The sequence below is a fragment of the Eschrichtius robustus genome, chromosome 5 (assembly GCF_028021215.1).
Source record: "Eschrichtius robustus isolate mEscRob2 chromosome 5, mEscRob2.pri, whole genome shotgun sequence".
NCBI lineage: Eukaryota > Metazoa > Chordata > Mammalia > Artiodactyla > Eschrichtiidae > Eschrichtius > Eschrichtius robustus.
Window position 1 is genome coordinate 142,271,377 of NC_090828.1, and position 69,689 is coordinate 142,341,065.

Here is a 69,689-nt window from a genome sequence, read left to right on the forward strand (position 1 = left end):
GTCCATTGAAGGAAAACAATGGTGGAGACCTCATGGAAACCGAGGCACGCAGAGCTTGCCCGGTGGAAACTTAGGCACTACCCTGAGGCTCAGGGTGGCCTTGCGCTTTCCATGGAAGAAAGAGGTCTGCGGGATTAACTCTGCTCCAGCGTGGCAGGAACCCGCTTTCTCGGGGGAAAGTGCTCGTTTGCTAGGCAAGCGTACCTGCGGAGGCAAGAACCTGGGCCACTTCAAGGTTTGGCAAGCAGCCCCTGAGACACTAGAATCCAAGCTTCCAAAGGGAAAAGGCTGCTTTTGTCGGCAGAGCCACCTACCCTTGTTACCACCCAGCATAAGCACCTGCCGGATGGGAGCTGCGAAGGGAAACAAACGGGACACACTGGGCACCTGAGAAGCTCCCTTCGACTCTTGTAAGCAGCCTGTTTTCTGGGGGAACATACTCGTTTCCTCCCCGGGGCTGCCTGCAGTGAGTAGAAGCTGGGCCTTGCTAGGCTTTCGCAAACAGCTCCGAGGCTACAAGAATCCACATTTCCAAAGGGGAAAAGACTGCTTTTGGAAGCAGGGCCACCTATCCTAGTTCACAGCAAACATGAGTCCCTGCAGTAGTGGAGCTGCCAAGGGAGAGCATGGCGAAACCCTGGCAACTTCGCGAAGTATCTTTCACTGTGCAGGCTTCGAAGTGTGGCAAGATCCTTGAAGGAGGCCTGGCCTGAGCGAGCCTAGTTGGCTCTACCTCTTCCGGGGGCCTAGCAGTGTAAAGGAGGAATTGTGCTCTTTGCTCAGCTTGGACCTCACATCGACGTCCTGCTAAACCAACGAGCCAGTCGGTGTGAGCTCCTGGATGGAAGGCTGAGCAGAGTGTTTTTCTGAGTGCATGTAAAGCCCTTGTCCTCACTGAATCCACGTTCCCCAGCACATGAGACCGGCTCGGACTGTCGTCTTGAGGTGGGGCAAGCTGCGGCAACCTAGGTTTCCAAAGGAAGAGAGAGAGCAGTGTGCCGCCTTGGGCTCTGCATGCAAGAAGTGCTCCAAAGGCCCACAAGGCTGCCTGTTGCTCAGCAGGCAGAGAGGAGATGTGGGGGGGATCCGTGTGGTAGCATGGGAAACGGTGTGGAGGCCAGAGTGCTTGGAGTCCTGAAAGCTATCCTCGCGTTCCATTGAAGCACAACAACGGTGGAGACCTCATGGAAACCGAGGCACGCAGAGCTTGCCCGATGGAAACTTAGGCACTACCATGAGGCTCAGGGTGGCCTTGCGCCTTCCCAGGAGGAAAGAGGTCTGCGGGATTAACTCTCCTCCAGCGTGGCAGGAACCCGGTTTCTCGGGGGAAAATGCTCGTTTCCTACGCAAGCGTACCTGCGGAGGCTAGAACCTGGGCCACTTCAAGGTTTGGCAAGCAGCCCCTGAGACACTAGAATCCAAGCTTCCAAAGGGAAAAGGCTGCTTTTGTCGGCAGAGCCACCTACCCTTGTTAGCACCCAGCATAAGTACCTGCAGGATGGGAGGTGCGAAGGGAAACAAACGGGACACACTGGGCACCTGAGAAGCTCCCTTCGACTCTTGTAAGCAGCCTGTTTTCTGGGGGAACATACTCGTTTCCTCCCCGGGGGTGCCTGCAGTGATTAGAAGCTGGGCCTTCCTAGGCTTTCGCAAACAGCTCCGAGGCTACAAGAATCCACATTTGCAAAGGGGAAAAGACTGCTTTTCGAAGCAGGGCCACCTATCCCAGTTCACAGCAAACATGAGTCCCTGCAGTAGTGGAGGTGCCGAGGAAGAGCATGGAGAAACCATGGCAACTTCGCTAAGTATCTTTTACTATGCAGGCGTCGAAGTGTGGCAAGATCACTGACGGAGGGCTGGCCTGAGTAAGGCCTATTTGGCAAAAACTCTTTCCGAGGCCTAGCAGGGTAAAGGAGGAATTGTGCTCTTTGCTCAGCTTGGACCTCACATCGACGTCCTGCTAAACCAACGAGCCAGTCGGTGTGAGCTCCTGGATGGAAGGCTGAGCACACTGTTTTTCTGAGTGCAGGTAGTGCCCTTCTCCTCACTCTGTCCACGATACCCAGCACATGAAACCGGCTCAGACTAGAGTCTTCGTCAGCTTGGGCAAGCTGCGGCAAACTAGGTTTCCAAAGGAAGTGAGAGCAGTGTGCCGCCTTGAGCTCTGCATGCATGAAGTGTTCCGAAGGACCTACACGGCTGCTTGTTGTTCAGCAGGCAGAGAGGAGATGTGGGGTGGACACGTGTGGTAGCATGGGAAACGGTGCGGAGGCCAGAGTGCTTGGAGTCCTGAAAGCTATCCTCGCGTTCCATTGAAGCACAACAACGGTGGAGACCTCATGGAAACCGAGGCACGCAGAGCTTGCCCGGTGGAAACTTAGGCACTACCCTGAGGCTCAGGGTGGCCTTGCGCTTTCCATGGAAGAAAGAGGTCTGCGGGATTAACTCTCCTCCAGCGTGGCAGGAACCCGCTTTCTCGGGGGAAAGTGCTCGTTTGCTAGGCAAGCGTACCTGCGGAGGCAAGAACCTGGACCACTTCAAGGTTTGGCAAGCAGCCCCTGAGACACTAGAATCCAAGCTTCCAAAGGGAAAAGGCTGCTTTTGTCGGCAGAGCCACCTACCCTTGTTAGCACCCAGCATAAGTACCTGCAGGATGGGAGCTGCGAAGGGAAATAAACGGAACACACTGGGCACCTGAGAAACGCCCCTCGACACTTGCAAGCAGCCTGTTTCTCTGCGGGAACATACTCATTTCCTCAACGGGCGTGCCTGCAGTGAGTAGAAGCTGGGCCTTGCTAGGCTTTCGCAAACAGCTCCGAGGCTACAAGAATCCACATGTCCAAAGGGGAAAAGACTGCTTTTGGAAGCAGGGCCACCTATCCTAGTTCACAGCAAACATGAGTCCTGCAGTAGTGGAGCTGCCAAGGGAGAGCATCGTGTAACCCTGGTAACTTCGCGAAGTATCTTTTACTGTGCAGGCTTCGCAGTGTGGCAAGATCCTTGAAGGAGGCCTGGCCTGAGCGAGCCTAGTTGGCTCTTCCTTTTCCGGGGACCTAGCAGGGTAAAGGAGGAATTGTGCTCTTTGTTCAGCTTGGACTTCACATCGACGTCCTGCTAAACCAACGAGCCAGTCGGTGTGAGCTCTTGGATGGAAGGCTGAGCAGACTGTTTTTCTGAGTGCAGGTAGGGCCCTTCTCCTCACTGTGTCCACGTTACCGAGCACATGAAACCGGCTCAGACTAGAGTCTTCGACAGCTTGGACAAGCTGCGGCAACCTTGGTTTCCAAAGGAAGAGAGAGAGCAGTGTGCCGCCTTGGACTCTGCATGCAAGAAGTGCTCCAAAGGGCCTACAAGGCTGCTTGTTGCTTAGCAGGCAGAGAGGAGACGTGGGGTGATCCGTGTGGTAGCATGGGAAACGGTGCGGAAGCCAGAGTGCTTGGAGTCCCGAAAGCTATCCTCACGGTCCATTGAAGCACAAAAACGGTGGAGATCTCATGGAAACCGAGGCACGCAGAGCTTGCCCGGTGGAAACTTAGGCACTACCCTGAGGCTCAGGGTGGCCTTGCGCTTTCCGGGGAAGAAAGAGGTCTGCGGGATTAACTCTTCTCCAGCGTGGCAGGAACCCGCTTTCTCGGGGGAAAGTGCTCGTTTCCTACGCAAGCGTACCTGCGGAGGCTATAACCTGGGCCACTTCAAGGTTTGGCAAGCAGCCCCTGAGACACTAGAATCCAAGCTTCCAAAGGGAAAAGGCTGCTTTTGTCGGCAGAGCCACCTACCCTTGTTAGCACCCAGCATAAGTACCTGCAGGATGGGAGCTGCGAAGGGAAATAAACGGAACACACTGGGCACCTGAGAAGCGCCCCTCGACACTTGCAAGCAGCCTGTTTCTCTGCGGGAACATACTCATTTAGTCAACGGGCGTGCCTGCAGTGAGTAGAAGCTGGGCCTTGCTAGGCTTTCGCAAACAGCTCCGAGGCTACAAGAATCCACATTTCCAAAGGGGAAAAGACTGCTTTTGGAAGCAGAGCCACCTATCCTAGTTCACAGCAAACATGAGTCCCTGCAGTAGTGGAGCTGCCAAGGGAGAGCATGGCGAAACCCTGGCAACTTCGCGAAGTATCTTTTACTGTGCAGGCTTCGAAGTGTGGCAAGATCCTTGAAGGAGGCCTGGCCTGAGCGAGCCTAGTTGGCTCTACCTCTTCCGTGGGCCTAGCAGTGTAAAGGAGGAATTGTGCTCTTTGCTCAGCTTGGACCTCACATCGACGTCCTGCTAAACCAACGAGCCAGTCGGTGTGAGTTCCTGGATGGAAGGCTGAGCAGAGTGTTTTTCTGAGTGCATGTAAAGCCCTTGTCCTCACTGAATCCACGTTCCGCAGCACATGAGACCGGCTCAGACTGTCGTCGTGAGCTGGGGCAAGCTGCGGCAACATAGGTTTCCAAAGGAAGTGAGAGCAGTGTGCCGCCTTGAGCTCTGCATGCAACAAGTGTTCCGAAATACCTACACGGCTGCTTGTTGTTCAGCAGGAAGAGAGGAGATGTGGGGGGGATCCGTGTGGTAGCATGGGAAACGGGGCGGAGGCCAGAGTGCTTGGAGTCCTGAAAGCTATCCTCGCGTTCCATTGAAGCACAACAACGGTGGAGACCTCATGGAAACCGAGGCACGCAGAGCTTGCCCGGTGGAAACTTAGGCACTACCCTGAGGCTCAGGGTGGCCTTGCGCTTTCCATGGAAGAAAGAGGTCTGCGGGATTAACTCTGCTCCAGCGTGGCAGGAACCCGCTTTCTCGGGGGAAAGTGCTCGTTTGCTAGGCAAGCGTACCTGCGGAGGCAAGAACCTGGGCCACTTCAAGGTTTGGCAAGCAGCCCCTGAGACACTAGAATCCAAGCTTCCAAAGGGAAAAGGCTGCTTTTGTCGGCAGAGCCACCTACCCTTGTTAGCACCCAGCATAAGTACCTGCAGGATGGGAGCTGCGAAGGGAAATAAACGGAACACACTGGGCACCTGAGAAGCGCCCCTCGACACTTGCAAGCAGCCTGTTTCTCTGCGGGAACATACTCATTTAGTCAACGGGCGTGCCTGCACTGAGTAGAAGCTGGGCCTTCCTAGGCTTTCGCAAACAGCTCCGAGGCTACAAGAATCCAGATTTCCAAAGGGGAAAAGACTGCTTTTGGAAGCAGGGCCACCTATCCTAGTTCACAGCAAACATGAGTCCCTGCAGTAGTGGAGCTGCCAAGGGAGAGCATGGCGAAACCCTGGCAACTTCGCGAAGTAGCTTTTACCGTGCAGGCTTCGAAGTGTGGCAAGAAAACTGACGGAGGGCTGGCCTGAGTAAGGCCTATTTGGCAAAACCTCTTTCCGAGGCCTTGCAGGGTAAAGGAGGCATTGTGCTCTTTACTCAGCTTGGACCTCACATCGACGTCCTGCTAAACCAACGAGCCAGTCGGTGTGAGCTCCTGGATGGAAGGCTGAGCACACTGTTTTTCTGAGTGCAGGTAGGGCCCTTCTCCTCTCTGTGTCCACGTTACCCAGCACATGAAACCGGCTCAGACTAGAGTCTTCGTGAGCTTGGGCAAGCTGCGGCACCCTAGGTTTCCAAAGGAAGAGAGAGAGCAGTGTGCCGCCTTGGGCTCTGCATGCAAGAAGTGCTCCAAAGGGCCTACAAGGCTGCTTGTTGCTCAACAGGCAGAGAGGAGACGTGGGGGGGATCCGTGTGGTAGCATGGGAAACGGTGCGGAGGCCAGACTGCTTGGAGTCCTGAAAGCTATCCTCGCGGTCCATTGAAGGAAAACAATGGTGGAGACCTCATGGAAACCGAGGCACGCAGAGCTTGCCCGGTGGAAACTTAGGCACTACCCTGAGGCTCAGGGTGGCCTTGCGCTTTCCATGGAAGAAAGAGGTCTGCGGGATTAACTCTGCTCCAGCGTGGCAGGAACCCGCTTTCTCGGGGGAAAGTGCTCGTTTGCTAGGCAAGCGTACCTGCGGAGGCAAGAACCTGGGCCACTTCAAGGTTTGGCAAGCAGCCCCTGAGACACTAGAATCCAAGCTTCCAAAGGGAAAAGGCTGCTTTTGTCGGCAGAGCCACCTACCCTTGTTACCACCCAGCATAAGCACCTGCCGGATGGGAGCTGCGAAGGGAAACAAACGGGACACACTGGGCACCTGAGAAGCTCCCTTCGACTCTTGTAAGCAGCCTGTTTTCTGGGGGAACATACTCGTTTCCTCCCCGGGGCTGCCTGCAGTGAGTAGAAGCTGGGCCTTGCTAGGCTTTCGCAAACAGCTCCGAGGCTACAAGAATCCACATTTCCAAAGGGGAAAAGACTGCTTTTGGAAGCAGGGCCACCTATCCTAGTTCACAGCAAACATGAGTCCCTGCAGTAGTGGAGCTGCCAAGGGAGAGCATGGCGAAACCCTGGCAACTTCGCGAAGTATCTTTCACTGTGCAGGCTTCGAAGTGTGGCAAGATCCTTGAAGGAGGCCTGGCCTGAGCGAGCCTAGTTGGCTCTACCTCTTCCGGGGGCCTAGCAGTGTAAAGGAGGAATTGTGCTCTTTGCTCAGCTTGGACCTCACATCGACGTCCTGCTAAACCAACGAGCCAGTCGGTGTGAGCTCCTGGATGGAAGGCTGAGCAGAGTGTTTTTCTGAGTGCATGTAAAGCCCTTGTCCTCACTGAATCCACGTTCCCCAGCACATGAGACCGGCTCGGACTGTCGTCTTGAGGTGGGGCAAGCTGCGGCAACCTAGGTTTCCAAAGGAAGAGAGAGAGCAGTGTGCCGCCTTGGGCTCTGCATGCAAGAAGTGCTCCAAAGGCCCACAAGGCTGCCTGTTGCTCAGCAGGCAGAGAGGAGATGTGGGGGGGATCCGTGTGGTAGCATGGGAAACGGTGTGGAGGCCAGAGTGCTTGGAGTCCTGAAAGCTATCCTCGCGTTCCATTGAAGCACAACAACGGTGGAGACCTCATGGAAACCGAGGCACGCAGAGCTTGCCCGATGGAAACTTAGGCACTACCATGAGGCTCAGGGTGGCCTTGCGCCTTCCCAGGAGGAAAGAGGTCTGCGGGATTAACTCTCCTCCAGCGTGGCAGGAACCCGGTTTCTCGGGGGAAAATGCTCGTTTCCTACGCAAGCGTACCTGCGGAGGCTAGAACCTGGGCCACTTCAAGGTTTGGCAAGCAGCCCCTGAGACACTAGAATCCAAGCTTCCAAAGGGAAAAGGCTGCTTTTGTCGGCAGAGCCACCTACCCTTGTTAGCACCCAGCATAAGTACCTGCAGGATGGGAGGTGCGAAGGGAAACAAACGGGACACACTGGGCACCTGAGAAGCTCCCTTCGACTCTTGTAAGCAGCCTGTTTTCTGGGGGAACATACTCGTTTCCTCCCCGGGGGTGCCTGCAGTGATTAGAAGCTGGGCCTTCCTAGGCTTTCGCAAACAGCTCCGAGGCTACAAGAATCCACATTTGCAAAGGGGAAAAGACTGCTTTTCGAAGCAGGGCCACCTATCCCAGTTCACAGCAAACATGAGTCCCTGCAGTAGTGGAGGTGCCGAGGAAGAGCATGGAGAAACCATGGCAACTTCGCTAAGTATCTTTTACTATGCAGGCGTCGAAGTGTGGCAAGATCACTGACGGAGGGCTGGCCTGAGTAAGGCCTATTTGGCAAAAACTCTTTCCGAGGCCTAGCAGGGTAAAGGAGGAATTGTGCTCTTTGCTCAGCTTGGACCTCACATCGACGTCCTGCTAAACCAACGAGCCAGTCGGTGTGAGCTCCTGGATGGAAGGCTGAGCACACTGTTTTTCTGAGTGCAGGTAGTGCCCTTCTCCTCACTCTGTCCACGATACCCAGCACATGAAACCGGCTCAGACTAGAGTCTTCGTCAGCTTGGGCAAGCTGCGGCAAACTAGGTTTCCAAAGGAAGTGAGAGCAGTGTGCCGCCTTGAGCTCTGCATGCATGAAGTGTTCCGAAGGACCTACACGGCTGCTTGTTGCTTAGCAGGCAGAGAGGAGACGTGGGGTGATCCGTGTGGTAGCATGGGAAACGGTGCGGAAGCCAGAGTGCTTGGAGTCCCGAAAGCTATCCTCACGGTCCATTGAAGCACAAAAACGGTGGAGATCTCATGGAAACCGAGGCACGCAGAGCTTGCCCGGTGGAAACTTAGGCACTACCCTGAGGCTCAGGGTGGCCTTGCGCTTTCCGGGGAAGAAAGAGGTCTGCGGGATTAACTCTCCTCCAGCGTGGCAGGAACCCGCTTTCTCGGGGGAAAGTGCTCGTTTCCTACGCAAGCGTACCTGCGGAGGCTATAACCTGGGCCACTTCAAGGTTTGGCAAGCAGCCCCTGAGACACTAGAATCCAAGCTTCCAAAGGGAAAAGGCTGCTTTTGTCGGCAGAGCCACCTACCCTTGTTAGCACCCAGCATAAGTACCTGCAGGATGGGAGCTGCGAAGGGAAATAAACGGAACACACTGGGCACCTGAGAAGCGCCCCTCGACACTTGCAAGCAGCCTGTTTCTCTGCGGGAACATACTCATTTAGTCAACGGGCGTGCCTGCAGTGAGTAGAAGCTGGGCCTTGCTAGGCTTTCGCAAACAGCTCCGAGGCTACAAGAATCCACATTTCCAAAGGGGAAAAGACTGCTTTTGGAAGCAGAGCCACCTATCCTAGTTCACAGCAAACATGAGTCCCTGCAGTAGTGGAGCTGCCAAGGGAGAGCATGGCGAAACCCTGGCAACTTCGCGAAGTATCTTTTACTGTGCAGGCTTCGAAGTGTGGCAAGATCCTTGAAGGAGGCCTGGCCTGAGCGAGCCTAGTTGGCTCTACCTCTTCCGTGGGCCTAGCAGTGTAAAGGAGGAATTGTGCTCTTTGCTCAGCTTGGACCTCACATCGACGTCCTGCTAAACCAACGAGCCAGTCGGTGTGAGTTCCTGGATGGAAGGCTGAGCAGAGTGTTTTTCTGAGTGCATGTAAAGCCCTTGTCCTCACTGAATCCACGTTCCGCAGCACATGAGACCGGCTCAGACTGTCGTCGTGAGCTGGGGCAAGCTGCGGCAACATAGGTTTCCAAAGGAAGTGAGAGCAGTGTGCCGCCTTGAGCTCTGCATGCAACAAGTGTTCCGAAATACCTACACGGCTGCTTGTTGTTCAGCAGGAAGAGAGGAGATGTGGGGGGGATCCGTGTGGTAGCATGGGAAACGGGGCGGAGGCCAGAGTGCTTGGAGTCCTGAAAGCTATCCTCGCGTTCCATTGAAGCACAACAACGGTGGAGACCTCATGGAAACCGAGGCACGCAGAGCTTGCCCGGTGGAAACTTAGGCACTACCCTGAGGCTCAGGGTGGCCTTGCGCTTTCCATGGAAGAAAGAGGTCTGCGGGATTAACTCTGCTCCAGCGTGGCAGGAACCCGCTTTCTCGGGGGAAAGTGCTCGTTTGCTAGGCAAGCGTACCTGCGGAGGCAAGAACCTGGGCCACTTCAAGGTTTGGCAAGCAGCCCCTGAGACACTAGAATCCAAGCTTCCAAAGGGAAAAGGCTGCTTTTGTCGGCAGAGCCACCTACCCTTGTTAGCACCCAGCATAAGTACCTGCAGGATGGGAGCTGCGAAGGGAAATAAACGGAACACACTGGGCACCTGAGAAGCGCCCCTCGACACTTGCAAGCAGCCTGTTTCTCTGCGGGAACATACTCATTTCCTCAACGGGCGTGCCTGCAGTGAGTAGAAGCTGGGCCTTGCTAGGCTTTCGCAAACAGCTCCGAGGCTACAAGAATCCACATTTCCAAAGGGGAAAAGACTGCTTTTGGAAGCAGGGCCACCTTTCCTAGTTCACAGCAAACATGAGTCCCTGCAGTAGTGGAGCTGCCAAGGGAGAGCATCGCGAAACCCTGGCAACTTCGTGTAGTTTCGTTTACTGTGCAGGCTTCGCAGTGTGGCAAGATCCTTGAAGGAGGCCTGGCCTGAGCGAGCCTAGTTGGCTCTTCCTTTTCCGGGGACCTAGCAGGGTAAAGGAGGAATTGTGCTCTTTGTTCAGCTTGGACCTCACATCGACGTCCTGCTAAACCAACGAGCCAGTCGGTGTGAGCTCCTGGATGGAAGGCTGAGCAGAGTGTTTTTCTGAGTGCATGTAAAGCCCTTGTCCTCACTGAATCCACGTTCCCCAGCACATGAGACCGGCTCAGACTGTCGTCGTGAGCTGGGGCAAGCTGCGGCAACCTAGGTTTCCAAAGGAAGTGAGAGCAGTGTGCCGCCTTGAGCTCTGCATGCAAGAAGTGTTCCGAAGGACCTACACGGCTGCTTGTTGTTCAGCAGGCAGAGAGGAGATGTGGGGGGGATCCGTGTGGTAGCATGGGAAACGGTGCGGAGGTCAGAGTGCTTGGAGTCCTGAAAGCTATCCTCGCGTTCCATTGAAGCACAACAACGGTGGAGACCTCATGAAAACCGAGGCACGCAGAGCTTGCCCGGTGGAAACTTAGGCACTACCCAGAGGCTCAGGGTGGCCTTGCGCTTTCCCAGGAGGAACGAGGTCTGCGGGATTAACTCTCCTCCAGCGTGGCAGGAACCCGGTTTCTTGGGGAAACTGCTCGTTTGCCACGCAAGCGTACCTGCGGAGGCTAGAACCTAGGCCACTTCAAGATTTGGCAAGCAGCCCCTGAGACACTAGAATCCAAGCTTCCAAAGGGAAAAGGCTGCTGCTGTCGGCAGAGCCACCTACACTTGTTAGCACCCAGCATAAGCACCTGCAGGATGGGAGCTGCGAAGGGAAACAAACGGGACACACTGGGCACCTGAGAAGCGCCCCTCGACACTTGCAAGCAGCCTGTTTCTCTGGGGGAACATACTCATTTCCTCCCCCGGCGTGCCTGCACTGAGTAGAAGCTGGGCCTTCCTAGGCTTTCGCAAACAGCTCCGAGGCTACAAGAATCCAGATTTCCAAAGGGGAAAAGACTGCTTTTGGAAGCAGGGCCACCTATCCTAGTTCACAGCAAACATGAGTCCCTGCAGTAGTGGAGCTGCCAAGGGAGAGCATGGCGAAACCCTGGCAACTTCGCGAAGTAGCTTCTACCGTGCAGGCTTCGAAGTGTGGCAAGAAAACTGACGGAGGGCTGGCCTGAGTAAGGCCTATTTGGCAAAACCTCTTTCCGAGGCCTTGCAGGGTAAAGGAGGCATTGTGCTCTTTACTCAGCTTGGACCTCACATCGACGTCCTGCTAAACCAACGAGCCAGTCGGTGTGAGCTCCTGGATGGAAGGCTGAGCAGACTGTTTTTCTGAGTGCAGGTAGGGCCCTTCTCCTCTCTGTGTCCACGTTACCCAGCACATGAAACCGGCTCAGACTAGAGTCTTCGTGAGCTTGGGCAAGCTGCGGCACCCTAGGTTTCCAAAGGAAGAGAGAGAGCAGTGTGCCGCCTTGGGCTCTGCATGCAAGAAGTGCTCCAAAGGGCCTACAAGGCTGCTTGTTGCTCAACAGGCAGAGAGGAGACGTGGGGGGGATCCGTGTGGTAGCATGGGAAACGGTGCGGAGGCCAGACTGCTTGGAGTCCTGAAAGCTATCCTCGCGGTCCATTGAAGGAAAACAATGGTGGAGACCTCATGGAAACCGAGGCACGCAGAGCTTGCCCGGTGGAAACTTAGGCACTACCCTGAGGCTCAGGGTGGCCTTGCGCTTTCCATGGAAGAAAGAGGTCTGCGGGATTAACTCTGCTCCAGCGTGGCAGGAACCCGCTTTCTCGGGGGAAAGTGCTCGTTTGCTAGGCAAGCGTACCTGCGGAGGCAAGAACCTGGGCCACTTCAAGGTTTGGCAAGCAGCCCCTGAGACACTAGAATCCAAGCTTCCAAAGGGAAAAGGCTGCTTTTGTCGGCAGAGCCACCTACCCTTGTTACCACCCAGCATAAGCACCTGCCGGATGGGAGCTGCGAAGGGAAACAAACGGGACACACTGGGCACCTGAGAAGCTCCCTTCGACTCTTGTAAGCAGCCTGTTTTCTGGGGGAACATACTCGTTTCCTCCCCGGGGCTGCCTGCAGTGAGTAGAAGCTGGGCCTTGCTAGGCTTTCGCAAACAGCTCCGAGGCTACAAGAATCCACATTTCCAAAGGGGAAAAGACTGCTTTTGGAAGCAGGGCCACCTATCCTAGTTCACAGCAAACATGAGTCCCTGCAGTAGTGGAGCTGCCAAGGGAGAGCATGGCGAAACCCTGGCAACTTCGCGAAGTATCTTTCACTGTGCAGGCTTCGAAGTGTGGCAAGATCCTTGAAGGAGGCCTGGCCTGAGCGAGCCTAGTTGGCTCTACCTCTTCCGGGGGCCTAGCAGTGTAAAGGAGGAATTGTGCTCTTTGCTCAGCTTGGACCTCACATCGACGTCCTGCTAAACCAACGAGCCAGTCGGTGTGAGCTCCTGGATGGAAGGCTGAGCAGAGTGTTTTTCTGAGTGCATGTAAAGCCCTTGTCCTCACTGAATCCACGTTCCCCAGCACATGAGACCGGCTCGGACTGTCGTCTTGAGGTGGGGCAAGCTGCGGCAACCTAGGTTTCCAAAGGAAGAGAGAGAGCAGTGTGCCGCCTTGGGCTCTGCATGCAAGAAGTGCTCCAAAGGCCCACAAGGCTGCCTGTTGCTCAGCAGGCAGAGAGGAGATGTGGGGGGGATCCGTGTGGTAGCATGGGAAACGGTGTGGAGGCCAGAGTGCTTGGAGTCCTGAAAGCTATCCTCGCGTTCCATTGAAGCACAACAACGGTGGAGACCTCATGGAAACCGAGGCACGCAGAGCTTGCCCGATGGAAACTTAGGCACTACCATGAGGCTCAGGGTGGCCTTGCGCCTTCCCAGGAGGAAAGAGGTCTGCGGGATTAACTCTCCTCCAGCGTGGCAGGAACCCGGTTTCTCGGGGGAAAATGCTCGTTTCCTACGCAAGCGTACCTGCGGAGGCTAGAACCTGGGCCACTTCAAGGTTTGGCAAGCAGCCCCTGAGACACTAGAATCCAAGCTTCCAAAGGGAAAAGGCTGCTTTTGTCGGCAGAGCCACCTACCCTTGTTAGCACCCAGCATAAGTACCTGCAGGATGGGAGGTGCGAAGGGAAACAAACGGGACACACTGGGCACCTGAGAAGCTCCCTTCGACTCTTGTAAGCAGCCTGTTTTCTGGGGGAACATACTCGTTTCCTCCCCGGGGGTGCCTGCAGTGATTAGAAGCTGGGCCTTCCTAGGCTTTCGCAAACAGCTCCGAGGCTACAAGAATCCACATTTGCAAAGGGGAAAAGACTGCTTTTCGAAGCAGGGCCACCTATCCCAGTTCACAGCAAACATGAGTCCCTGCAGTAGTGGAGGTGCCGAGGAAGAGCATGGAGAAACCATGGCAACTTCGCTAAGTATCTTTTACTATGCAGGCGTCGAAGTGTGGCAAGATCACTGACGGAGGGCTGGCCTGAGTAAGGCCTATTTGGCAAAAACTCTTTCCGAGGCCTAGCAGGGTAAAGGAGGAATTGTGCTCTTTGCTCAGCTTGGACCTCACATCGACGTCCTGCTAAACCAACGAGCCAGTCGGTGTGAGCTCTTGGATGGAAGGCTGAGCAGACTGTTTTTCTGAGTGCAGGTAGGGCCCTTCTCCTCACTGTGTCCACGTTACCGAGCACATGAAACCGGCTCAGACTAGAGTCTTCGACAGCTTGGACAAGCTGCGGCAACCTTGGTTTCCAAAGGAAGAGAGAGAGCAGTGTGCCGCCTTGGACTCTGCATGCAAGAAGTGCTCCAAAGGGCCTACAAGGCTGCTTGTTGCTTAGCAGGCAGAGAGGAGACGTGGGGTGATCCGTGTGGTAGCATGGGAAACGGTGCGGAAGCCAGAGTGCTTGGAGTCCCGAAAGCTATCCTCACGGTCCATTGAAGCACAAAAACGGTGGAGATCTCATGGAAACCGAGGCACGCAGAGCTTGCCCGGTGGAAACTTAGGCACTACCCTGAGGCTCAGGGTGGCCTTGCGCTTTCCGGGGAAGAAAGAGGTCTGCGGGATTAACTCTCCTCCAGCGTGGCAGGAACCCGCTTTCTCGGGGGAAAGTGCTCGTTTCCTACGCAAGCGTACCTGCGGAGGCTATAACCTGGGCCACTTCAAGGTTTGGCAAGCAGCCCCTGAGACACTAGAATCCAAGCTTCCAAAGGGAAAAGGCTGCTTTTGTCGGCAGAGCCACCTACCCTTGTTAGCACCCAGCATAAGTACCTGCAGGATGGGAGCTGCGAAGGGAAATAAACGGAACACACTGGGCACCTGAGAAGCGCCCCTCGACACTTGCAAGCAGCCTGTTTCTCTGCGGGAACATACTCATTTAGTCAACGGGCGTGCCTGCAGTGAGTAGAAGCTGGGCCTTGCTAGGCTTTCGCAAACAGCTCCGAGGCTACAAGAATCCACATTTCCAAAGGGGAAAAGACTGCTTTTGGAAGCAGAGCCACCTATCCTAGTTCACAGCAAACATGAGTCCCTGCAGTAGTGGAGCTGCCAAGGGAGAGCATGGCGAAACCCTGGCAACTTCGCGAAGTATCTTTTACTGTGCAGGCTTCGAAGTGTGGCAAGATCCTTGAAGGAGGCCTGGCCTGAGCGAGCCTAGTTGGCTCTACCTCTTCCGTGGGCCTAGCAGTGTAAAGGAGGAATTGTGCTCTTTGCTCAGCTTGGACCTCACATCGACGTCCTGCTAAACCAACGAGCCAGTCGGTGTGAGTTCCTGGATGGAAGGCTGAGCAGAGTGTTTTTCTGAGTGCATGTAAAGCCCTTGTCCTCACTGAATCCACGTTCCGCAGCACATGAGACCGGCTCAGACTGTCGTCGTGAGCTGGGGCAAGCTGCGGCAACATAGGTTTCCAAAGGAAGTGAGAGCAGTGTGCCGCCTTGAGCTCTGCATGCAACAAGTGTTCCGAAATACCTACACGGCTGCTTGTTGTTCAGCAGGAAGAGAGGAGATGTGGGGGGGATCCGTGTGGTAGCATGGGAAACGGGGCGGAGGCCAGAGTGCTTGGAGTCCTGAAAGCTATCCTTGCGTTCCATTGAAGCACAACAACGGTGGAGACCTCATGGAAACCGAGGCACGCAGAGCTTGCCCGGTGGAAACTTAGGCACTACCCTGAGGCTCAGGGTGGCCTTGCGCTTTCCATGGAAGAAAGAGGTCTGCGGGATTAACTCTGCTCCAGCGTGGCAGGAACCCGCTTTCTCGGGGGAAAGTGCTCGTTTGCTAGGCAAGCGTACCTGCGGAGGCAAGAACCTGGGCCACTTCAAGGTTTGGCAAGCAGCCCCTGAGACACTAGAATCCAAGCTTCCAAAGGGAAAAGGCTGCTTTTGTCGGCAGAGCCACCTACCCTTGTTAGCACCCAGCATAAGTACCTGCAGGATGGGAGCTGCGAAGGGAAATAAACGGAACACACTGGGCACCTGAGAAGCGCCCCTCGACACTTGCAAGCAGCCTGTTTCTCTGCGGGAACATACTCATTTCCTCAACGGGCGTGCCTGCAGTGAGTAGAAGCTGGGCCTTGCTAGGCTTTCGCAAACAGCTCCGAGGCTACAAGAATCCACATTTCCAAAGGGGAAAAGACTGCTTTTGGAAGCAGGGCCACCTTTCCTAATTCACAGCAAACATGAGTCCCTGCAGTAGTGGAGCTGCCAAGGGAGAGCATCGCGAAACCCTGGCAACTTCGTGTAGTTTCGTTTACTGTGCAGGCTTCGCAGTGTGGCAAGATCCTTGAAGGAGGCCTGGCCTGAGCGAGCCTAGTTGGCTCTTCCTTTTCCGGGGACCTAGCAGGGTAAAGGAGGAATTGTGCTCTTTGTTCAGCTTGGACCTCACATCGACGTCCTGCTAAACCAACGAGCCAGTCGGTGTGAGCTCCTGGATGGAAGGCTGAGCAGAGTGTTTTTCTGAGTGCATGTAAAGCCCTTGTCCTCACTGAATCCACGTTCCCCAGCACATGAGACCGGCTCAGACTGTCGTCGTGAGCTGGGGCAAGCTGCGGCAACCTAGGTTTCCAAAGGAAGTGAGAGCAGTGTGCCGCCTTGAGCTCTGCATGCAAGAAGTGTTCCGAAGGACCTACACGGCTGCTTGTTGTTCAGCAGGCAGAGAGGAGATGTGGGGGGGATCCGTGTGGTAGCATGGGAAACGGTGCGGAGGTCAGAGTGCTTGGAGTCCTGAAAGCTATCCTCGCGTTCCATTGAAGCACAACAACGGTGGAGACCTCATGAAAACCGAGGCACGCAGAGCTTGCCCGGTGGAAACTTAGGCACTACCCAGAGGCTCAGGGTGGCCTTGCGCTTTCCCAGGAGGAACGAGGTCTGCGGGATTAACTCTCCTCCAGCGTGGCAGGAACCCGGTTTCTTGGGGAAACTGCTCGTTTGCCACGCAAGCGTACCTGCGGAGGCTAGAACCTAGGCCACTTCAAGATTTGGCAAGCAGCCCCTGAGACACTAGAATCCAAGCTTCCAAAGGGAAAAGGCTGCTGCTGTCGGCAGAGCCACCTACACTTGTTAGCACCCAGCATAAGCACCTGCAGGATGGGAGCTGCGAAGGGAAACAAACGGGACACACTGGGCACCTGAGAAGCGCCCCTCGACACTTGCAAGCAGCCTGTTTCTCTGGGGGAACATACTCATTTCCTCCCCCGGCGTGCCTGCACTGAGTAGAAGCTGGGCCTTCCTAGGCTTTCGCAAACAGCTCCGAGGCTACAAGAATCCAGATTTCCAAAGGGGAAAAGACTGCTTTTGGAAGCAGGGCCACCTATCCTAGTTCACAGCAAACATGAGTCCCTGCAGTAGTGGAGCTGCCAAGGGAGAGCATGGCGAAACCCTGGCAACTTCGCGAAGTAGCTTTTACCGTGCAGGCTTCGAAGTGTGGCAAGAAAACTGACGGAGGGCTGGCCTGAGTAAGGCCTATTTGGCAAAACCTCTTTCCGAGGCCTTGCAGGGTAAAGGAGGCATTGTGCTCTTTACTCAGCTTGGACCTCACATCGACGTCCTGCTAAACCAACGAGCCAGTCGGTGTGAGCTCCTGGATGGAAGGCTGAGCAGACTGTTTTTCTGAGTGCAGGTAGGGCCCTTCTCCTCTCTGTGTCCACGTTACCCAGCACATGAAACCGGCTCAGACTAGAGTCTTCGTGAGCTTGGGCAAGCTGCGGCACCCTAGGTTTCCAAAGGAAGAGAGAGAGCAGTGTGCCGCCTTGGGCTCTGCATGCAAGAAGTGCTCCAAAGGGCCTACAAGGCTGCTTGTTGCTCAACAGGCAGAGAGGAGACGTGGGGGGGATCCGTGTGGTAGCATGGGAAACGGTGCGGAGGCCAGACTGCTTGGAGTCCTGAAAGCTATCCTCGCGGTCCATTGAAGGAAAACAATGGTGGAGACCTCATGGAAACCGAGGCACGCAGAGCTTGCCCGGTGGAAACTTAGGCACTACCCTGAGGCTCAGGGTGGCCTTGCGCTTTCCATGGAAGAAAGAGGTCTGCGGGATTAACTCTGCTCCAGCGTGGCAGGAACCCGCTTTCTCGGGGGAAAGTGCTCGTTTGCTAGGCAAGCGTACCTGCGGAGGCAAGAACCTGGGCCACTTCAAGGTTTGGCAAGCAGCCCCTGAGACACTAGAATCCAAGCCTCCAAAGGGAAAAGGCTGCTTTTGTCGGCAGAGCCACCTACCCTTGTTACCACCCAGCATAAGCACCTGCCGGATGGGAGCTGCGAAGGGAAACAAACGGGACACACTGGGCACCTGAGAAGCTCCCTTCGACTCTTGTAAGCAGCCTGTTTTCTGGGGGAACATACTCGTTTCCTCCCCGGGGCTGCCTGCAGTGAGTAGAAGCTGGGCCTTGCTAGGCTTTCGCAAACAGCTCCGAGGCTACAAGAATCCACATTTCCAAAGGGGAAAAGACTGCTTTTGGAAGCAGGGCCACCTATCCTAGTTCACAGCAAACATGAGTCCCTGCAGTAGTGGAGCTGCCAAGGGAGAGCATGGCGAAACCCTGGCAACTTCGCGAAGTATCTTTCACTGTGCAGGCTTCGAAGTGTGGCAAGATCCTTGAAGGAGGCCTGGCCTGAGCGAGCCTAGTTGGCTCTACCTCTTCCGGGGGCCTAGCAGTGTAAAGGAGGAATTGTGCTCTTTGCTCAGCTTGGACCTCACATCGACGTCCTGCTAAACCAACGATCCAGTCGGTGTGAGCTCCTGGATGGAAGGCTGAGCAGAGTGTTTTTCTGAGTGCATGTAAAGCCCTTGTCCTCACTGAATCCACGTTCCCCAGCACATGAGACCGGCTCGGACTGTCGTCTTGAGGTGGGGCAAGCTGCGGCAACCTAGGTTTCCAAAGGAAGAGAGAGAGCAGTGTGCCGCCTTGGGCTCTGCATGCAAGAAGTGCTCCAAAGGCCCACAAGGCTGCCTGTTGCTCAGCAGGCAGAGAGGAGATGTGGGGGGTATCCGTGTGGTAGCATGGGAAACGGTGTGGAGGCCAGAGTGCTTGGAGTCCTGAAAGCTATCCTCGCGTTCCATTGAAGCACAACAACGGTGGAGACCTCATGGAAACCGAGGCACGCAGAGCTTGCCCGATGGAAACTTAGGCACTACCATGAGGCTCAGGGTGGCCTTGCGCCTTCCCAGGAGGAAAGAGGTCTGCGGGATTAACTCTCCTCCAGCGTGGCAGGAACCCGGTTTCTCGGGGGAAAATGCTCGTTTCCTACGCAAGCGTACCTGCGGAGGCTAGAACCTGGGCCACTTCAAGGTTTGGCAAGCAGCCCCTGAGACACTAGAATCCAAGCTTCCAAAGGGAAAAGGCTGCTTTTGTCGGCAGAGCCACCTACCCTTGTTAGCAGCCAGCATAAGTACCTGCAGGATGGGAGGTGCGAAGGGAAACAAACGGGACACACTGGGCACCTGAGAAGCTCCCTTCGACTCTTGTAAGCAGCCTGTTTTCTGGGGGAACATACTCGTTTCCTCCCCGGGGGTGCCTGCAGTGATTAGAAGCTGGGCCTTCCTAGGCTTTCGCAAACAGCTCCGAGGCTACAAGAATCCACATTTGCAAAGGGGAAAAGACTGCTTTTCGAAGCAGGGCCACCTATCCCAGTTCACAGCAAACATGAGTCCCTGCAGTAGTGGAGGTGCCGAGGAAGAGCATGGAGAAACCATGGCAACTTCGCTAAGTATCTTTTACTATGCAGGCTTCGAAGTGTGGCAAGATCACTGACGGAGGGCTGGCCTGAGTAAGGCCTATTTGGCAAAAACTCTTTCCGAGGCCTAGCAGGGTAAAGGAGGAATTGTGCTCTTTGCTCAGCTTGGACCTCACATCGACGTCCTGCTAAACCAACGAGCCAGTCGGTGTGAGCTCTTGGATGGAAGGCTGAGCAGACTGTTTTTCTGAGTGCAGGTAGGGCCCTTCTCCTCACTGTGTCCACGTTACCGAGCACATGAAACCGGCTCAGACTAGAGTCTTCGACAGCTTGGACAAGCTGCGGCAACCTTGGTTTCCAAAGGAAGAGAGAGAGCAGTGTGCCGCCTTGGACTCTGCATGCAAGAAGTGCTCCAAAGGGCCTACAAGGCTGCTTGTTGCTTAGCAGGCAGAGAGGAGACGTGGGGTGATCCGTGTGGTAGCATGGGAAACGGTGCGGAAGCCAGAGTGCTTGGAGTCCCGAAAGCTATCCTCACGGTCCATTGAAGCACAAAAACGGTGGAGATCTCATGGAAACCGAGGCACGCAGAGCTTGCCCGGTGGAAACTTAGGCACTACCCTGAGGCTCAGGGTGGCCTTGCGCTTTCCGGGGAAGAAAGAGGTCTGCGGGATTAACTCTCCTCCAGCGTGGCAGGAACCCGCTTTCTCGGGGGAAAGTGCTCGTTTCCTACGCAAGCGTACCTGCGGAGGCTATAACCTGGGCCACTTCAAGGTTTGGCAAGCAGCCCCTGAGACACTAGAATCCAAGCTTCCAAAGGGAAAAGGCTGCTTTTGTCGGCAGAGCCACCTACCCTTGTTAGCACCCAGCATAAGTACCTGCAGGATGGGAGCTGCGAAGGGAAATAAACGGAACACACTGGGCACCTGAGAAGCGCCCCTCGACACTTGCAAGCAGCCTGTTTCTCTGCGGGAACATACTCATTTAGTCAACGGGCGTGCCTGCAGTGAGTAGAAGCTGGGCCTTGCTAGGCTTTCGCAAACAGCTCCGAGGCTACAAGAATCCACATTTCCAAAGGGGAAAAGACTGCTTTTGGAAGCAGAGCCACCTATCCTAGTTCACAGCAAACATGAGTCCCTGCAGTAGTGGAGCTGCCAAGGGAGAGCATGGCGAAACCCTGGCAACTTCGCGAAGTATCTTTTACTGTGCAGGCTTCGAAGTGTGGCAAGATCCTTGAAGGAGGCCTGGCCTGAGCGAGCCTAGTTGGCTCTACCTCTTCCGTGGGCCTAGCAGTGTAAAGGAGGAATTGTGCTCTTTGCTCAGCTTGGACCTCACATCGACGTCCTGCTAAACCAACGAGCCAGTCGGTGTGAGTTCCTGGATGGAAGGCTGAGCAGAGTGTTTTTCTGAGTGCATGTAAAGCCCTTGTCCTCACTGAATCCACGTTCCGCAGCACATGAGACCGGCTCAGACTGTCGTCGTGAGCTGGGGCAAGCTGCGGCAACATAGGTTTCCAAAGGAAGTGAGAGCAGTGTGCCGCCTTGAGCTCTGCATGCAACAAGTGTTCCGAAATACCTACACGGCTGCTTGTTGTTCAGCAGGAAGAGAGGAGATGTGGGGGGGATCCGTGTGGTAGCATGGGAAACGGGGCGGAGGCCAGAGTGCTTGGAGTCCTGAAAGCTATCCTCGCGTTCCATTGAAGCACAACAACGGTGGAGACCTCATGGAAACCGAGGCACGCAGAGCTTGCCCGGTGGAAACTTAGGCACTACCCTGAGGCTCAGGGTGGCCTTGCGCTTTCCATGGAAGAAAGAGGTCTGCGGGATTAACTCTGCTCCAGCGTGGCAGGAACCCGCTTTCTCGGGGGAAAGTGCTCGTTTGCTAGGCAAGCGTACCTGCGGAGGCAAGAACCTGGGCCACTTCAAGGTTTGGCAAGCAGCCCCTGAGACACTAGAATCCAAGCTTCCAAAGGGAAAAGGCTGCTTTTGTCGGCAGAGCCACCTACCCTTGTTAGCACCCAGCATAAGTACCTGCAGGATGGGAGCTGCGAAGGGAAATAAACGGAACACACTGGGCACCTGAGAAGCGCCCCTCGACACTTGCAAGCAGCCTGTTTCTCTGCGGGAACATACTCATTTCCTCAACGGGCGTGCCTGCAGTGAGTAGAAGCTGGGCCTTGCTAGGCTTTCGCAAACAGCTCCGAGGCTACAAGAATCCACATTTCCAAAGGGGAAAAGACTGCTTTTGGAAGCAGGGCCACCTTTCCTAGTTCACAGCAAACATGAGTCCCTGCAGTAGTGGAGCTGCCAAGGGAGAGCATCGCGAAACCCTGGCAACTTCGTGTAGTTTCGTTTACTGTGCAGGCTTCGCAGTGTGGCAAGATCCTTGAAGGAGGCCTGGCCTGAGCGAGCCTAGTTGGCTCTTCCTTTTCCGGGGACCTAGCAGGGTAAAGGAGGAATTGTGCTCTTTGTTCAGCTTGGACCTCACATCGACGTCCTGCTAAACCAACGAGCCAGTCGGTGTGAGCTCCTGGATGGAAGGCTGAGCAGAGTGTTTTACTGAGTGCATGTAAAGCCCTTGTCCTCACTGAATCCACGTTCCCCAGCACATGAGACCGGCTCAGACTGTCGTCGTGAGCTGGGGCAAGCTGCGGCAACCTAGGTTTCCAAAGGAAGTGAGAGCAGTGTGCCGCCTTGAGCTCTGCATGCAAGAAGTGTTCCGAAGGACCTACACGGCTGCTTGTTGTTCAGCAGGCAGAGAGGAGATGTGGGGGGGATCCGTGTGGTAGCATGGGAAACGGTGCGGAGGTCAGAGTGCTTGGAGTCCTGAAAGCTATCCTCGCGTTCCATTGAAGCACAACAACGGTGGAGACCTCATGAAAACCGAGGCACGCAGAGCTTGCCCGGTGGAAACTTAGGCACTACCCAGAGGCTCAGGGTGGCCTTGCGCTTTCCCAGGAGGAACGAGGTCTGCGGGATTAACTCTCCTCCAGCGTGGCAGGAACCCGGTTTCTTGGGGAAACTGCTCGTTTGCCACGCAAGCGTACCTGCGGAGGCTAGAACCTAGGCCACTTCAAGATTTGGCAAGCAGCCCCTGAGACACTAGAATCCAAGCTTCCAAAGGGAAAAGGCTGCTGCTGTCGGCAGAGCCACCTACACTTGTTAGCACCCAGCATAAGCACCTGCAGGATGGGAGCTGCGAAGGGAAACAAACGGGACACACTGGGCACCTGAGAAGCGCCCCTCGACACTTGCAAGCAGCCTGTTTCTCTGGGGGAACATACTCATTTCCTCCCCCGGCGTGCCTGCACTGAGTAGAAGCTGGGCCTTCCTAGGCTTTCGCAAACAGCTCCGAGGCTACAAGAATCCAGATTTCCAAAGGGGAAAAGACTGCTTTTGGAAGCAGGGCCACCTATCCTAGTTCACAGCAAACATGAGTCCCTGCAGTAGTGGAGCTGCCAAGGGAGAGCATGGCGAAACCCTGGCAACTTCGCGAAGTAGCTTCTACCGTGCAGGCTTCGAAGTGTGGCAAGAAAACTGACGGAGGGCTGGCCTGAGTAAGGCCTATTTGGCAAAACCTCTTTCCGAGGCCTTGCAGGGTAAAGGAGGCATTGTGCTCTTTACTCAGCTTGGACCTCACATCGACGTCCTGCTAAACCAACGAGCCAGTCGGTGTGAGCTCCTGGATGGAAGGCTGAGCAGACTGTTTTTCTGAGTGCAGGTAGGGCCCTTCTCCTCTCTGTGTCCACGTTACCCAGCACATGAAACCGGCTCAGACTAGAGTCTTCGTGAGCTTGGGCAAGCTGCGGCACCCTAGGTTTCCAAAGGAAGAGAGAGAGCAGTGTGCCGCCTTGGGCTCTGCATGCAAGAAGTGCTCCAAAGGGCCTACAAGGCTGCTTGTTGCTCAACAGGCAGAGAGGAGACGTGGGGGGGATCCGTGTGGTAGCATGGGAAACGGTGCGGAGGCCAGACTGCTTGGAGTCCTGAAAGCTATCCTCGCGGTCCATTGAAGGAAAACAATGGTGGAGACCTCATGGAAACCGAGGCACGCAGAGCTTGCCCGGTGGAAACTTAGGCACTACCCTGAGGCTCAGGGTGGCCTTGCGCTTTCCATGGAAGAAAGAGGTCTGCGGGATTAACTCTGCTCCAGCGTGGCAGGAACCCGCTTTCTCGGGGGAAAGTGCTCGTTTGCTAGGCAAGCGTACCTGCGGAGGCAAGAACCTGGGCCACTTCAAGGTTTGGCAAGCAGCCCCTGAGATACTACAATCCAAGCTTCCAAAGGGAAAAGGCTGCTTTTGTCGGCAGAGCCACCTACCCTTGTACCACCCAGCATAAGCACCTGCCGGATGGGAGCTGCGAAGGGAAACAAACGGGACACACTGGGCACCTGAGAAGCTCCCTTCGACTCTTGTAAGCAGCCTGTTTTCTGGGGGAACATACTCGTTTCCTCCCCGGGGCTGCCTGCAGTGAGTAGAAGCTGGGCCTTGCTAGGCTTTCACAAACAGCTCCGAGGCTACAAGAATCCACATTTCCAAAGGGGAAAAGACTGCTTTTGGAAGCAGGGCCACCTATCCTAGTTCACAGCAAACATGAGTCCCTGCAGTAGTGGAGCTGCCAAGGGAGAGCATGGCGAAACCCTGGCAACTTCGCGAAGTATCTTTTACTGTGCAGGCTTCGAAGTGTGGCAAGATCCTTGAAGGAGGCCTGGCCTGAGCGAGCCTAGTTGGCTCTACCTCTTCCGGGGGCCTAGCAGTGTAAAGGAGGAATTGTGCTCTTTGCTCAGCTTGGACCTCACATCGACGTCCTGCTAAACCAACGAGCCAGTCGGTGTGAGCTCCTGGATGGAAGGCTGAGCAGAGTGTTTTTCTGAGTGCATGTAAAGCCCTTGTCCTCACTGAATCCACGTTCCCCAGCACATGAGACCGGCTCGGACTGTCGTCTTGAGGTGGGGCAAGCTGCGGCAACCTAGGTTTCCAAAGGAAGAGAGAGAGCAGTGTGCCGCCTTGGGCTCTGCATGCAAGAAGTGCTCCAAAGGCCCACAAGGCTGCCTGTTGCTCAGCAGGCAGAGAGGAGATGTGGGGGGGATCCGTGTGGTAGCATGGGAAACGGTGTGGAGGCCAGAGTGCTTGGAGTCCTGAAAGCTATCCTCGCGTTCCATTGAAGCACAACAACGGTGGAGACCTCATGGAAACCGAGGCACGCAGAGCTTGCCCGATGGAAACTTAGGCACTACCATGAGGCTCAGGGTGGCCTTGCGCCTTCCCAGGAGGAAAGAGGTCTGCGGGATTAACTCTCCTCCAGCGTGGCAGGAACCCGGTTTCTCGGGGGAAAATGCTCGTTTCCTACGCAAGCGTACCTGCGGAGGCTAGAACCTGGGCCACTTCAAGGTTTGGCAAGCAGCCCCTGAGACACTAGAATCCAAGCTTCCAAAGGGAAAAGGCTGCTTTTGTCGGCAGAGCCACCTACCCTTGTTAGCACCCAGCATAAGTACCTGCAGGATGGGAGGTGCGAAGGGAAACAAACGGGACACACTGGGCACCTGAGAAGCTCCCTTCGACTCTTGTAAGCAGCCTGTTTTCTGGGGGAACATACTCGTTTCCTCCCCGGGGGTGCCTGCAGTGATTAGAAGCTGGGCCTTCCTAGGCTTTCGCAAACAGCTCCGAGGCTACAAGAATCCACATTTGCAAAGGGGAAAAGACTGCTTTTCGAAGCAGGGCCACCTATCCCAGTTCACAGCAAACATGAGTCCCTGCAGTAGTGGAGGTGCCGAGGAAGAGCATGGAGAAACCCTGGCAACTTCGCTAAGTATCTTTTACTGTGCAGGCGTCGAAGTGTGGCAAGATCACTGACGGAGGGCTGGCCTGAGTAAGGCCTATTTGGCAAAAACTCTTTCCGAGGCCTAGCAGGGTAAAGGAGGAATTGTGCTCTTTGCTCAGCTTGGACCTCACATCGACGTCCTGCTAAACCAACGAGCCAGTCGGTGTGAGCTCCTGGATGGAAGGCTGAGCAGACTGTTTTTCTGAGTGCAGGTAGGGCCCTTCTCCTCACTGTGTCCACGTTACCCAGCACATGAAACCGGCTCAGACTAGAGTCTTCGACAGCTTGGACAAGCTGCGGCAACCTTGGTTTCCAAAGGAAGAGAGAGAGCAGTGTGCCGCCTTGGACTCTGCATGCAAGAAGTGCTCCAAAGGGCCTACAAGGCTGCTTGTTGCTTAGCAGGCAGAGAGGAGACGTGGGGTGATCCGTGTGGTAGCATGGGAAACGGTGCGGAAGCCAGAGTGCTTGGAGTCCCGAAAGCTATCCTCACGGTCCATTGAAGCACAAAAACGGTGGAGATCTCATGGAAACCGAGGCACGCAGAGCTTGCCCGGTGGAAACTTAGGCACTACCCTGAGGCTCAGGGTGGCCTTGCGCTTTCCGGGGAAGAAAGAGGTCTGCGGGATTAACTCTCCTCCAGCGTGGCAGGAACCCGCTTTCTCGGGGGAAAGTGCTCGTTTCCTACGCAAGCGTACCTGCGGAGGCTATAACCTGGGCCACTTCAAGGTTTGGCAAGCAGCCCCTGAGACACTAGAATCCAAGCTTCCAAAGGGAAAAGGCTGCTTTTGTCGGCAGAGCCACCTACCCTTGTTAGCACCCAGCATAAGTACCTGCAGGATGGGAGCTGCGAAGGGAAATAAACGGAACACACTGGGCACCTGAGAAGCGCCCCTCGACACTTGCAAGCAGCCTGTTTCTCTGCGGGAACATACTCATTTCCTCAACGGGCGTGCCTGCAGTGAGTAGAAGCTGGGCCTTGCTAGGCTTTCGCAAACAGCTCCGAGGCTACAAGAATCCACATTTCCAAAGGGGAAAAGACTGCTTTTGGAAGCAGAGCCACCTATCCTAGTTCACAGCAAACATGAGTCCCTGCAGTAGTGGAGCTGCCAAGGGAGAGCATGGCGAAACCCTGGCAACTTCGCGAAGTATCTTTTACTGTGCAGGCTTCGAAGTGTGGCAAGATCCTTGAAGGAGGCCTGGCCTGAGCGAGCCTAGTTGGCTCTACCTCTTCCGTGGGCCTAGCAGTGTAAAGGAGGAATTGTGCTCTTTGCTCAGCTTGGACCTCACATCGACGTCCTGCTAAACCAACGAGCCAGTCGGTGTGAGTTCCTGGATGGAAGGCTGAGCAGAGTGTTTTTCTGAGTGCATGTAAAGCCCTTGTCCTCACTGAATCCACGTTCCGCAGCACATGAGACCGGCTCAGACTGTCGTCGTGAGCTGGGGCAAGCTGCGGCAACATAGGTTTCCAAAGGAAGTGAGAGCAGTGTGCCGCCTTGAGCTCTGCATGCAACAAGTGTTCCGAAATACCTACACGGCTGCTTGTTGTTCAGCAGGAAGAGAGGAGATGTGGGGGGGATCCGTGTGGTAGCATGGGAAACGGGGCGGAGGCCAGAGTGCTTGGAGTCCTGAAAGCTATCCTCGCGTTCCATTGAAGCACAACAACGGTGGAGACCTCATGGAAACCGAGGCACGCAGAGCTTGCCCGGTGGAAACTTAGGCACTACCCTGAGGCTCAGGGTGGCCTTGCGCTTTCCATGGAAGAAAGAGGTCTGCGGGATTAACTCTGCTCCAGCGTGGCAGGAACCCGCTTTCTCGGGGGAAAGTGCTCGTTTGCTAGGCAAGCGTACCTGCGGAGGCAAGAACCTGGGCCACTTCAAGGTTTGGCAAGCAGCCCCTGAGACACTAGAATCCAAGCTTCCAAAGGGAAAAGGCTGCTTTTGTCGGCAGAGCCACCTACCCTTGTTAGCACCCAGCATAAGTACCTGCAGGATGGGAGCTGCGAAGGGAAATAAACGGAACACACTGGGCACCTGAGAAGCGCCCCTCGACACTTGCAAGCAGCCTGTTTCTCTGCGGGAACATACTCATTTCCTCAACGGGCGTGCCTGCAGTGAGTAGAAGCTGGGCCTTGCTAGGCTTTCGCAAACAGCTCCGAGGCTACAAGAATCCACATTTCCAAAGGGGAAAAGACTGCTTTTGGAAGCAGGGCCACCTTTCCTAGTTCACAGCAAACATGAGTCCCTGCAGTAGTGGAGCTGCCAAGGGAGAGCATCGCGAAACCCTGGCAACTTCGTGTAGTTTCGTTTACTGTGCAGGCTTCGCAGTGTGGCAAGATCCTTGAAGGAGGCCTGGCCTGAGCGAGCCTAGTTGGCTCTTCCTTTTCCGGGGACCTAGCAGGGTAAAGGAGGAATTGTGCTCTTTGTTCAGCTTGGACCTCACATCGACGTCCTGCTAAACCAACGAGCCAGTCGGTGTGAGCTCCTGGATGGAAGGCTGAGCAGAGTGTTTTTCTGAGTGCATGTAAAGCCCTTGTCCTCACTGAATCCACGTTCCCCAGCACATGAGACCGGCTCAGACTGTCGTCGTGAGCTGGGGCAAGCTGCGGCAACCTAGGTTTCCAAAGGAAGTGAGAGCAGTGTGCCGCCTTGAGCTCTGCATGCAAGAAGTGTTCCGAAGGACCTACACGGCTGCTTGTTGTTCAGCAGGCAGAGAGGAGATGTGGGGGGGATCCGTGTGGTAGCATGGGAAACGGTGCGGAGGTCAGAGTGCTTGGAGTCCTGAAAGCTATCCTCGCGTTCCATTGAAGCACAACAACGGTGGAGACCTCATGAAAACCGAGGCACGCAGAGCTTGCCCGGTGGAAACTTAGGCACTACCCAGAGGCTCAGGGTGGCCTTGCGCTTTCCCAGGAGGAACGAGGTCTGCGGGATTAACTCTCCTCCAGCGTGGCAGGAACCCGGTTTCTTGGGGAAACTGCTCGTTTGCCACGCAAGCGTACCTGCGGAGGCTAGAACCTAGGCCACTTCAAGATTTGGCAAGCAGCCCCTGAGACACTAGAATCCAAGCTTCCAAAGGGAAAAGGCTGCTGCTGTCGGCAGAGCCACCTACACTTGTTAGCACCCAGCATAAGCACCTGCAGGATGGGAGCTGCGAAGGGAAACAAACGGGACACACTGGGCACCTGAGAAGCGCCCCTCGACACTTGCAAGCAGCCTGTTTCTCTGGGGGAACATACTCATTTCCTCCCCCGGCGTGCCTGCACTGAGTAGAAGCTGGGCCTTCCTAGGCTTTCGCAAACAGCTCCGAGGCTACAAGAATCCAGATTTCCAAAGGGGAAAAGACTGCTTTTGGAAGCAGGGCCACCTATCCTAGTTCACAGCAAACATGAGTCCCTGCAGTAGTGGAGCTGCCAAGGGAGAGCATGGCGAAACCCTGGCAACTTCGCGAAGTAGCTTTTACCGTGCAGGCTTCGAAGTGTGGCAAGAAAACTGACGGAGGGCTGGCCTGAGTAAGGCCTATTTGGCAAAACCTCTTTCCGAGGCCTTGCAGGGTAAAGGAGGCATTGTGCTCTTTACTCAGCTTGGACCTCACATCGACGTCCTGCTAAACCAACGAGCCAGTCGGTGTGAGCTCCTGGATGGAAGGCTGAGCAGACTGTTTTTCTGAGTGCAGGTAGGGCCCTTCTCCTCTCTGTGTCCACGTTACCCAGCACATGAAACCGGCTCAGACTAGAGTCTTCGTGAGCTTGGGCAAGCTGCGGCACCCTAGGTTTCCAAAGGAAGAGAGAGAGCAGTGTGCCGCCTTGGGCTCTGCATGCAAGAAGTGCTCCAAAGGGCCTACAAGGCTGCTTGTTGCTCAACAGGCAGAGAGGAGACGTGGGGGGGATCCGTGTGGTAGCATGGGAAACGGTGCGGAGGCCAGACTGCTTAGAGTCCTGAAAGCTATCCTCGCGGTCCATTGAAGGAAAACAATGGTGGAGACCTCATGGAAACCGAGGCACGCAGAGCTTGCCCGGTGGAAACTTAGGCACTACCCTGAGGCTCAGGGTGGCCTTGCGCTTTCCATGGAAGAAAGAGGTCTGCGGGATTAACTCTGCTCCAGCGTGGCAGGAACCCGCTTTCTCGGGGGAAAGTGCTCGTTTGCTAGGCAAGCGTGCCTGCGGAGGCAAGAACCTGGGCCACTTCAAGGTTTGGCAAGCAGCCCCTGAGACACTAGAATCCAAGCTTCCAAAGGGAAAAGGCTGCTTTTGTCGGCAGAGCCACCTACCCTTGTTACCACCCAGCATAAGCACCTGCCGGATGGGAGCTGCGAAGGGAAACAAACGGGACACACTGGGCACCTGAGAAGCTCCCTTCGACTCTTGTAAGCAGCCTGTTTTCTGGGGGAACATACTCGTTTCCTCCCCGGGGCTGCCTGCAGTGAGTAGAAGCTGGGCCTTGCTAGGCTTTCGCAAACAGCTCCGAGGCTACAAGAATCCACATTTCCAAAGGGGAAAAGACTGCTTTTGGAAGCAGGGCCACCTATCCTAGTTCACAGCAAACATGAGTCCCTGCAGTAGTGGAGCTGCCAAGGGAGAGCATGGCGAAACCCTGGCAACTTCGCGAAGTATCTTTTACTGTGCAGGCTTCGAAGTGTGGCAAGATCCTTGAAGGAGGCCTGGCCTGAGCGAGCCTAGTTGGCTCTACCTCTTCCGGGGGCCTAGCAGTGTAAAGGAGGAATTGTGCTCTTTGCTCAGCTTGGACCTCACATCGACGTCCTGCTAAACCAACGAGCCAGTCGGTGTGAGCTCCTGGATGGAAGGCTGAGCAGAGTGTTTTTCTGAGTGCATGTAAAGCCCTTGTCCTCACTGAATCCACGTTCCCCAGCACATGAGACCGGCTCGGACTGTCGTCTTGAGGTGGGGCAAGCTGCGGCAACCTAGGTTTCCAAAGGAAGAGAGAGAGCAGTGTGCCGCCTTGGGCTCTGCATGCAAGAAGTGCTCCAAAGGCCCACAAGGCTGCCTGTTGCTCAGCAGGCAGAGAGGAGATGTGGGGGGGATCCGTGTGGTAGCATGGGAAACGGTGTGGAGGCCAGAGTGCTTGGAGTCCTGAAAGCTATCCTCGCGTTCCATTGAAGCACAACAACGGTGGAGACCTCATGGAAACCGAGGCACGCAGAGCTTGCCCGATGGAAACTTAGGCACTACCATGAGGCTCAGGGTGGCCTTGCGCCTTCCCAGGAGGAAAGAGGTCTGCGGGATTAACTCTCCTCCAGCGTGGCAGGAACCCGGTTTCTCGGGGGAAAATGCTCGTTTCCTACGCAAGCGTACCTGCGGAGGCTAGAACCTGGGCCACTTCAAGGTTTGGCAAGCAGCCCCTGAGACACTAGAATCCAAGCTTCCAAAGGGAAAAGGCTGCTTTTGTCGGCAGAGCCACCTACCCTTGTTAGCACCCAGCATAAGTACCTGCAGGATGGGAGGTGCGAAGGGAAACAAACGGGACACACTGGGCACCTGAGAAGCTCCCTTCGACTCTTGTAAGCAGCCTGTTTTCTGGGGGAACATACTCGTTTCCTCCCCGGGGGTGCCTGCAGTGATTAGAAGCTGGGCCTTCCTAGGCTTTCGCAAACAGCTCCGAGGCTACAAGAATCCACATTTGCAAAGGGGAAAAGACTGCTTTTCGAAGCAGGGCCACCTATCCCAGTTCACAGCAAACATGAGTCCCTGCAGTAGTGGAGGTGCCGAGGAAGAGCATGGAGAAACCATGGCAACTTCGCCAAGTATCTTTTACTATGCAGGCGTCGAAGTGTGGCAAGATCACTGACGGAGGGCTGGCCTGAGTAAGGCCTATTTGGCAAAAACTCTTTCCGAGGCCTAGCAGGGTAAAGGAGGAATTGTGCTCTTTGCTCAGCTTGGACCTCACATCGACGTCCTGCTAAACCAACGAGCCAGTCGGTGTGAGCTCTTGGATGGAAGGCTGAGCAGACTGTTTTTCTGAGTGCAGGTAGGGCCCTTCTCCTCACTGTGTCCACGTTACCGAGCACATGAAACCGGCTCAGACTAGAGTCTTCGACAGCTTGGACAAGCTGCGGCAACCTTGGTTTCCAAAGGAAGAGAGAGAGCAGTGTGCCGCCTTGGACTCTGCATGCAAGAAGTGCTCCAAAGGGCCTACAAGGCTGCTTGTTGCTTAGCAGGCAGAGAGGAGACGTGGGGTGATCCGTGTGGTAGCATGGGAAACGGTGCGGAAGCCAGAGTGCTTGGAGTCCCGAAAGCTATCCTCACGGTCCATTGAAGCACAAAAACGGTGGAGATCTCATGGAAACCGAGGCACGCAGAGCTTGCCCGGTGGAAACTTAGGCACTACCCTGAGGCTCAGGGTGGCCTTGCGCTTTCCGGGGAAGAAAGAGGTCTGCGGGATTAACTCTCCTCCAGCGTGGCAGGAACCCGCTTTCTCGGGGGAAAGTGCTCGTTTCCTACGCAAGCGTACCTGCGGAGGCTATAACCTGGGCCACTTCAAGGTTTGGCAAGCAGCCCCTGAGACACTAGAATCCAAGCTTCCAAAGGGAAAAGGCTGCTTTTGTCGGCAGAGCCACCTACCCTTGTTAGCACCCAGCATAAGTACCTGCAGGATGGGAGCTGCGAAGGGAAATAAACGGAACACACTGGGCACCTGAGAAGCGCCCCTCGACACTTGCAAGCAGCCTGTTTCTCTGCGGGAACATACTCATTTCCTCAACGGGCGTGCCTGCAGTGAGTAGAAGCTGGGCCTTGCTAGGCTTTCGCAAACAGCTCCGAGGCTACAAGAATCCACATTTCCAAAGGGGAAAAGACTGCTTTTGGAAGCAGGGCCACCTTTCCTAGTTCACAGCAAACATGAGTCCCTGCAGTAGTGGAGCTGCCAAGGGAGAGCATGGCGAAACCCTGGCAACTTCGTGTAGTTTCGTTTACTGTGCAGGCTTCGCAGTGTGGCAAGATCCTTGAAGGAGGCCTGGCCTGAGCGAGCCTAGTTGGCTCTTCCTTTTCCGGGGACCTAGCAGGGTAAAGGAGGAATTGTGCTCTTTGTTCAGCTTGGACCTCACATCGACGTCCTGCTAAACCAACGAGCCAGTCGGTGTGAGCTCCTGGATGGAAGGCTGAGCAGAGTGTTTTTCTGAGTGCATGTAAAGCCCTTGTCCTCACTGAATCCACGTTCCCCAGCACATGAGACCGGCTCAGACTGTCGTCGTGAGCTGGGGCAAGCTGCGGCAACCTAGGTTTCCAAAGGAAGTGAGAGCAGTGTGCCGCCTTGAGCTCTGCATGCAAGAAGTGTTCCGAAGGACCTACACGGCTGCTTGTTGTTCAGCAGGCAGAGAGGAGATGTGGGGGGGATCCGTGTGGTAGCATGGGAAACGGTGCGGAGGTCAGAGTGCTTGGAGTCCTGAAAGCTATCCTCGCGTTCCATTGAAGCACAACAACGGTGGAGACCTCATGAAAACCGAGGCACGCAGAGCTTGCCCGGTGGAAACTTAGGCACTACCCAGAGGCTCAGGGTGGCCTTGCGCTTTCCCAGGAGGAACGAGGTCTGCGGGATTAACTCTCCTCCAGCGTGGCAGGAACCCGGTTTCTTGGGGAAACTGCTCGTTTGCCACGCAAGCGTACCTGCGGAGGCTAGAACCTAGGCCACTTCAAGATTTGGCAAGCAGCCCCTGAGACACTAGAATCCAAGCTTCCAAAGGGAAAAGGCTGCTGTTGTCGGCAGAGCCACCTACACTTGTTAGCACCCAGCATAAGCACCTGCAGGATGGGAGCTGCGAAGGGAAACAAACGGGACACACTGGGCACCTGAGAAGCGCCCCTCGACACTTGCAAGCAGCCTGTTTCTCTGGGGGAACATACTCATTTCCTCCCCCGGCGTGCCTGCACTGAGTAGAAGCTGGGCCTTCCTAGGCTTTCGCAAACAGCTCCGAGGCTACAAGAATCCAGATTTCCAAAGGGGAAAAGACTGCTTTTGGAAGCAGGGCCACCTATCCTAGTTCACAGCAAACATGAGTCCCTGCAGTAGTGGAGCTGCCAAGGGAGAGCATGGCGAAACCGTGGCAACTTCGCGAAGTAGCTTTTACCGTGCAGGCTTCGAAGTGTGGCAAGAAAACTGACGGAGGGCTGGCCTGAGTAAGGCCTATTTGGCAAAACCTCTTTCCGAGGCCTTGCAGGGTAAAGGAGGCATTGTGCTCTTTACTCAGCTTGGACCTCACATCGACGTCCTGCTAAACCAACGAGCCAGTCGGTGTGAGCTCCTGGATGGAAGGCTGAGCAGACTGTTTTTCTGAGTGCAGGTAGGGCCCTTCTCCTCTCTGTGTCCACGTTACCCAGCACATGAAACCGGCTCAGACTAGAGTCTTCGTGAGCTTGGGCAAGCTGCGGCACCCTAGGTTTCCAAAGGAAGAGAGAGAGCAGTGTGCCGCCTTGGGCTCTGCATGCAAGAAGTGCTCCAAAGGGCCTACAAGGCTGCTTGTTGCTCAACAGGCAGAGAGGAGACGTGGGGGGGATCCGTGTGGTAGCATGGGAAACGGTGCGGAGGCCAGACTGCTTGGAGTCCTGAAAGCTATCCTCGCGGTCCATTGAAGGAAAACAATGGTGGAGACCTCATGGAAACCGAGGCACGCAGAGCTTGCCCGGTGGAAACTTAGGCACTACCCTGAGGCTCAGGGTGGCCTTGCGCTTTCCATGGAAGAAAGAGGTCTGCGGGATTAACTCTGCTCCAGCGTGGCAGGAACCCGCTTTCTCGGGGGAAAGTGCTCGTTTGCTAGGCAAGCGTACCTGCGGAGGCAAGAACCTGGGCCACTTCAAGGTTTGGCAAGCAGCCCCTGAGACACTAGAATCCAAGCTTCCAAAGGGAAAAGGCTGCTTTTGTCGGCAGAGCCACCTACCCTTGTTACCACCCAGCATAAGCACCTGCCGGATGGGAGCTGCGAAGGGAAACAAACGGGACACACTGGGCACCTGAGAAGCTCCCTTCGACTCTTGTAAGCAGCCTGTTTTCTGGGGGAACATACTCGTTTCCTCCCCGGGGCTGCCTGCAGTGAGTAGAAGCTGGGCCTTGCTAGGCTTTCGCAAACAGCTCCGAGGCTACAAGAATCCACATTTCCAAAGGGGAAAAGACTGCTTTTGGAAGCAGGGCCACCTATCCTAGTTCACAGCAAACATGAGTCCCTGCAGTAGTGGAGCTGCCAAGGGAGAGCATGGCGAAACCCTGGCAACTTCGCGAAGTATCTTTTACTGTGCAGGCTTCGAAGTGTGGCAAGATCCTTGAAGGAGGCCTGGCCTGAGCGAGCCTAGTTGGCTCTACCTCTTCCGGGGGCCTAGCAGTGTAAAGGAGGAATTGTGCTCTTTGCTCAGCTTGGACCTCACATCGACGTCCTGCTAAACCAACGAGCCAGTCGGTGTGAGCTCCTGGATGGAAGGCTGAGCAGAGTGTTTTTCTGAGTGCATGTAAAGCCCTTGTCCTCACTGAATCCACGTTCCCCAGCACATGAGACCGGCTCGGACTGTCGTCTTGAGGTGGGGCAAGCTGCGGCAACCTAGGTTTCCAAAGGAAGAGAGAGAGCAGTGTGCCGCCTTGGGCTCTGCATGCAAGAAGTGCTCCAAAGGCCCACAAGGCTGCCTGTTGCTCAGCAGGCAGAGAGGAGATGTGGGGGGGATCCGTGTGGTAGCATGGGAAACGGTGCGGAGGCCAGAGTGCTTGGAGTCCTGAAAGCTATCCTCGCGTTCCATTGAAGCACAACAACGGTGGAGACCTCATGGAAACCGAGGCACGCAGAGCTTGCCCGATGGAAACTTAGGCACTACCATGAGGCTCAGGGTGGCCTTGCGCCTTCCCAGGAGGAAAGAGGTCTGCGGGATTAACTCTCCTCCAGCGTGGCAGGAACCCGGTTTCTCGGGGGAAAATGCTCGTTTCCTACGCAAGCGTACCTGCGGAGGCTAGAACCTGGGCCACTTCAAGGTTTGGCAAGCAGCCCCTGAGACACTAGAATCCAAGCTTCCAAAGGGAAAAGGCTGCTTTTGTCGGCAGAGCCACCTACCCTTGTTAGCACCCAGCATAAGTACCTGCAGGATGGGAGGTGCGAAGGGAAACAAACGGGACACACTGGGCACCTGAGAAGCTCCCTTCGACTCTTGTAAGCAGCCTGTTTTCTGGGGGAACATACTCGTTTCCTCCCCGGGGGTGCCTGCAGTGATTAGAAGCTGGGCCTTCCTAGGCTTTCGCAAACAGCTCCGAGGCTACAAGAATCCACATTTGCAAAGGGGAAAAGACTGCTTTTCGAAGCAGGGCCACCTATCCCAGTTCACAGCAAACATGAGTCCCTGCAGTAGTGGAGGTGCCGAGGAAGAGCATGGAGAAACCATGGCAACTTCGCTAAGTATCTTTTACTATGCAGGCGTCGAAGTGTGGCAAGATCACTGACGGAGGGCTGGCCTGAGTAAGGCCTATTTGGCAAAAACTCTTTCCGAGGCCTAGCAGGGTAAAGGAGGAATTGTGCTCTTTGCTCAGCTTGGACCTCACATCGACGTCCTGCTAAACCAACGAGCCAGTCGGTGTGAGCTCTTGGATGGAAGGCTGAGCAGACTGTTTTTCTGAGTGCAGGTAGGGCCCTTCTCCTCACTGTGTCCACGTTACCGAGCACATGAAACCGGCTCAGACTAGAGTCTTCGACAGCTTGGACAAGCTGCGGCAACCTTGGTTTCCAAAGGAAGAGAGAGAGCAGTGTGCCGCCTTGGACTCTGCATGCAAGAAGTGCTCCAAAGGGCCTACAAGGCTGCTTGTTGCTTAGCAGGCAGAGAGGAGACGTGGGGTGATCCGTGTGGTAGCATGGGAAACGGTGCGGAAGCCAGAGTGCTTGGAGTCCCGAAAGCTATCCTCACGGTCCATTGAAGCACAAAAACGGTGGAGATCTCATGGAAACCGAGGCACGCAGAGCTTGCCCGGTGGAAACTTAGGCACTACCCTGAGGCTCAGGGTGGCCTTGCGCTTTCCGGGGAAGAAAGAGGTCTGCGGGATTAACTCTCCTCCAGCGTGGCAGGAACCCGCTTTCTCGGGGGAAATTGCTCGTTTCCTACCTAAGCGTACCTGCGGAGGCTATAACCTGGGCCACTTCAAGGTTTGGCAAGCAGCCCCTGAGACACTAGAATCCAAGCTTCCAAAGGGAAAAGGCTGCTTTTGTCGGCAGAGCCACCTACCCTTGTTAGCACCCAGCATAAGTACCTGCAGGATGGGAGCTGCGAAGGGAAATAAACGGAACACACTGGGCACCTGAGAAGCGCCCCTCGACACTTGCAAGCAGCCTGTTTCTCTGCGGGAACATACTCATTTAGTCAACGGGCGTGCCTGCAGTGAGTAGAAGCTGGGCCTTGCTAGGCTTTCGCAAACAGCTCCGAGGCTACAAGAATCCACATTTCCAAAGGGGAAAAGACTGCTTTTGGAAGCAGAGCCACCTATCCTAGTTCACAGCAAACATGAGTCCCTGCAGTAGTGGAGCTGCCAAGGGAGAGCATGGCGAAACCCTGGCAACTTCGCGAAGTATCTTTTACTGTGCAGGCTTCGAAGTGTGGCAAGATCCTTGAAGGAGGCCTGGCCTGAGCGAGCCTAGTTGGCTCTACCTCTTCCGTGGGCCTAGCAGTGTAAAGGAGGAATTGTGCTCTTTGCTCAGCTTGGACCTCACATCGACGTCCTGCTAAACCAACGAGCCAGTCGGTGTGAGTTCCTGGATGGAAGGCTGAGCAGAGTGTTTTTCTGAGTGCATGTAAAGCCCTTGTCCTCACTGAATCCACGTTCCGCAGCACATGAGACCGGCTCAGACTGTCGTCGTGAGCTGGGGCAAGCTGCGGCAACATAGGTTTCCAAAGGAAGTGAGAGCAGTGTGCCGCCTTGAGCTCTGCATGCAACAAGTGTTCCGAAATACCTACACGGCTGCTTGTTGTTCAGCAGGAAGAGAGGAGATGTTGGGGGGATCCGTGTGGTAGCATGGGAAACGGGGCGGAGGCCAGAGTGCTTGGAGTCCTGAAAGCTATCCTCGCGTTCCATTGAAGCACAACAACGGTGGAGACCTCATGGAAACCGAGGCACGCAGAGCTTGCCCGGTGGAAACTTAGGCACTACCCTGAGGCTCAGGGTGGCCTTGCGCTTTCCATGGAAGAAAGAGGTCTGCGGGATTAACTCTGCTCCAGCGTGGCAGGAACCCGCTTTCTCGGGGGAAAGTGCTCGTTTGCTAGGCAAGCGTACCTGCGGAGGCAAGAACCTGGGCCACTTCAAGGTTTGGCAAGCAGCCCCTGAGACACTAGAATCCAAGCTTCCAAAGGGAAAAGGCTGCTTTTGTCGGCAGAGCCACCTACCCTTGTTAGCACCCAGCATAAGTACCTGCAGGATGGGAGCTGCGAAGGGAAATAAACGGAACACACTGGGCACCTGTGAAGCGCCCCTCGACACTTGCAAGCAGCCTGTTTCTCTGCGGGAACATACTCATTTCCTCAACGGGCGTGCCTGCAGTGAGTAGAAGCTGGGCCTTGCTAGGCTTTCGCAAACAGCTCCGAGGCTACAAGAATCCACATTTCCAAAGGGGAAAAGACTGCTTTTGGAAGCAGGGCCACCTTTCCTAATTCACAGCAAACATGAGTCCCTGCAGTAGTGGAGCTGCCAAGGGAGAGCATCGCGAAACCCTGGCAACTTCGTGTAGTTTCGTTTACTGTGCAGGCTTCGCAGTGTGGCAAGATCCTTGAAGGAGGCCTGGCCTGAGCGAGCCTAGTTGGCTCTTCCTTTTCCGGGGACCTAGCAGGGTAAAGGAGGAATTGTGCTCTTTGTTCAGCTTGGACCTCACATCGACGTCCTGCTAAACCAACGAGCCAGTCGGTGTGAGCTCCTGGATGGAAGGCTGAGCAGAGTGTTTTTCTGAGTGCATGTAAAGCCCTTGTCCTCACTGAATCCACGTTCCCCAGCACATGAGACCGGCTCAGACTGTCGTCGTGAGCTGGGGCAAGCTGCGGCAACCTAGGTTTCCAAAGGAAGTGAGAGCAGTGTGCCGCCTTGAGCTCTGCATGCAAGAAGTGTTCCGAAGGACCTAAACGGCTGCTTGTTGTTCAGCAGGCAGAGAGGAGATGTGGGGGGGATCCGTGTGGTAGCATGGGAAACGGTTCGGAGGTCAGAGTGCTTGGAGTCCTGAAAGCTATCCTCGCGTTCCATTGAAGCACAACAACGGTGGAGACCTCATGAAAACCGAGGCACGCAGAGCTTGCCCGGTGGAAACTTAGGCACTACCCAGAGGCTCAGGGTGGCCTTGCGCTTTCCCAGGAGGAACGAGGTCTGCGGGATTAACTCTCCTCCAGCGTGGCAGGAACCCGGTTTCTTGGGGAAACTGCTCGTTTGCCACGCAAGCGTACCTGCGGAGGCTAGAACCTAGGCCACTTCAAGATTTGGCAAGCAGCCCCTGAGACACTAGAATCCAAGCTTCCAAAGGGAAAAGGCTGCTGCTGTCGGCAGAGCCACCTACACTTGTTAGCACCCAGCATAAGCACCTGCAGGATGGGAGCTGCGAAGGGAAACAAACGGGACACACTGGGCACCTGAGAAGCGCCCCTCGACACTTGCAAGCAGCCTGTTTCTCTGGGGGAACATACTCATTTCCTCCCCCGGCGTGCCTGCACTGAGTAGAAGCTGGGCCTTCCTAGGCTTTCGCAAACAGCTCCGAGGCTACAAGAATCCAGATTTCCAAAGGGGAAAAGACTGCTTTTGGAAGCAGGGCCACCTATCCTAGTTCACAGCAAACATGAGTCCCTGCAGTAGTGGAGCTGCCAAGGGAGAGCATGGCGAAACCCTGGCAACTTCGCGAAGTAGCTTTTACCGTGCAGGCTTCGAAGTGTGGCAAGAAAACTGACGGAGGGCTGGCCTGAGTAAGGCCTATTTGGCAAAACCTCTTTCCGAGGCCTTGCAGGGTAAAGGAGGCATTGTGCTCTTTACTCAGCTTGGACCTCACATCGACGTCCTGCTAAACCAACGAGCCAGTCGGTGTGAGCTCCTGGATGGAAGGCTGAGCAGACTGTTTTTCTGAGTGCAGGTAGGGCCCTTCTCCTCTCTGTGTCCACGTTACCCAGCACATGAAACCGGCTCAGACTAGAGTCTTCGTGAGCTTGGGCAAGCTGCGGCACCCTAGGTTTCCAAAGGAAGAGAGAGAGCAGTGTGCCGCCTTGGGCTCTGCATGCAAGAAGTGCTCCAAAGGGCCTACAAGGCTGCTTGTTGCTCAACAGGCAGAGAGGAGACGTGGGGGGGATCCGTGTGGTAGCATGGGAAACGGTGCGGAGGCCAGACTGCTTGGAGTCCTGAAAGCTATCCTCGCGGTCCATTGAAGGAAAACAATGGTGGAGACCTCATGGAAACCGAGGCACGCAGAGCTTGCCCGGTGGAAACTTAGGCACTACCCTGAGGCTCAGGGTGGCCTTGCGCTTTCCATGGAAGAAAGAGGTCTGCGGGATTAACTCTGCTCCAGCGTGGCAGGAACCCGCTTTCTCGGGGGAAAGTGCTCGTTTGCTAGGCAAGCGTACCTGCGGAGGCAAGAACCTGGGCCACTTCAAGGTTTGGCAAGCAGCCCCTGAGACACTAGAATCCAAGCTTCCAAAGGGAAAAGGCTGCTTTTGTCGGCAGAGCCACCTACCCTTGTTAGCACCCAGCATAAGTACCTGCAGGATGGGAGGTGCGAAGGGAAACAAACGGGACACACTGGGCACCTGAGAAGCGCCCCTCGACACTTACAAGCAGCCTGTTTCTCTGGGGGAACATACTCATTTCCTCCCCGGGCGTGCCTGCAGTGAGTAGAAGCTGGGCCTTGCTAGGCTTTCGCAAACAGCTCCGAGGCTACAAGAATCCACATTTCCAAAGGGGAAAAGACTGCTTTTGGAAGCAGGGCCACCTATCCTAGTTCACAGCAAACATGAGTCCCTGCAGTAGTGGAGCTGCCAAGGGAGAGCATGGCGAAACCCTGGCAACTTCGCGAAGTATCTTTTACTGTGCAGGCTTCGAAGTGTGGCAAGATCCTTGAAGGAGGCCTGGCCTGAGCGAGCCTAGTTGGCTCTACCTCTTCCGGGGGCCTAGCAGTGTAAAGGAGGAATTGTGCTCTTTGCTCAGCTTGGACCTCACATCGACGTCCTGCTAAACCAACGAGCCAGTCGGTGTGAGCTCCTGGATGGAAGGCTGAGCAGAGTGTTTTTCTGAGTGCATGTAAAGCCCTTGTCCTCACTGAATCCACGTTCCCCAGCACATGAGACCGGCTCGGACTGTCGTCTTGAGGTGGGGCAAGCTGCGGCAACCTAGGTTTCCAAAGGAAGAGAGAGAGCAGTGTGCCGCCTTGGGCTCTGCATGCAAGAAGTGCTCCAAAGGCCCACAAGGCTGCCTGTTGCTCAGCAGGCAGAGAGGAGATGTGGGGGGGATCCGTGTGGTAGCATGGGAAACGGTGCGGAGGCCAGAGTGCTTGGAGTCCTGAAAGCTATCCTCGCGGTCCATTGAAGCACAACAACGGTGGAGACCTCATGGAAACCGAGGCACGCAGAGCTTGCCCGATGGAAACTTAGGCACTGCCATGAGGCTCAGGGTGGCCTTGCGCCTTCCCAGGAGGAAAGAGGTCTGCGGGATTAACTCTCCTCCAGCGTGGCAGGAACCCGGTTTCTCGGGGGAAAATGCTCGTTTCCTACGCAAGCGTACCTGCGGAGGCTAGAACCTGGGCCACTTCAAGGTTTGGCAAGTAGCCCCTGAGACACTAGAATCCAAGCTTCCAAAGGGAAAAGGCTGCTTTTGTCGGCAGAGCCACCTACCCTTGTTACCACCCAGCATAAGTACCTGCAGGATGGGAGGTGCGAAGGGAAACAAACGGGACACACTGGGCACCTGAGAAGCTCCCTTCGACTCTTGTAAGCAGCCTGTTTTCTGGGGGAACATACTCGTTTCCTCCCCGGGGGTGCCTGCAGTGATTAGAAGCTGGGCCTTCCTAGGCTTTCGCAAACAGCTCCGAGGCTACAAGAATCCACATTTGCAAAGGGGAAAAGACTGCTTTTCGAAGCAGGGCCACCTATCCCAGTTCACAGCAAACATGAGTCCCTGCAGTAGTGGAGGTGCCGAGGAAGAGCATGGAGAAACCATGGCAACTTCGCTAAGTATCTTTTACTATGCAGGCGTCGAAGTGTGGCAAGATCACTGACGGAGGGCTGGCCTGAGTAAGGCCTATTTGGCAAAAACTCTTTCCGAGGCCTAGCAGGGTAAAGGAGGAATTGTGCTCTTTGCTCAGCTTGGACCTCACATCGACGTCCTGCTAAACCAACGAGCCAGTCGGTGTGAGCTCTTGGATGGAAGGCTGAGCAGACTGTTTTTCTGAGTGCAGGTAGGGCCCTTCTCCTCACTGTGTCCACGTTACCGAGCACATGAAACCGGCTCAGACTAGAGTCTTCGACAGCTTGGACAAGCTGTGGCAACCTTGGTTTCCAAAGGAAGAGAGAGAGCAGTGTGCCGCCTTGGACTCTGCATGCAAGAAGTGCTCCAAAGGGCCTACAAGGCTGCTTGTTGCTTAGCAGGCAGAGAGGAGACGTGGGGTGATCCGTGTGGTAGCATGGGAAACGGTGCGGAAGCCAGAGTGCTTGGAGTCCCGAAAGCTATCCTCACGGTCCATTGAAGCACAAAAACGGTGGAGATCTCATGGAAACCGAGGCACGCAGAGCTTGCCCGGTGGAAACTTAGGCACTACCCTGAGGCTCAGGGTGGCCTTGCGCTTTCCGGGGAAGAAAGAGGTCTGCGGGATTAACTCTCCTCCAGCGTGGCAGGAACCCGCTTTCTCGGGGGAAAGTGCTCGTTTCCTACGCAAGCGTACCTGCGGAGGCTATAACCTGGGCCACTTCAAGGTTTGGCAAGCAGCCCCTGAGACACTAGAATCCAAGCTTCCAAAGGGAAAAGGCTGCTTTTGTCGGCAGAGCCACCTACCCTTGTTAGCACCCAGCATAAGTACCTGCAGGATGGGAGCTGCGAAGGGAAATAAACGGAACACACTGGGCACCTGAGAAGCGCCCCTCGACACTTGCAAGCAGCCTGTTTCTCTGCGGGAACATACTCATTTAGTCAACGGGCGTGCCTGCAGTGAGTAGAAGCTGGGCCTTGCTAGGCTTTCGCAAACAGCTCCGAGGCTACAAGAATCCACATTTCCAAAGGGGAAAAGACTGCTTTTGGAAGCAGAGCCACCTATCCTAGTTCACAGCAAACATGAGTCCCTGCAGTAGTGGAGCTGCCAAGGGAGAGCATGGCGAAACCCTGGCAACTTCGCGAAGTATCTTTTACTGTGCAGGCTTCGAAGTGTGGCAAGATCCTTGAAGGAGGCCTGGCCTGAGCGAGCCTAGTTGGCTCTACCTCTTCCGTGGGCCTAGCAGTGTAAAGGAGGAATTGTGCTCTTTGCTCAGCTTGGACCTCACATCGACGTCCTGCTAAACCAACGAGCCAGTCGGTGTGAGCTCCTGGATGGAAGGCTGAGCAGAGTGTTTTTCTGAGTGCATGTAAAGCCCTTGTGCTCACTGAATCCACGTTCCGCAGCACATGAGACCGGCTCAGACTGTCGTCGTGAGCTGGGGCAAGCTGCGGCAACATAGGTTTCCAAAGGAAGTGAGAGCAGTGTGCCGCCTTGAGCTCTGCATGCAACAAGTGTTCCGAAATACCTACACGGCTGCTTGTTGTTCAGCAGGAAGAGAGGAGATGTGGGGGGGAGCCGTGTGGTAGCATGGGAAACGGGGCGGAGGCCAGAGTGCTTGGAGTCCTGAAAGCTATCCTCGCGTTCCATTGAAGCACAACAACGGTGGAGACCTCATGGAAACCGAGGCACGCAGAGCTTGCCCGGTGGAAACTTAGGCACTACCCTGAGGCTCAGGGTGGCCTTGCGCTTTCCATGGAAGAAAGAGGTCTGCGGGATTAACTCTGCTCCAGCGTGGCAGGAACCCGCTTTCTCGGGGGAAAGTGCTCGTTTGCTAGGCAAGCGTACCTGCGGAGGCAAGAACCTGGGCCACTTCAAGGTTTGGCAAGCAGCCCCTGAGACACTAGAATCCAAGCTTCCAAAGGGAAAAGGCTGCTTTTGTCGGCAGAGCCACCTACCCTTGTTAGCACCCAGCATAAGTACCTGCAGGATGGGAGCTGCGAAGGGAAATAAACGGAACACACTGGGCACCTGAGAAGCGCCCCTCGACACTTGCAAGCAGCCTGTTTCTCTGCGGGAACATACTCATTTCCTCAACGGGCGTGCCTGCAGTGAGTAGAAGCTGGGCCTTGCTAGGCTTTCGCAAACAGCTCCGAGGCTACAAGAATCCACATTTCCAAAGGGGAAAAGACTGCTTTTGGAAGCAGGGCCACCTTTCCTAGTTCACAGCAAACATGAGTCCCTGCAGTAGTGGAGCTGCCAAGGGAGAGCATCGCGAAACCCTGGCAACTTCGTGTAGTTTCGTTTACTGTGCAGGCTTCGCAGTGTGGCAAGATCCTTGAAGGAGGCCTGGCCTGAGCGAGCCTAGTTGGCTCTTCCTTTTCCGGGGACCTAGCAGGGTAAAGGAGGAATTGTGCTCTTTGTTCAGCTTGGACCTCACATCGACGTCCTGCTAAACCAACGAGCCAGTCGGTGTGAGCTCCTGGATGGAAGGCTGAGCAGAGTGTTTTTCTGAGTGCATGTAAAGCCCTTGTCCTCACTGAATCCACGTTCCCCAGCACATGAGACCGGCTCAGACTGTCGTCGTGAGCTGGGGCAAGCTGCGGCAACCTAGGTTTCCAAAGGAAGTGAGAGCAGTGTGCCGCCTTGAGCTCTGCATGCAAGAAGTGTTCCGAAGGACCTACACGGCTGCTTGTTGTTCAGCAGGCAGAGAGGAGATGTGGGGGGGATCCGTGTGGTAGCATGGGAAACGGTGCGGAGGTCAGAGTGCTTGGAGTCCTGAAAGCTATCCTCGCGTTCCATTGAAGCACAACAACGGTGGAGACCTCATGAAAACCGAGGCACGCAGAGCTTGCCCGGTGGAAACTTAGGCACTACCCAGAGGCTCAGGGTGGCCTTGCGCTTTCCCAGGAGGAACGAGGTCTGCGGGATTAACTCTCCTCCAGCGTGGCAGGAACCCGGTTTCTTGGGGAAACTGCTCGTTTGCCACGCAAGCGTACCTGCGGAGGCTAGAACCTAGGCCACTTCAAGATTTGGCAAGCAGCCCCTGAGACACTAGAATCCAAGCTTCCAAAGGGAAAAGGCTGCTGTTGTCGGCAGAGCCACCTACACTTGTTAGCACCCAGCATAAGCACCTGCAGGATGGGAGCTGCGAAGGGAAACAAACGGGACACACTGGGCACCTGAGAAGCGCCCCTCGACACTTGCAAGCAGCCTGTTTCTCTGGGGGAACATACTCATTTCCTCCCCGGGCGTGCCTGCACTGAGTAGAAGCTGGGCCTTCCTAGGCTTTCGCAAACAGCTCCGAGGCTACAAGAATCCAGATTTCCAAAGGGGAAAAGACTGCTTTTGGAAGCAGGGCCACCTATCCTAGTTCACAGCAAACATGAGTCCCTGCAGTAGTGGAGCTGCCAAGGGAGAGCATGGCGAAACCCTGGCAACTTCGCGAAGTAGCTTTTACCGTGCAGGCTTCGAAGTGTGGCAAGAAAACTGACGGAGGGCTGGCCTAAGGCCTATTTGGCAAAACCTCTTTCCGAGGCCTTGCAGGGTAAAGGAGGCATTGTGCTCTTTACTCAGCTTGGACCTCACATCGACGTCCTGCTAAACCAACGAGCCAGTCGGTGTGAGCTCCTGGATGGAAGGCTGAGCAGACAGTTTTTCTGAGTGCAGGTAGGGCCCTTCTCCTCTCTGTGTCCACGTTACCCAGCACATGAAACCGGCTCAGACTAGAGTCTTCGTGAGGTTGAGCAAGCTGCGGCACCCTAGGTTTCCAAAGGAAGAGAGAGAGCAGTGTGCCGCCTTGGGCTCTGCATGCAAGAAGTGCTCCAAAGGGCCTACAAGGCTGCTTGTTGCTCAACAGGCAGAGAGGAGACGTGGGGGGGATCCGTGTGGTAGCATGGGAAACGGTGCGGAGGCCAGACTGCTTGGAGTCCTGAAAGCTATCCTCGCGGTCCATTGAAGGAAAACAATGGTGGAGACCTCATGGAAACCGAGGCACGCAGAGCTTGCCCGGTGGAAACTTAGGCACTACCCTGAGGCTCAGGGTGGCCTTGCGCTTTCCATGGAAGAAAGAGGTCTGCGGGATTAACTCTGCTCCAGCGTGGCAGGAACCCGCTTTCTCGGGGGAAAGTGCTCGTTTGCTAGGCAAGCGTACCTGCGGAGGCAAGAACCTGGGCCACTTCAAGGTTTGGCAAGCAGCCCCTGAGACACTAGAATCCAAGCTTCCAAAGGGAAAAGGCTGCTTTTGTCGGCAGAGCCACCTACCCTTGTTACCACCCAGCATAAGCACCTGCCGGATGGGAGCTGCGAAGGGAAACAAACGGGACACACTGGGCACCTGAGAAGCTCCCTCCGACTCTTGTAAGCAGCCTGTTTTCTGGGGGAACATACTCGTTTCCTCCCCGGGGCTGCCTGCAGTGAGTAGAAGCTGGGCCTTGCTAGGCTTTCGCAAACAGCTCCGAGGCTACAAGAATCCACATTTCCAAAGGGGAAAAGACTGCTTTTGGAAGCAGGGCCACCTATCCTAGTTCACAGCAAACATGAGTCCCTGCAGTAGTGGAGCTGCCAAGGGAGAGCATGGCGAAACCCTGGCAACTTCGCGAAGTATCTTTTACTGTGCAGGCTTCGAAGTGTGGCAAGATCCTTGAAGGAGGCCTGGCCTGAGCGAGCCTAGTTGGCTCTACCTCTTCCGGGGGCCTAGCAGTGTAAAGGAGGAATTGTGCTCTTTGCTCAGCTTGGACCTCACATCGACGTCCTGCTAAACCAACGAGCCAGTCGGTGTGAGCTCCTGGATGGAAGGCTGAGCAGAGTGTTTTTCTGAGTGCATGTAAAGCCCTTGTCCTCACTGAATCCACGTTCCCCAGCACATGAGACCGGCTCGGACTGTCGTCTTGAGGTGGGACAAGCTGCGGCAACCTAGGTTTCCAAAGGAAGAGAGAGAGCAGTGTGCCGCCTTGGGCTCTGCATGCAAGAAGTGCTCCAAAGGCCCACAAGGCTGCCTGTTGCTCAGCAGGCAGAGAGGAGATGTGGGGGGGATCCGTGTGGTAGCATGGGAAACGGTGCGGAGGCCAGAGTGCTTGGAGTCCTGAAAGCTATCCTCGCGTTCCATTGAAGCACAACAACGGTGGAGACCTCATGGAAACCGAGGCACGCAGAGCTTGCCCGATGGAAACTTAGGCACTACCATGAGGCTCAGGGTGGCCTTGCGCCTTCCCAGGAGGAAAGAGGTCTGCGGGATTAACTCTCCTCCAGCGTGGCAGGAACCCGGTTTCTCGGGGGAAAATGCTCGTTTCCTACGCAAGCGTACCTGCGGAGGCTAGAACCTGGGCCACTTCAAGGTTTGGCAAGCAGCCCCTGAGACACTAGAATCCAAGCTTCCAAAGGGAAAAGGCTGCTTTTGTCGGCAGAGCCACCTACCCTTGTTAGCACCCAGCATAAGTACCTGCAGGATGGGAGGTGCGAAGGGAAACAAACGGGACACACTGGGCACCTGAGAAGCTCCCTTCGACTCTTGTAAGCAGCCTGTTTTCTGGGGGAACATACTCGTTTCCTCCCCGGGGGTGCCTGCAGTGATTAGAAGCTGGGCCTTCCTAGGCTTTCGCAAACAGCTCCGAGGCTACAAGAATCCACATTTGCAAAGGGGAAAAGACTGCTTTTCGAAGCAGGGCCACCTATCCCAGTTCACAGCAAACATGAGTCCCTGCAGTAGTGGAGGTGCCGAGGAAGAGCATGGAGAAACCATGGCAACTTCGCTAAGTATCTTTTACTATGCAGGCGTCGAAGTGTGGCAAGATCACTGACGGAGGGCTGGCCTGAGTAAGGCCTATTTGGCAAAAACTCTTTCCGAGGCCTAGCAGGGTAAAGGAGGAATTGTGCTCTTTGCTCAGCTTGGACCTCACATCGACGTCCTGCTAAACCAACGAGCCAGTCGGTGTGAGCTCTTGGATGGAAGGCTGAGCAGACTGTTTTTCTGAGTGCAGGTAGGGCCCTTCTCCTCACTGTGTCCACGTTACCCAGCACATGAAACCGGCTCAGACTAGAGTCTTCGACAGCTTGGACAAGCTGCGGCAACCTTGGTTTCCAAAGGAAGAGAGAGAGCAGTGTGCCGCCTTGGACTCTGCATGCAAGAAGTGCTCCAAAGGGCCTACAAGGCTGCTTGTTGCTTAGCAGGCAGAGAGGAGACGTGGGGTGATCCGTGTGGTAGCATGGGAAACGGTGCGGAAGCCAGAGTGCTTGGAGTCCCGAAAGCTATCCTCACGGTCCATTGAAGCACAAAAACGGTGGAGATCTCATGGAAACCGAGGCACGCAGAGCTTGCCCGGTGGAAACTTAGGCACTACCCTGAGGCTCAGGGTGGCCTTGCGCTTTCCGGGGAAGAAAGAGGTCTGCGGGATTAACTCTCCTCCAGCGTGGCAGGAACCCGCTTTCTCGGGGGAAAGTGCTCGTTTCCTACGCAAGCGTACCTGCGGAGGCTATAACCTGGGCCACTTCAAGGTTTGGCAAGCAGCCCCTGAGACACTAGAATCCAAGCTTCCAAAGGGAAAAGGCTGCTTTTGTCGGCAGAGCCACCTACCCTTGTTAGCACCCAGCATAAGTACCTGCAGGATGGGAGCTGCGAAGGGAAATAAACGGAACACACTGGGCACCTGAGAAGCGCCCCTCGACACTTGCAAGCAGCCTGTTTCTCTGCGGGAACATACTCATTTAGTCAACGGGCGTGCCTGCAGTGAGTAGAAGCTGGGCCTTGCTAGGCTTTCGCAAACAGCTCCGAGGCTACAAGAATCCACATTTCCAAAGGGGAAAAGACTGCTTTTGGAAGCAGAGCCACCTATCCTAGTTCACAGCAAACATGAGTCCCTGCAGTAGTGGAGCTGCCAAGGGAGAGCATGGCGAAACCCTGGCAACTTCGCGAAGTATCTTTTACTGTGCAGGCTTCGAAGTGTGGCAAGATCCTTGAAGGAGGCCTGGCCTGAGCGAGCCTAGTTGGCTCTACCTCTTCCGTGGGCCTAGCAGTGTAAAGGAGGAATTGTGCTCTTTGCTCAGCTTGGACCTCACATCGACGTCCTGCTAAACCAACGAGCCAGTCGGTGTGAGTTCCTGGATGGAAGGCTGAGCAGAGTGTTTTTCTGAGTGCATGTAAAGCCCTTGTCCTCACTGAATCCACGTTCCGCAGCACATGAGACCGGCTCAGACTGTCGTCGTGAGCTGGGGCAAGCTGCGGCAACATAGGTTTCCAAAGGAAGTGAGAGCAGTGTGCCGCCTTGAGCTCTGCATGCAACAAGTGTTCCGAAATACCTACACGGCTGCTTGTTGTTCAGCAGGAAGAGAGGAGATGTGGGGGGGATCCGTGTGGTAGCATGGGAAACGGGGCGGAGGCCAGAGTGCTTGGAGTCCTGAAAGCTATCCTCGCGTTCCATTGAAGCACAACAACGGTGGAGACCTCATGGAAACCGAGGCACGCAGAGCTTGCCCGGTGGAAACTTAGGCACTACCCTGAGGCTCAGGGTGGCCTTGCGCTTTCCATGGAAGAAAGAGGTCTGCGGGATTAACTCTGCTCCAGCGTGGCAGGAACCCGCTTTCTCGGGGGAAAGTGCTCGTTTGCTAGGCAAGCGTACCTGCGGAGGCAAGAACCTGGGCCACTTCAAGGTTTGGCAGGCAGCCCCTGAGACACTAGAATCCAAGCTTCCAAAGGGAAAAGGCTGCTTTTGTCGGCAGAGCCACCTACCCTTGTTAGCACCCAGCATAAGTACCTGCAGGATGGGAGCTGCGAAGGGAAATAAACGGAACACACTGGGCACCTGAGAAGCGCCCCTCGACACTTGCAAGCAGCCTGTTTCTCTGCGGGAACATACTCATTTCCTCAACGGGCGTGCCTGCAGTGAGTAGAAGCTGGGCCTTGCTAGGCTTTCGCAAACAGCTCCGAGGCTACAAGAATCCACATTTCCAAAGGGGAAAAGACTGCTTTTGGAAGCAGGGCCACCTTTCCTAGTTCACAGCAAACATGAGTCCCTGCAGTAGTGGAGCTGCCAAGGGAGAGCATCGCGAAACCCTGGCAACTTCGTGTAGTATCGTTTACTGTGCAGGCTTCGCAGTGTGGCAAGATCCTTGAAGGAGGCCTGGCCTGAGCGAGCCTAGTTGGCTCTTCCTTTTCCGGGGACCTAGCAGGGTAAAGGAGGAATTGTGCTCTTTGTTCAGCTTGGACCTCACATCGACGTCCTGCTAAACCAACGAGCCAGTCGGTGTGAGCTCCTGGATGGAAGGCTGAGCAGAGTGTTTTTCTGAGTGCATGTAAAGCCCTTGTCCTCACTGAATCCACGTTCCCCAGCACATGAGACCGGCTCAGACTGTCGTCGTGAGCTGGGGCAAGCTGCGGCAACCTAGGTTTCCAAAGGAAGTGAGAGCAGTGTGCCGCCTTGAGCTCTGCATGCAAGAAGTGTTCCGAAGGACCTACACGGCTGCTTGTTGTTCAGCAGGGAGAGAGGAGATGTGGGGGGGATCCGTGTGGTAGCATGGGAAACGGTGCGGAGGTCAGAGTGCTTGGAGTCCTGAAAGCTATCCTCGCGTTCCATTGAAGCACAACAACGGTGGAGACCTCATGAAAACCGAGGCACGCAGAGCTTGCCCGGTGGAAACTTAGGCACTACCCAGAGGCTCAGGGTGGCCTTGCGCTTTCCATGGAAGAAAGAGGTCTGCGGGATTAACTCTGCTCCAGCGTGGCAGGAACCCGCTTTCTCGGGGGAAAGTGCTCGTTTGCTAGGCAAGCGTACCTGCGGAGGCAAGAACCTGGGCCACTTCAAGGTTTGGCAAGCAGCCCCTGAGACACTAGAATCCAAGCTTCCAAAGGGAAAAGGCTGCTTTTGTCGGCAGAGCCACCTACCCTTGTTACCACCCAGCATAAGCACCTGCCGGATGGGAGCTGCGAAGGGAAACAAACGGGACACACTGGGCACCTGAGAAGCTCCCTTCGACTCTTGTAAGCAGCCTGTTTTCTGGGGGAACATACTCGTTTCCTCCCCGGGGCTGCCTGCAGTGAGTAGAAGCTGGGCCTTGCTAGGCTTTCGCAAACAGCTCCGAGGCTACAAGAATCCACATTTCCAAAGGGGAAAAGACTGCTTTTGGAAGCAGGGCCACCTATCCTAGTTCACAGCAAACATGAGTCCCTGCAGTAGTGGAGCTGCCAAGGGAGAGCATGGCGAAACCCTGGCAACTTCGCGAAGTATCTTTTACTGTGCAGGCTTCGAAGTGTGGCAAGATCCTTGAAGGAGGCCTGGCCTGAGCGAGCCTAGTTGGCTCTACCTCTTCCGGGGGCCTAGCAGTGTAAAGGAGGAATTGTGCTCTTTGCTCAGCTTGGACCTCACATCGACGTCCTGCTAAACCAACGAGCCAGTCGGTGTGAGCTCCTGGATGGAAGGCTGAGCAGAGTGTTTTTCTGAGTGCATGTAAAGCCCTTGTCCTCACTGAATCCACGTTCCCCAGCACATGAGACCGGCTCGGACTGTCGTCTTGAGGTGGGGCAAGCTGCGGCAACCTAGGTTTCCAAAGGAAGAGAGAGAGCAGTGTGCCGCCTTGGGCTCTGCATGCAAGAAGTGCTCCAAAGGCCCACAAGGCTGCCTGTTGCTCAGCAGGCAGAGAGGAGATGTGGGGGGGATCCGTGTGGTAGCATGGGAAACGGTGCGGAGGCCAGAGTGCTTGGAGTCCTGAAAGCTATCCTCGCGTTCCATTGAAGCACAACAACGGTGGAGACCTCATGGAAACCGAGGCACGCAGAGCTTGCCCGATGGAAACTTAGGCACTACCATGAGGCTCAGGGTGGCCTTGCGCCTTCCCAGGAGGAAAGAGGTCTGCGGGATTAACTCTCCTCCAGCGTGGCAGGAACCCGGTTTCTCGGGGGAAAATGCTCGTTTCCTACGCAAGCGTACCTGCGGAGGCTAGAACCTGGGCCACTTCAAGGTTTGGCAAGCAGCCCCTGAGACACTAGAATCCAAGCTTCCAAAGGGAAAAGGCTGCTTTTGTCGGCAGAGACACCTACCCTTGTTACCACCCAGCATAAGTACCTGCAGGATGGGAGGTGCGAAGGGAAACAAACGGGACACACTGGGCACCTGAGAAGCTCCCTTCGACTCTTGTAAGCAGCCTGTTTTCTGGGGGAACATACTCGTTTCCTCCCCGGGGGTGCCTGCAGTGATTAGAAGCTGGGCCTTCCTAGGCTTTCGCAAACAGCTCCGAGGCTACAAGAATCCACATTTCCAAAGGGGAAAAGACTGCTTTTCGAAGCAGGGCCACCTATCCCAGTTCACAGCAAACATGAGTCCCTGCAGTAGTGGAGGTGCCGAGGAAGAGCATGGAGAAACCATGGCAACTTCGCTAAGTATCTTTTACTATGCAGGCGTCGAAGTGTGGCAAGATCACTGACGGAGGGCTGGCCTGAGTAAGGCCTATTTGGCAAAAACTCTTTCCGAGGCCTAGCAGGGTAAAGGAGGAATTGTGCTCTTTGCTCAGCTTGGACCTCACATCGACGTCCTGCTAAACCAACGAGCCAGTCGGTGTGAGCTCCTGGATGGAAGGCTGAGCAGACTGTTTTTCTGAGTGCAGGTAGGGCCCTTCTCCTCACTGTGTCCACGTTACCGAGCACATGAAACCGGCTCAGACTAGAGTCTTCGACAGCTTGGACAAGCTGCGGCAACCTTGGTTTCCAAAGGAAGAGAGAGAGCAGTGTGCCGCCTTGGACTCTGCATGCAAGAAGTGCTCCAAAGGGCCTACAAGGCTGCTTGTTGCTTAGCAGGCAGAGAGGAGACGTGGGGTGATCCGTGTGGTAGCATGGGAAACGGTGCGGAAGCCAGAGTGCTTGGAGTCCCGAAAGCTATCCTCACGGTCCATTGAAGCACAAAAACGGTGGAGATCTCATGGAAACCGAGGCACGCAGAGCTTGCCCGGTGGAAACTTAGGCACTACCCTGAGGCTCAGGGTGGCCTTGCGCTTTCCGGGGAAGAAAGAGGTCTGCGGGATTAACTCTCCTCCAGCGTGGCAGGAACCCGCTTTCTCGGGGGAAAGTGCTCGTTTCCTACGCAAGCGTACCTGCGGAGGCTATAACCTGGGCCACTTCAAGGTTTGGCAAGCAGCCCCTGAGACACTAGAATCCAAGCTTCCAAAGGGAAAAGGCTGCTTTTGTCGGCAGAGCCACCTACCCTTGTTAGCACCCAGCATAAGCACCTGCAGGATGGGAGCTGCGAAGGGAAATAAACGGAACACACTGGGCACCTGAGAAGCGCCCCTCGACACTTGCAAGCAGCCTGTTTCTCTGCGGGAACATACTCATTTAGTCAACGGGCGTGCCTGCAGTGAGTAGAAGCTGGGCCTTGCTAGGCTTTCGCAAACAGCTCCGAGGCTACAAGAATCCACATTTCCAAAGGGGAAAAGACTGCTTTTGGAAGCAGAGCCACCTATCCTAGTTCACAGCAAACATGAGTCCCTGCAGTAGTGGAGCTGCCAAGGGAGAGCATGGCGAAACCCTGGCAACTTCGCGAAGTATCTTTTACTGTGCAGGCTTCGAAGTGTGGCAAGATCCTTGAAGGAGGCCTGGCCTGAGCGAGCCTAGTTGGCTCTACCTCTTCCGTGGGCCTAGCAGTGTAAAGGAGGAATTGTGCTCTTTGCTCAGCTTGGACCTCACATCGACGTCCTGCTAAACCAACGAGCCAGTCGGTGTGAGTTCCTGGATGGAAGGCTGAGCAGAGTGTTTTTCTGAGTGCATGTAAAGCCCTTGTCCTCACTGAATCCACGTTCCGCAGCACATGAGACCGGCTCAGACTGTCGTCGTGAGCTGGGGCAAGCTGCGGCAACATAGGTTTCCAAAGGAAGTGAGAGCAGTGTGCCGCCTTGAGCTCTGCATGCAACAAGTGTTCCGAAATACCTACACGGCTGCTTGTTGTTCAGCAGGAAGAGAGGAGATGTGGGGGGGATCCGTGTGGTAGCATGGGAAACGGGGCGGAGGCCAGAGTGCTTGGAGTCCTGAAAGCTATCCTCGCGTTCCATTGAAGCACAACAACGGTGGAGACCTCATGGAAACCGAGGCACGCAGAGCTTGCCCGGTGGAAACTTAGGCACTACCCTGAGGCTCAGGGTGGCCTTGCGCTTTCCATGGAAGAAAGAGGTCTGCGGGATTAACTCTGCTCCAGCGTGGCAGGAACCCGCTTTCTCGGGGGAAAGTGCTCGTTTGCTAGGCAAGCGTACCTGCGGAGGCAAGAACCTGGGCCACTTCAAGGTTTGGCAAGCAGCCCCTGAGACACTAGAATCCAAGCTTCCAAAGGGAAAAGGCTGCTTTTGTCGGCAGAGCCACCTACCCTTGTTAGCACCCAGCATAAGTACCTGCAGGATGGGAGCTGCGAAGGGAAATAAACGGAACACACTGGGCACCTGAGAAGCGCCCCTCGACACTTGCAAGCAGCCTGTTTCTCTGCGGGAACATACTCATTTCCTCAACGGGCGTGCCTGCAGTGAGTAGAAGCTGGGCCTTGCTAGGCTTTCGCAAACAGCTCCGAGGCTACAAGAATCCACATTTCCAAAGGGGAAAAGACTGCTTTTGGAAGCAGGGCCACCTTTCCTAGTTCACAGCAAACATGAGTCCCTGCAGTAGTGGAGCTGCCAAGGGAGAGCATGGCGAAACCCTGGCAACTTCGTGTAGTATCGTTTACTGTGCAGGCTTCGCAGTGTGGCAAGATCCTTGAAGGAGGCCTGGCCTGAGCGAGCCTAGTTGGCTCTTCCTTTTCCGGGGACCTAGCAGGGTAAAGGAGGAATTGTGCTCTTTGTTCAGCTTGGACCTCACATCGACGTCCTGCTAAACCAACGAGCCAGTCGGTGTGAGCTCCTGGATGGAAGGCTGAGCAGAGTGTTTTTCTGAGTGCATGTAAAGCCCTTGTCCTCACTGAATCCAGCACATGAGACCGGCTCAGACTGTCGTCGTGAGCTGGGGCAAGCTGCGGCAACCTAGGTTTCCAAAGGAAGTGAGAGCAGTGTGCCGCCTTGAGCTCTGCATGCAAGAAGTGTTCCGAAGGACCTACACGGCTGCTTGTTGTTCAGCAGGCAGAGAGGAGATGTGGGGGGGATCCGTGTGGTAGCATGGGAAACGGTGCGGAGGCCAGAGTGCTTGGAGTCCTGAAAGCTATCCTCCCGTTCCATTGAAGCACAACAACGGTGGAGACCTCATGAAAACCGAGGCACGCAGAGCTTGCCCGGTGGAAACTTAGGCACTACCCAGAGGCTCAGGGTGGCCTTGCGCTTTCCCAGGAGGAACGAGGTCTGCGGGATTAACTCTCCTCCAGCGTGGCAGGAACCCGGTTTCTTGGGGAAACTGCTCGTTTGCCACGCAAGCGTACCTGCGGAGGCTAGAACCTAGGCCACTTCAAGATTTGGCAAGCAGCCCCTGAGACACTAGAATCCAAGCTTCCAAAGGGAAAAGGCTGCTGTTGTCGGCAGAGCCACCTACACTTGTTAGCACCCAGCATAAGCACCTGCAGGATGGGAGCTGCGAAGGGAAACAAACGGGACACACTGGGCACCTGAGAAGCGCCCCTCGACACTTGCAAGCAGCCTGTTTCTCTTGGGGAACATACTCATTTCCTCCCCGGGCGTGCCTGCACTGAGTAGAAGCTGGGCCTTCCTAGGCTTTCGCAAACAGCTCCGAGGCTACAAGAATCCAGATTTCCAAAGGGGAAAAGACTGCTTTTGGAAGCAGGGCCACCTATCCTAGTTCACAGCAAACATGAGTCCCTGCAGTAGTGGAGCTGCCAAGGGAGAGCATGGCGAAACCCTGGCAACTTCGCCAAGTATCTTTTACCGTGCAGGCTTCGAAGTGTGGCAAGAAAACTGACGGAGGGCTGGCCTGAGTAAGGCCTATTTGGCAAAACCTCTTTCCGAGGCCTTGCAGGGTAAAGGAGGCATTGTGCTCTTTACTCAGCTTGGACCTCACATCGACGTCCTGCTAAACCAACGAGCCAGTCGGTGTGAGCTCCTGGATGGAAGGCTGAGCAGACTGTTTTTCTGAGTGCAGGTAGGGCCCTTCTCCACTCTGTGTCCACGTTACCCAGCACATGAAACCGGCTCAGACTAGAGACTTCGTGAGCTTGGGCAAGCTGCGGCACCCTAGGTTTCCAAAGGAAGAGAGAGAGAAGTGTGCCGCCTTGGGCTCTGCATGCAAGAAGTGCTCCAAAGGGCCTACAAGGCTGCTTGTTGCTCAACAGGCAGAGAGGAGACGTGGGGGGGATCCGTGTGGTAGCATGGGAAACGGTGCGGAGGCCAGACTGCTTGGAGTCCTGAAAGCTATCCTCGCGGTCCATTGAAGGAAAACAATGGTGGAGACCTCATGGAAACCGAGGCACGCAGAGCTTGCCCGGTGGAAACTTAGGCACTACCCTGAGGCTCAGGGTGGCCTTGCGCTTTCCATGGAAGAAAGAGGTCTGCGGGATTAACTCTGCTCCAGCGTGGCAGGAACCCGCTTTCTCGGGGGAAAGTGCTCGTTTGCTAGGCAAGCGTACCTGCGGAGGCAAGAACCTGGGCCACTTCAAGGTTTGGCAAGCAGCCCCTGAGACACTAGAATCCAAGCTTCCAAAGGGAAAAGGCTGCTTTTGTCGGCAGAGCCACCTACCCTTGTTACCACCCAGCATAAGCACCTGCCGGATGGGAGCTGCGAAGGGAAACAAACGGGACACACTGGGCACCTGAGAAGCTCCCTTCGACTCTTGTAAGCAGCCTGTTTTCTGGGGGAACATACTCGTTTCCTCCCCGGGGCTGCCTGCAGTGAGTAGAAGCTGGGCCTTGCTAGGCTTTCGCAAACAGCTCCGAGGCTACAAGAATCCACATTTCCAAAGGGGAAAAGACTGCTTTTGGAAGCAGGGCCACCTATCCTAGTTCACAGCAAACATGAGTCCCTGCAGTAGTGGAGCTGCCAAGGGAGAGCATGGCGAAACCCTTGCAACTTCGCGAAGTATCTTTTACTGTGCAGGCTTCGAAGTGTGGCAAGATCCTTGAAGGAGGCCTGGCCTGAGCGAGCCTAGTTGGCTCTACCTCTTCCGGGGGCCTAGCAGTGTAAAGGAGGAATTGTGCTCTTTGCTCAGCTTGGACCTCACATCGACGTCCTGCTAAACCAACGAGCCAGTCGGTGTGAGCTCCTGGATGGAAGGCTGAGCAGAGTGTTTTTCTGAGTGCATGTAAAGCCCTTGTCCTCACTGAATCCACGTTCCCCAGCACATGAGACCGGCTCGGACTGTCGTCTTGAGGTGGGGCAAGCTGCGGCAACCTAGGTTTCCAAAGGAAGAGAGAGAGCAGTGTGCCGCCTTGGGCTCTGCATGCAAGAAGTGCTCCAAAGGCCCACAAGGCTGCCTGTTGCTCAGCAGGCAGAGAGGAGATGTGGGGGGGATCCGTGTGGTAGCATGGGAAACGGTGCGGAGGCCAGAGTGCTTGGAGTCCTGAAAGCTATCCTCGCGTTCCATTGAAGCACAACAACGGTGGAGACCTCATGGAAACCGAGGCACGCAGAGCTTGCCCGATGGAAACTTAGGCACTACCATGAGGCTCAGGGTGGCCTTGCGCCTTCCCAGGAGAAAAGAGGTCTGCGGGATTAACTCTCCTCCAGCGTGGCAGGAACCCGGTTTCTCGGGGGAAAATGCTCGTTTCCTACGCAAGCGTACCTGCGGAGGCTAGAACCTGGGCCACTTCAAGGTTTGGCAAGCAGCCCCTGAGACACTAGAATCTAAGCTTCCAAAGGGAAAAGGCTGCTTTTGTCGGCAGAGCCACCTACCCTTGTTAGCACCCAGCATAAGTACCTGCAGGATGGGAGGTGCGAAGGGAAACAAACGGGACACACTGGGCACCTGAGAAGCTCCCTTCGACTCTTGTAAGCAGCCTGTTTTCTGGGGGAACATACTCGTTTCCTCCCCGGGGGTGCCTGCAGTGATTAGAAGCTGGGCCTTCCTAGGCTTTCGCAAACAGCTCCGAGGCTACAAGAATCCACATTTGCAAAGGGGAAAAGACTGCTTTTCGAAGCAGGGCCACCTATCCCAGTTCACAGCAAACATGAGTCCCTGCAGTAGTGGAGGTGCCGAGGAAGAGCATGGAGAAACCATGGCAACTTCGCTAAGTATCTTTTACTATGCAGGCGTCGAAGTGTGGCAAGATCACTGACGGAGGGCTGGCCTGAGTAAGGCCTATTTGGCAAAAACTCTTTCCGAGGCCTAGCAGGGTAAAGGAGGAATTGTGCTCTTTGCTCAGCTTGGACCTCACATCGACGTCCTGCTAAACCAACGAGCCAGTCGGTGTGAGCTCCTGGATGGAAGGCTGAGCAGACTGTTTTTCTGAGTGCAGGTAGGGCCCTTCTCCTCACTGTGTCCACGTTACCGAGCACATGAAACCGGCTCAGACTAGAGTCTTCGACAGCTTGGACAAGCTGCGGCAACCTTGGTTTCCAAAGGAAGAGAGAGAGCAGTGTGCCGCCTTGGACTCTGCATGCAAGAAGTGCTCCAAAGGGCCTACAAGGCTGCTTGTTGCTTAGCAGGCAGAGAGGAGACGTGGGGTGATCCGTGTGGTAGCATGGGAAACGGTGCGGAAGCCAGAGTGCTTGGAGTCCCGAAAGCTATCCTCACGGTCCATTGAAGCACAAAAACGGTGGAGATCTCATGGAAACCGAGGCACGCAGAGCTTGCCCGGTGGAAACTTAGGCACTACCCTGAGGCTCAGGGTGGCCTTGCGCTTTCCGGGGAAGAAAGAGGTCTGCGGGATTAACTCTCCTCCAGCGTGGCAGGAACCCGCTTTCTCGGGGGAAAGTGCTCGTTTCCTACGCAAGCGTACCTGCGGAGGCTATAACCTGGGCCACTTCAAGGTTTGGCAAGCAGCCCCTGAGACACTAGAATCCAAGCTTCCAAAGGGAAAAGGCTGCTTTTGTCGGCAGAGCCACCTACCCTTGTTAGCACCCAGCATAAGCACCTGCAGGATGGGATCTGCGAAGGGAAACAAACGGGACACACTGGGCACCTGAGAAGCGCCCCTCGACACTTGCAAGCAGCCTGTTTCTCTGCGGGAACATACTCATTTAGTCAACGGGCGTGCCTGCAGTGAGTAGAAGCTGGGCCTTGCTAGGCTTTCGCAAACAGCTCCGAGGCTACAAGAATCCACATTTCCAAAGGGGAAAAGACTGCTTTTGGAAGCAGAGCCACCTATCCTAGTTCACAGCAAACATGAGTCCCTGCAGTAGTGGAGCTGCCAAGGGAGAGCATGGCGAAACCCTGGCAACTTCGCGAAGTATCTTTTACTGTGCAGGCTTCGAAGTGTGGCAAGATCCTTGAAGGAGGCCTGGCCTGAGCGAGCCTAGTTGGCTCTACCTCTTCCGTGGGCCTAGCAGTGTAAAGGAGGAATTGTGCTCTTTGCTCAGCTTGGACCTCACATCGACGTCCTGCTAAACCAACGAGCCAGTCGGTGTGAGCTCCTGGATGGAAGGCTGAGCAGAGTGTTTTTCTGAGTGCATGTAAAGCCCTTGTCCTCACTGAATCCACGTTCCGCAGCACATGAGACCGGCTCAGACTGTCGTCGTGAGCTGGGGCAAGCTGCGGCAACATAGGTTTCCAAAGGAAGTGAGAGCAGTGTGCCGCCTTGAGCTCTGCATGCAACAAGTGTTCCGAAATACCTACACGGCTGCTTGTTGTTCAGCAGGAAGAAAGGAGATGTGGGGGGGATCCGTGTGGTAGCATGGGAAACGGGGCGGAGGCCAGAGTGCTTGGAGTCCTGAAAGCTATCCTCGCGTTCCATTGAAGCACAACAACGGTGGAGACCTCATGGAAACCGAGGCACGCAGAGCTTGCCCGGTGGAAACTTAGGCACTACCCTGAGGCTCAGGGTGGCCTTGCGCTTTCCATGGAAGAAAGAGGTCTGCGGGATTAACTCTGCTCCAGCGTGGCAGGAACCCGCTTTCTCGGGGGAAAGTGCTCGTTTGCTAGGCAAGCGTACCTGCGGAGGCAAGAACCTGGGCCACTTCAAGGTTTGGCAAGCAGCCCCTAAGACACTAGAATCCAAGCTTCCAAAGGGAAAAGGCTGCTTTTGTCGGCAGAGCCACCTACCCTTGTTAGCACCCAGCATAAGTACCTGCAGGATGGGAGCTGCGAAGGGAAATAAACGGAACACACTGGGCACCTGAGAAGCGCCCCTCGACACTTGCAAGCAGCCTGTTTCTCTGCGGGAACATACTCATTTCCTCAACGGGCGTGCCTGCAGTGAGTAGAAGCTGGGCCTTGCTAGGCTTTCGCAAACAGCTCCGAGGCTACAAGAATCCACATTTCCAAAGGGGAAAAGACTGCTTTTGGAAGCAGGGCCACCTTTCCTAGTTCACAGCAAACATGAGTCCCTGCAGTAGTGGAGCTGCCAAGGGAGAGCATGGCGAAACCCTGGCAACTTCGTGTAGTATCGTTTACTGTGCAGGCTTCGCAGTGTGGCAAGATCCTTGAAGGAGGCCTGGCCTGAGCGAGCCTAGTTGGCTCTTCCTTTTCCGGGGACCTAGCAGGGTAAAGGAGGAATTGTGCTCTTTGTTCAGCTTGGACCTCACATCGACGTCCTGCTAAACCAACGAGCCAGTCGGTGTGAGCTCCTGGATGGAAGGCTGAGCAGAGTGTTTTTCTGAGTGCATGTAAAGCCCTTGTCCTCACTGAATCCACGTTCCCCAGCACATGAGACCGGCTCAGACTGTCGTCGTGAGCTGGGGCAAGCTGCGGCAACCTAGGTTTCCAAAGGAAGTGAGAGCAGTGTGCCGCCTTGAGCTCTGCATGCAAGAAGTGTTCCGAAGGACCTACACGGCTGCTTGTTGTTCAGCAGGCAGAGAGGAGATGTGGGGGGGATCCGTGTGGTAGCATGGGAAACGGTGCGGAGGTCAGAGTGCTTGGAGTCCTGAAAGCTATCCTCGCGTTCCATTGAAGCACAACAACGGTGGAGACCTCATGAAAACCGAGGCACGCAGAGCTTGCCCGGTGGAAACTTAGGCACTACCCAGAGGCTCAGGGTGGCCTTGTGCTTTCCCAGGAGGAACGAGGTCTGCGGGATTAACTCTCCTCCAGCGTGGCAGGAACCCGGTTTCTTGGGGAAACTGCTCGTTTGCCACGCAAGCGTACCTGCGGAGGCTAGAACCTAGGCCACTTCAAGATTTGGCAAGCAGCCCCTGAGACACTAGAATCCAAGCTTCCAAAGGGAAAAGGCTGCTGTTGTCGGCAGAGCCACCTACACTTGTTAGCACCCAGCATAAGCACCTGCAGGATGGGAGCTGCGAAGGGAAACAAACGGGACACACTGGGCACCTGAGAAGCGCCCCTCGACACTTGCAAGCAGCCTGTTTCTCTGGGGGAACATACTCGTTTCCTCCCCGGGCGTGCCTGCACTGAGTAGAAGCTGGGCCTTCCTAGGCTTTCGCAAACAGCTCCGAGGCTACAAGAATCCAGATTTCCAAAGGGGAAAAGACTGCTTTTGGAAGCAGGGCCACCTATCCTAGTTCACAGCAAACATGAGTCCCTGCAGTAGTGGAGCTGCCAAGGGAGAGCATGGCGAAACCCTGGCAACTTCACGAAGTAGCTTTTACCGTGCAGGCTTCGAAGTGTGGCAAGAAAACTGACGGAGGGCTGGCCTGAGTAAGGCCTATTTGGCAAAACCTCTTTCCGAGGCCTTGCAGGGTAAAGGAGGCATTGTGCTCTTTACTCAGCTTGGACCTCACATCGACGTCCTGCTAAACCAACGAGCCAGTCGGTGTGAGCTCCTGGATGGAAGGCTGAGCACACTGTTTTTCTGAGTGCAGGTAGGGCCCTTCTCCTCTCTGTGTCCACGTTACCCAGCACATGAAACCGGCTCAGACTAGAGTCTTCGTGAGCTTGGGCAAGCTGCGGCACCCTAGGTTTCCAAAGGAAGAGAGAGAGCAGTGTGCCGCCTTGGGCTCTGCATGCAAGAAGTGCTCCAAAGGGCCTACAAGGCTGCTTGTTGCTCAGCAGGCAGAGAGGAGACGTGGGGTGGATCCGTGTGGTAGCATGGGAAACGGTGCGGAGGCCAGACTGCTTGGAGTCCTGAAAGCTATCCTCGCGGTCCATTGAAGGAAAACAATGGTGGAGACCTCATGGAAACCGAGGCACGCAGAGCTTGCCCGGTGGAAACTTAGGCACTACCCAGAGGCTCAGGGTGGCCTTGCGCTTTCCCAGGAGGAACGAGGTCTGCGGGATTAACTCTCCTCCAGCGTGGCAGGAACCCGGTTTCTTGGGGAAACTGCTCGTTTGCCACGCAAGCGTACCTGCGGAGGCTAGAACCTAGGCCACTTCAAGATTTGGCAAGCAGCCCCTGAGACACTAGAATCCAAGCTTCCAAAGGGAAAAGGCTGCTGTTGTCGGCATAGCCACCTACACTTGTTAGCACCCAGCATAAGCACCTGCAGGATGGGAGCTGCGAAGGGAAACAAACGGGACACACTGGGCACCTGAGAAGCGCCCCTCGACACTTGCAAGCAGCCTGTTTCTCTGGGGGAACATACTCATTTCCTCCCCGGGCGTGCCTGCACTGAGTAGAAGCTGGGCCTTCCTAGGCTTTCGCAAACAGCTCCGAGGCTACAAGAATCCAGATTTCCAAAGGGGAAAAGACTGCTTTTGGAAGCAGGGCCACCTATCCTAGTTCACAGCAAACATGAGTCCCTGCAGTAGTGGAGCTGCCAAGGGAGAGCATGGCGAAACCCTGGCAACTTCGCGAAGTAGCTTTTACCGTGCAGGCTTCGAAGTGTGGCAAGAAAACTGACGGAGGGCTGGCCTAAGGCCTATTTGGCAAAAACTCTTTCCGAGGCCTTGCAGGGTAAAGGAGGCATTGTGCTCTTTACTCAGCTTGGACCTCACATCGACGTCCTGCTAAACCAACGAGCCAGTCGGTGTGAGCTCCTGGATGGAAGGCTGAGCAGACAGTTTTTCTGAGTGCAGGTAGGGCCCTTCTCCTCTCTGTGTCCACGTTACCCAGCACATGAAACCGGCTCAGACTAGAGTCTTCGTGAGCTTGAGCAAGCTGCGGCACCCTAGGTTTCCAAAGGAAGAGAGAGAGCAGTGTGCCGCCTTGGGCTCTGCATGCAAGAAGTGTTCCAAAGGGCCTACAAGGCTGCTTGTTGCTCAACAGGCAGATAGGAGACGTGGGGGGGATCCGTGTGGTAGCATGGGAAACGGTGCGGAGGCCAGACTGCTTGGAGTCCTGAAAGCTATCCTCGCGGTCCATTGAAGGAAAACAATGGTGGAGACCTCATGGAAACCGAGGCACGCAGAGCTTGCCCGGTGGAAACTTAGGCACTACCCTGAGGCTCAGGGTGGCCTTGCGCTTTCCATGGAAGAAAGAGGTCTGCGGGATTAACTCTGCTCCAGCGTGGCAGGAACCCGCTTTCTCGGGGGAAAGTGCTCGTTTGCTAGGCAAGCGTACCTGCGGAGGCAAGAACCTGGGCCACTTCAAGGTTTGGCAAGCAGCCCCTGAGACACTAGAATCCAAGCTTCCAAAGGGAAAAGGCTGCTTTTGTCGGCAGAGCCACCTACCCTTGTTACCACCCAGCATAAGCACCTGCCGGATGGGAGCTGCGAAGGGAAACAAACGGGACACACTGGGCACCTGAGAAGCTCCCTTCGACTCTTGTAAGCAGCCTGTTTTCTGGGGGAACATACTCGTTTCCTCCCCGGGGCTGCCTGCAGTGAGTAGAAGCTGGGCCTTGCTAGGCTTTCGCAAACAGCTCCGAGGCTACAAGAATCCACATTTCCAAAGGGGAAAAGACTGCTTTTGGAAGCAGGGCCACCTATCCTAGTTCACAGCAAACATGAGTCCCTGCAGTAGTGGAGCTGCCAAGGGAGAGCATGGCGAAACCCTGGCAACTTCGCGAAGTATCTTTTACTGTGCAGGCTTCGAAGTGTGGCAAGATCCTTGAAGGAGGCCTGGCCTGAGCGAGCCTAGTTGGCTCTACCTCTTCCGGGGGCCTAGCAGTGTAAAGGAGGAATTGTGCTCTTTGCTCAGCTTGGACCTCACATCGACGTCCTGCTAAACCAACGAGCCAGTCGGTGTGAGCTCCTGGATGGAAGGCTGAGCAGAGTGTTTTTCTGAGTGCATGTAAAGCCCTTGTCCTCACTGAATCCACGTTCCCCAGCACATGAGACCGGCTCGGACTGTCGTCTTGAGGTGGGGCAAGCTGCGGCAACCTAGGTTTCCAAAGGAAGAGAGAGAGCAGTGTGCCGCCTTGGGCTCTGCATGCAAGAAGTGCTCCAAAGGCCCACAAGGCTGCCTGTTGCTCAGCAGGCAGAGAGGAGATGTGGGGGGGATCCGTGTGGTAGCATGGGAAACGGTGCGGAGGCCAGAGTGCTTGGAGTCCTGAAAGCTATCCTCGCGTTCCATTGAAGCACAACAACGGTGGAGACCTCATGGAAACCGAGGCACGCAGAGCTTGCCCGATGGAAACTTAGGCACTACCATGAGGCTCAGGGTGGCCTTGCGCCTTCCCAGGAGGAAAGAGGTCTGCGGGATTAACTCTGCTCCAGCGTGGCAGGAACCCGGTTTCTCGGGGGAAAATGCTCGTTTCCTACGCAAGCGTACCTGCGGAGGCTAGAACCTGGGCCACTTCAAGGTTTGGCAAGCAGCCCCTGAGACACTAGAATCCAAGCTTCCAAAGGGAAAAGGCTGCTTTTGTCGGCAGAGCCACCTACCCTTGTTACCACCCAGCATAAGTACCTGCAGGATGGGAGGTGCGAAGGGAAACAAACGGGACACACTGGGCACCTGAGAAGCTCCCTTCGACTCTTGTAAGCAGCCTGTTTTCTGGGGGAACATACTCGTTTCCTCCCCGGGGGTGCCTGCAGTGATTAGAAGCTGGGCCTTCCTAGGCTTTCGCAAACAGCTCCGAGGCTACAAGAATCCACATTTGCAAAGGGGAAAAGACTGCTTTTCGAAGCAGGGCCACCTATCCCAGTTCACAGCAAACATGAGTCCCTGCAGTAGTGGAGGTGCCGAGGAAGAGCATGGAGAAACCATGGCAACTTCGCTAAGTATCTTTTACTATGCAGGCGTCGAAGTGTGGCAAGATCACTGACGGAGGGCTGGCCTGAGTAAGGCCTATTTGGCAAAAACTCTTTCCGAGGCCTAGCAGGGTAAAGGAGGAATTGTGCTCTTTGCTCAGCTTGGACCTCACATCGACGTCCTGCTAAACCAACGAGCCAGTCGGTGTGAGCTCTTGGATGGAAGGCTGAGCAGACTGTTTTTCTGAGTGCAGGTAGGGCCCTTCTCCTCACTGTGTCCACGTTACCCAGCACATGAAACCGGCTCAGACTAGAGTCTTCGACAGCTTGGACAAGCTGCGGCAACCTTGGTTTCCAAAGGAAGAGAGAGAGCAGTGTGCCGCCTTGGACTCTGCATGCAAGAAGTGCTCCAAAGGGCCTACAAGGCTGCTTGTTGCTTAGCAGGCAGAGAGGAGACGTGGGGTGATCCGTGTGGTAGCATGGGAAACGGTGCGGAAGCCAGAGTGCTTGGAGTCCCGAAAGCTATCCTCACGGTCCATTGAAGCACAAAAACGGTGGAGATCTCATGGAAACCGAGGCACGCAGAGCTTGCCCGGTGGAAACTTAGGCACTACCCTGAGGCTCAGGGTGGCCTTGCGCTTTCCGGGGAAGAAAGAGGTCTGCGGGATTAACTCTCCTCCAGCGTGGCAGGAACCCGCTTTCTCGGGGGAAAGTGCTCGTTTCCTACGCAAGCGTACCTGCGGAGGCTATAACCTGGGCCACTTCAAGGTTTGGCAAGCAGCCCCTGAGACACTAGAATCCAAGCTTCCAAAGGGAAAAGGCTGCTTTTGTCGGCAGAGCCACCTACCCTTGTTAGCACCCAGCATAAGTACCTGCAGGATGGGAGCTGCGAAGGGAAATAAACGGAACACACTGGGCACCTGAGAAGCGCCCCTCGACACTTGCAAGCAGCCTGTTTCTCTGCGGGAACATACTCATTTAGTCAACGGGCGTGCCTGCAGTGAGTAGAAGCTGGGCCTTGCTAGGCTTTCGCAAACAGCTCCGAGGCTACAAGAATCCACATTTCCAAAGGGGAAAAGACTGCTTTTGGAAGCAGAGCCACCTATCCTAGTTCACAGCAAACATGAGTCCCTGCAGTAGTGGAGCTGCCAAGGGAGAGCATGGCGAAACCCTGGCAACTTCGCGAAGTATCTTTTACTGTGCAGGCTTCGAAGTGTGGCAAGATCCTTGAAGGAGGCCTGGCCTGAGCGAGCCTAGTTGGCTCTACCTCTTCCGTGGGCCTAGCAGTGTAAAGGAGGAATTGTGCTCTTTGCTCAGCTTGGACCTCACATCGACGTCCTGCTAAACCAACGAGCCAGTCGGTGTGAGCTCCTGGATGGAAGGCTGAGCAGAGTGTTTTTCTGAGTGCATGTAAAGCCCTTGTCCTCACTGAATCCACGTTCCGCAGCACATGAGACCGGCTCAGACTGTCGTCGTGAGCTGGGGCAAGCTGCGGCAACATAGGTTTCCAAAGGAAGTGAGAGCAGTGTGCCGCCTTGAGCTCTGCATGCAACAAGTGTTCCGAAATACCTACACGGCTGCTTGTTGTTCAGCAGGAAGAAAGGAGATGTGGGGGGGATCCGTGTGGTAGCATGGGAAACGGGGCGGAGGCCAGAGTGCTTGGAGTCCTGAAAGCTATCCTCGCGTTCCATTGAAGCACAACAACGGTGGAGACCTCATGGAAACCGAGGCACGCAGAGCTTGCCCGGTGGAAACTTAGGCACTACCCTGAGGCTCAGGGTGGCCTTGCGCTTTCCATGGAAGAAAGAGGTCTGCGGGATTAACTCTGCTCCAGCGTGGCAGGAACCCGCTTTCTCGGGGGAAAGTGCTCGTTTGCTAGGCAAGCGTACCTGCGGAGGCAAGAACCTGGGCCACTTCAAGGTTTGGCAAGCAGCCCCTAAGACACTAGAATCCAAGCTTCCAAAGGGAAAAGGCTGCTTTTGTCGGCAGAGCCACCTACCCTTGTTAGCACCCAGCATAAGTACCTGCAGGATGGGAGCTGCGAAGGGAAATAAACGGAACACACTGGGCACCTGAGAAGCGCCCCTCGACACTTGCAAGCAGCCTGTTTCTCTGCGGGAACATACTCATTTCCTCAACGGGCGTGCCTGCAGTGAGTAGAAGCTGGGCCTTGCTAGGCTTTCGCAAACAGCTCCGAGGCTACAAGAATCCACATTTCCAAAGGGGAAAAGACTGCTTTTGGAAGCAGGGCCACCTTTCCTAGTTCACAGCAAACATGAGTCCCTGCAGTAGTGGAGCTGCCAAGGGAGAGCATGGCGAAACCCTGGCAACTTCGTGTAGTATCGTTTACTGTGCAGGCTTCGCAGTGTGGCAAGATCCTTGAAGGAGGCCTGGCCTGAGCGAGCCTAGTTGGCTCTTCCTTTTCCGGGGACCTAGCAGGGTAAAGGAGGAATTGTGCTCTTTGTTCAGCTTGGACCTCACATCGACGTCCTGCTAAACCAACGAGCCAGTCGGTGTGAGCTCCTGGATGGAAGGCTGAGCAGAGTGTTTTTCTGAGTGCATGTAAAGCCCTTGTCCTCACTGAATCCACGTTCCCCAGCACATGAGACCGGCTCAGACTGTCGTCGTGAGCTGGGGCAAGCTGCGGCAACCTAGGTTTCCAAAGGAAGTGAGAGCAGTGTGCCGCCTTGAGCTCTGCATGCAAGAAGTGTTCCGAAGGACCTACACGGCTGCTTGTTGTTCAGCAGGCAGAGAGGAGATGTGGGGGGGATCCGTGTGGTAGCATGGGAAACGGTGCGGAGGTCAGAGTGCTTGGAGTCCTGAAAGCTATCCTCGCGTTCCATTGAAGCACAACAACGGTGGAGACCTCATGAAAACCGAGGCACGCAGAGCTTGCCCGGTGGAAACTTAGGCACTACCCAGAGGCTCAGGGTGGCCTTGTGCTTTCCCAGGAGGAACGAGGTCTGCGGGATTAACTCTCCTCCAGCGTGGCAGGAACCCGGTTTCTTGGGGAAACTGCTCGTTTGCCACGCAAGCGTACCTGCGGAGGCTAGAACCTAGGCCACTTCAAGATTTGGCAAGCAGCCCCTGAGACACTAGAATCCAAGCTTCCAAAGGGAAAAGGCTGCTGTTGTCGGCAGAGCCACCTACACTTGTTAGCACCCAGCATAAGCACCTGCAGGATGGGAGCTGCGAAGGGAAACAAACGGGACACACTGGGCACCTGAGAAGCGCCCCTCGACACTTGCAAGCAGCCTGTTTCTCTGGGGGAACATACTCGTTTCCTCCCCGGGCGTGCCTGCACTGAGTAGAAGCTGGGCCTTCCTAGGCTTTCGCAAACAGCTCCGAGGCTACAAGAATCCAGATTTCCAAAGGGGAAAAGACTGCTTTTGGAAGCAGGGCCACCTATCCTAGTTCACAGCAAACATGAGTCCCTGCAGTAGTGGAGCTGCCAAGGGAGAGCATGGCGAAACCCTGGCAACTTCACGAAGTAGCTTTTACCGTGCAGGCTTCGAAGTGTGGCAAGAAAACTGACGGAGGGCTGGCCTGAGTAAGGCCTATTTGGCAAAACCTCTTTCCGAGGCCTTGCAGGGTAAAGGAGGCATTGTGCTCTTTACTCAGCTTGGACCTCACATCGACGTCCTGCTAAACCAACGAGCCAGTCGGTGTGAGCTCCTGGATGGAAGGCTGAGCACACTGTTTTTCTGAGTGCAGGTAGGGCCCTTCTCCTCTCTGTGTCCACGTTACCCAGCACATGAAACCGGCTCAGACTAGAGTCTTCGTGAGCTTGGGCAAGCTGCGGCACCCTAGGTTTCCAAAGGAAGAGAGAGAGCAGTGTGCCGCCTTGGGCTCTGCATGCAAGAAGTGCTCCAAAGGGCCTACAAGGCTGCTTGTTGCTCAGCAGGCAGAGAGGAGACGTGGGGTGGATCCGTGTGGTAGCATGGGAAACGGTGCGGAGGCCAGACTGCTTGGAGTCCTGAAAGCTATCCTCGCGGTCCATTGAAGGAAAACAATGGTGGAGACCTCATGGAAACCGAGGCACGCAGAGCTTGCCCGGTGGAAACTTAGGCACTACCCAGAGGCTCAGGGTGGCCTTGCGCTTTCCCAGGAGGAACGAGGTCTGCGGGATTAACTCTCCTCCAGCGTGGCAGGAACCCGGTTTCTTGGGGAAACTGCTCGTTTGCCACGCAAGCGTACCTGCGGAGGCTAGAACCTAGGCCACTTCAAGATTTGGCAAGCAGCCCCTGAGACACTAGAATCCAAGCTTCCAAAGGGAAAAGGCTGCTGTTGTCGGCATAGCCACCTACACTTGTTAGCACCCAGCATAAGCACCTGCAGGATGGGAGCTGCGAAGGGAAACAAACGGGACACACTGGGCACCTGAGAAGCGCCCCTCGACACTTGCAAGCAGCCTGTTTCTCTGGGGGAACATACTCATTTCCTCCCCGGGCGTGCCTGCACTGAGTAGAAGCTGGGCCTTCCTAGGCTTTCGCAAACAGCTCCGAGGCTACAAGAATCCAGATTTCCAAAGGGGAAAAGACTGCTTTTGGAAGCAGGGCCACCTATCCTAGTTCACAGCAAACATGAGTCCCTGCAGTAGTGGAGCTGCCAAGGGAGAGCATGGCGAAACCCTGGCAACTTCGCGAAGTAGCTTTTACCGTGCAGGCTTCGAAGTGTGGCAAGAAAACTGACGGAGGGCTGGCCTAAGGCCTATTTGGCAAAACCTCTTTCCGAGGCCTTGCAGGGTAAAGGAGGCATTGTGCTCTTTACTCAGCTTGGACCTCACATCGACGTCCTGCTAAACCAACGAGCCAGTCGGTGTGAGCTCCTGGATGGAAGGCTGAGCAGACAGTTTTTCTGAGTGCAGGTAGGGCCCTTCTCCTCTCTGTGTCCACGTTACCCAGCACATGAAACCGGCTCAGACTAGAGTCTTCGTGAGCTTGAGCAAGCTGCGGCACCCTAGGTTTCCAAAGGAAGAGAGAGAGCAGTGTGCCGCCTTGGGCTCTGCATGCAAGAAGTGTTCCAAAGGGCCTACAAGGCTGCTTGTTGCTCAACAGGCAGATAGGAGACGTGGGGGGGATCCGTGTGGTAGCATGGGAAACGGTGCGGAGGCCAGACTGCTTGGAGTCCTGAAAGCTATCCTCGCGGTCCATTGAAGGAAAACAATGGTGGAGACCTCATGGAAACCGAGGCACGCAGAGCTTGCCCGGTGGAAACTTAGGCACTACCCTGAGGCTCAGGGTGGCCTTGCGCTTTCCATGGAAGAAAGAGGTCTGCGGGATTAACTCTGCTCCAGCGTGGCAGGAACCCGCTTTCTCGGGGGAAAGTGCTCGTTTGCTAGGCAAGCGTACCTGCGGAGGCAAGAACCTGGGCCACTTCAAGGTTTGGCAAGCAGCCCCTGAGACACTAGAATCCAAGCTTCCAAAGGGAAAAGGCTGCTTTTGTCGGCAGAGCCACCTACCCTTGTTACCACCCAGCATAAGCACCTGCCGGATGGGAGCTGCGAAGGGAAACAAACGGGACACACTGGGCACCTGAGAAGCTCCCTTCGACTCTTGTAAGCAGCCTGTTTTCTGGGGGAACATACTCGTTTCCTCCCCGGGGCTGCCTGCAGTGAGTAGAA